This window comes from Lytechinus pictus, chromosome 13, assembly GCF_037042905.1.
Source record: "Lytechinus pictus isolate F3 Inbred chromosome 13, Lp3.0, whole genome shotgun sequence".
NCBI classification, from domain to species: Eukaryota; Metazoa; Echinodermata; class Echinoidea; order Temnopleuroida; family Toxopneustidae; genus Lytechinus; species Lytechinus pictus.
In genome coordinates this window covers 9,490,592-9,562,680 of record NC_087257.1, presented here as the reverse complement: position 1 = coordinate 9,562,680, position 72,089 = coordinate 9,490,592, and the positions used below count along the sequence as shown (strand labels likewise).

The following is a 72,089-nucleotide window of genomic DNA, read 5'->3' as shown; positions in this document are numbered from 1 at the left end:
TTGTCCATGTGAAAAAGATTGCGACGTGTTTGAAGAACAGTCATGTATGATGAAGCAACTCGGTTGCTAAGCATGAATTTTATCCTTAAAGTGGTTACAAATTGTTTTTACTAAGGTTTATTATTCTGAAGGTTTGTGATTGTTATTCCGGAAATGAAATAAGGTTTGCTATACTTGAGGTGAAACATTGTATACTTGTACAAGAGAAGAGGGCACCTGGTCCATGTGAAAAAGATTGCATCGCATCGTGTTTGAAGAATGGTCATGTATGATCATGAAACTCAATAATGGTAAAGCATGAATTTTATCTTTGAAAGTGGAAGAGCTCATTCTGAGGATGTTTATTCCTAAGTGTGAACACTACAAAAGTATAATATTTCAAAGATTCTTTAATCTGAAGGTTCGTTATTAAAAAAAAATTAAATAAGGTTTGCTATTCTGAAGAATGGTTAATCCAAAAATGAAAGGTTTGAAAATAAAGAAAGATTTGTATTGCTCATTCATTAATTTTCTTATTAATAAACTTGTTCAATTTTTGAACTGTCAAACCTCCGGAATAATTAAAAATTATTTCATTTTCATAATATGAACCTTCGGAATAGAGTTCCGAAGTGTAACATTATTCAATTGTCTTTTTTTGTATTTTACCGTTTTTGATACCATAGTTCGGTTGAGCATGGTGAAAAAAAAACCCAAACCCAAATTTGGTGGAATTTGGTCCATGGGCCCCAAGATATGACCTCATGAATACACAATTAGCCCCATTGGAATCAATGTATTAGACACCGTTCTCACTACGTTCCTAAAACTAGTTTAGTGGAAACTAGTTTAACGCATAGTGAGAATGTTCGAAGCGGTCTTTCAAACCAGTTCGGATAACCACCTCGCGATGTAGTTTTCAAGATCGCTTCGCTTCGGTAAACTGGTTTTAGTGCAAGTGAGGACAACCGTTCTTTGGGAAGAGATCTTTGCACATTTTGAGCACGCTACTCCAGACAACAGGTGTAGAATGCCTACGCTGCGGTTTCGAATTTTGCGCGAAACGTGTCGCCCCACTGAGAGCGTTTCCATAGCAACAAGATCGTTTTACCTGAAGTGATTTTGCAAACCTCTTTCGTGTGATCGAGTTGGAACACTAGCAAAGCGATCTTCCAAACTGGTTTCCTGAACCGGTTTCCAGTAAACTAGTTATAGAAAGCGTAATGAGAACGGTCTCTGATTTGCCTGGTTCTGAATGGTAGGAACCAGGCGTATCAAAAACGCTGAAATTCCCCCCCCAAAAAAAAAATAAAAATAAATAAATAAAATTGTGACGTCATCACTTCGGAACTCTGTAACAAACCTTATTGTATCGCTGTATGACTGCACCGTTAGAATAATGCAAAAAATGTTTGGCTTAATGAACATCTTGGTATCTGTAATTTGCATTATTTTGGAATAACAAATCTTCAGTATTGGAAAATGAGTATGTAAGACCCTTTAAACAGCTACAGCTATATAGTACAGCTGTGTGGTATGGTAAAAATGGTACACCATATATTGTTTTACAGTGAACTTCATACCCACCTACATGTATTATTTACAGCAGCCTGGATAATGCATATCTATATATCCCGTATAGGAAAAGGGGTGATCTTTCAAATACTGTTTAATTGTGTATTATGATCTTTGCTCAAGTTTAGCTTGTAAGCATGCTAAGTGCCTGGTAATTTATAAAATGAAAAATGTCTTTCCAATGAGAATTATAAATTTATATTTTTGTATTCTTGTATAAATGTGTGTTTTGATAAAATGTCTTCTGTATGTACACCAAAGAATAAGCGTGTACTATTGGCATTGTATTTTTTTTTTTAAGAGGGTAAAATTGCAAGTTAATTAAAAACTACAATTTCTTGAAAAATATTACTGTGCTAGGTGATTTCATCCTTTTTTTTTTCAGTGTGTTCATATAAGTTTTGTCTTTGGTTTTTAAGGTAATGTTTGTTAATTTTGATAAGATTTAATAATTCAGAATTGACATCGACAGCTTGTATAAATCTGGTCGGATGTATTTCATCTTTTATTTTCTAAGGTAATGAATATACCAATTCATCTACATTATTTAATGAATCTAAAAATTAATTCAATTCATTGAAAGTTCCTATTCAGACTTAGCTGTACATAATGTGTTTATGTGTACGTCATTTTTTTGTTTTAAAGGTAATCAATATCTTAATTTCTTACGATTCCTTTAATTTTATGAATAAAGAACTTCTCTGAGAACTAGTCTTCATACTTAATGACAGCAGCTGACATGTGTTAATATAGATACATACGTGTGTACTTCATTTTTAGTTCTTAAGATAATCAGTATGTTGGATGATATGATACGCTGTCCATGGTCGAGTTTCACAAAGCTGAGCAATTGATCATATGCTCACGTTTTCTGATTGATTGTACATTGTAGTCAATGCATTCAATATCAATAATTTGTGTAACAATCAATGCTTGGTTTTGTGTTATCGGGCCCTGGTGAGAGCAAAAATATGCCTTCTTCCGCTTTGATGTTTCTCTGCATGTCCTTTGAAGTTGTACATGAAAGTGTCACATACGTAATTTGCAACACGTCTAAACATGCCTTTAGTGTGTGTGTGTGTGTGTATATATTTGAGTTTTGTCAGACATGTATCAATCAGATATGATTATATACGTCTGGGACCGACCTTTAACGTCACCATCCGAAAGACGTGACCAGGGCTCGAACCTCTGCATCAATTTGTAACTTCCCCTCACAGCTTGGATTACAGGCACACGCCACAACGCCCAGTTACAGCTACCTTGAGATGGCGCTGTTGATTTTGAATCCATCCTCTGTTACATTTGTATCCATCCCAGTCATCCATCCCATCTACTTAAGACAAAAAAAAAGAATTATATCAAAGCTTTTTCTCTGAGTTTACCGTTCCATTTGATTTATATTTATTTTATGTTTTGTTTGTGCTTGTATTGTGTTCATATATTGATGTAAAAGTAATTGGAAAGCAATTGAATGTGCAATATAATCTTGAATGTCAAGTTGTTGAGGATTAATAGTCAAAGTTATTTCATCAGACCTGGGGGCCGTTTCATAAAGGTGTTCGTAAGTTAAGAGCGACTTAAAGAGCGACTGGTGAACCCTTCTTACGCGCTAAACCATTGCCAATTCAAAATACCGTTTACCACAAGAAAGGATCACCAGTCGTTCTTAAAGTCGCTCTTAACTTACGAACAGCTTTATGAAACACCCACCTGACCAGGGGCCAGTAGCACGAAGCTCAGCAATGATCGTAGAACTTTTTTTCTACGATTGATTGCATTGACTACAATGTACAATCAATCGTGAAAATCAAGCGTACGATAAATCGCTATCTTTTGTATTACGGGACCCTGGACTATGCAGTTAGATCATGCATGCCGAGTCAACTATTCTTCCATAGGTCTGATGGGTGTTTCATAAAGCCGTTCGTAAGATATGAATGACTTTACGCACAACTGGTAACCCTTTCTCATGCCAGGTGGAAGCGCCGTGGTGTAGCGGTTCTGACTCTCGCCTTGTAATCAGAGGGTCGTGTGTTCGAATCCCACCATGGTCTAGCGTCCTTTGGCAAGGCGTCAATCCACACTTTGCCTCTCTCACCCAGGTGCTAATTGGGTACTGGTAGGAAACAACCGTCATTGTGGTTGGTTTAGCAAGTTTGCGCCTAACAGGCTGCTTGGAATGCTATGAATCCAGTGACTGGGTAATAATAATTGTGAAGCGCTTTGAACAGTCGTAGATTGATAAAGCGCTATATAAATGCCAATTATTGTTAAGTGATATATCCTTACATGTATGTAATTGAGTTAGGACCCAAGATCATGTTCCAGTCGTTCATAGACGGGTTCTTAGACTTGTGCGTAACTTTACGAACAGCTTTATGATACACCCACCTGGAGTGAATAATGGTAGTAATTTTAATAATAATAATACCAACATGCTTATATAGCGCATATCACTGCCAAATGCGTCCCTATGCGCTTAATTGGATATTATTACCCTGGCTTTAGCCTCGCAGCCTTTTACAGCGCGTTGGCATTTCAAGGAATAAATTCCTGCCAGGTACCCATTTACCTCACCTGGGTCGAGTGCAGCACAATGTGGATAAATTTCTTGCCGAAGGAAATTACGCCATGGCTGGGATTTGAACCCACGACCCTATGTTTCAAAGTCCGAAGACTAATCCACTGGGCCACAACGCTCCACTTTTCCCCATTTTCTTATGATAAATGTTTACCCGGTACTTGTGCATATGCAGTTTTGTATGGAAAAAAAAAATCAACTTTTTTTTTGTTGAATGGTGGAAAATTTCAGGAATGGCAACCTTCTATGTAACGTCTTGTATTTCATTTATTTTGTAAATAGCAATTTGTGTATTATGACAAAGCAGGAATATAATTTGGGTGCAATTAAACTAATATATGACACATACTTGCCTTTTTCAGTTGTCCTTCTTGGAGAAGATATTTTCAAAATTTTTTTATTTTCTCAGGAGGGCATTAGCATAAAATGGATATATTTACTTTATGTTTACTCCACTTTATGTGTTACTTAAATCATGATAATTTGAAATTATGATATTCAGCTTTTCTTGTGAAGTTATGGGAGAGGGATTGCAACAAATTGTTTGGAGACCCTTCATATAGGTTGTTGAATGTATGTATTTAATGGAATTACCCAGAGAATAGATTTCATTCCTAGTTTTCATGGTGGAGAGTCTGAGTGAGAGAAGAGAGAGTGACTGATGTATAAACAGAAAGAGGAAGAAACAGCAAGAGACAGGAGAGAAAAGGAAGCAGCTGCATTTATAATAGTGGCTCTGAATTTTGATGCAACTTCTGATAAGCGTTTATCTAACCTTAATAAACCATGAATACTGATATGCAAATTATACAAAAGTGCAAGACAGGGTAGATGTTCCGCACATCCCATCATAAACTGACTACTCTAATACTGTGCAAGTAAAAAAAGAAAGGACACCTCATAATCCCCAATCAGTCATGAACACATAATCATTAAGAATTTATATGGCCTGTGTTTTTCTCCCGAATTATTTGATTCTATATTTATGTAGTATAGGTATACATATACACTTGGAAAACCAGTAGGTATTCATTTCTGTGATGTAAATTTTGATTTGCGCCAAGGTAAGGCACGACTGCAATGAATGAAACCAGATGTCAATGATGGCATAATCCTACAAGGGTTGCATTAAAATCCATTACAAAACGCCTTTTTAATAATTATCAGAATTGATTAATAATCGTCATTCAATGTATTGGGAACTACTACTCACAAGTTTTATAAACTTTTCTGTAGTTTCCAATTTTCTCTGATATTATTTGTCATTCCTGTACATATTGTGTATATATCATTTTTTATGCTGAAAAAATAAATAAATTGAACTGAACTGAACTAAACAGTTTTTCTATCAACTCTCGAGTCAATTTCATTGAAAAGGGGTTTGCGATAACATGTACTTCATCATGCACACTCAATTATGACATCACTAGAATCTGGATTAATTGATTGCACCCATGCCAAATCAAATTTTGCATCACAATAATGATTTCCTCTTGATTATCCAAGCGTAAACACATACCACATGGATGGTATATCATTTATTATTAGATGTATTTATATAATAGTACTTGTAATAATAAACAAATGAGACAATATTTCATGTGTATAAAATATATTATTTATTTCAATTCAATGATCAATGAAAACGCCTATTTCATGTATACAAAATATAACTCACATACAAGGCACCTTCTTACCTGTACGAAATATAACTTCTGGGCCCCGTCTTACAAAGAGTTGCAATTGATCTGATCAATCACAACTCTGCAACGTCAACATCTATTATGCATGTTTGTTCAAAATATTTTCAAATTATGATGTATATTCAATGCATTCAGTGTTTTCTTGAAAGTTCACAGTGCATCTCTTTGTTTACAAAGGAAATTGTGCAAATTTCCTGTTAGAAAAAAAATTATGACACCAATAGATTTCACTGGCATCTGGACTCATTTATTGCACCCATGCCAAATCAAATTTCGTATCACAATAACGATTTCCTTTTGATTATCCAAGCCTAAACACATACCACATAGATATGGTATCATATCATCAGTTATTATAAAATGTATTTATATAATAGTGCTTGTAATAATAAGCAAATGAGACAATATTTCTTGTTAGAAAAAAAATTATGACACCAATGGATTTCCATAGAGCTACGATTGATTGGATCAATCGTAACTTTTTGTAAGACGCGGCCCTGGTGACTGCCTACATCTACTCTCTTGGCACAACAGAAATCTTTCTGAGGCGTAATTTAGACATTCAATGGAGCTACTAACGAGCTCCATGGACATTGGGTGATTTCAAGTCTGGTGTTGGCTTTGGTGTTTAAATTTAGATTGCTTCCCCTAGCTCCAAAACTTATTCAGAGTTTGTAAAACTGATCCAGATCCCTTTGACATCTCAACAACTATTGAGTGACTTTTTGGGACCATCTTCATTTTATGTTTGGTGTTATAATCGTGTAAAAATTGACCTAACACCAACACCATTCATATTAACACGCATTTTGCATATTCTAGTCTGAAAATAATGCTTTGAGTTTAGGCGATTATCCAACTTATGGAAGGCCTACATATGCATAGCGTACTGTGAGTTATTAGCCAGTTGGCTTCTATAGTTCTTAAAAGATATTATATCCTACATTGAATCTTGTATGCTGATTGGTTTAAATAGCATCATGTGACCAAACATATTCTCACTATTTTGCGATGATGTCGAAAATGAAACGCCCACCGAAGAAAATGTGCTATTCCGTGACGTCAATGATGGAATAGTCGACTATTCCGCGCACTGAGCGCGTAGCTAAGCACTTCAGGAAAAGTATGTCAGTCAGCGCGGCTGGTTTGGTGCAGATTTATTAAACAAGATGAACTAAGAGTACAAGAAATAGATTATCAAGATCTATTGCTCTAACTTATTAAAGTAGGATATAAAACAAATATACCAGGCCTTTATTTCGAAAGTATAGAGGGAATTATTCATCCTCAGTTGTACTGGCAAAATCACTATTTTTCCCTCGGGGCTTTGCCCCTTGGGAAAAATAGTAATGCCAACCTCTGACAAATAATTCCCGCTATACTAACTCAACGCCTGGTATATTTGTATATTATTTCTTGCTTAAAATTATAGTATGACCTACATATTGCATTGAGATTATACAGAAATAAATACAGGTTATGTCCTATATATCACACAGAGCTTTATACATGTTAAGTTCCGATCAGTTTATTTTTATTTTTTTCTCATTTCCGACAGAACAGTCCAAATGCCATAGAAATGCAGTTAAAATAAACAACTTTAAGTAATAAACAACAATTTGCAAAATATCACGATATCAGTTGGATCATGAAAGTTGTAGCTTAAAATAGCATATATCAACGTTGGACATGGAAAGCTATCCTTGTAAATTGTGGACTCCTCAGATCAAAGTACATGTATTCAATAATAGTAAATTACAAAATTAAACAAATGATAGTATTATAATATTATAATCAAATAACAGCACCGGTATAATACACATTTAAATGATATTTTCCATAATACACAAAGCCAGGGCTTTCAGTCAAAACATAAGTGGAAAATGACAGAAAGAGATCCTTGGGGCTGTATTACACAAAACGGCTAGTGATTGATTGCATAGTAATGTATGCTTGATTGCACATACATGTACTGATCAATGAGAGCTAGCATGCAAGTCAACAATACAATCAAACGCTAAGCTTATTGTTATAAAGGGGCCTTGGACAGGTATTATTAAGAGGAGAGGGACTTGAATATAATAGGTGGTTTTAAACCGCCTCGATCACAAGAATCCCCGTTAAATTACGAGAACTTTTTTAGGCTGAAAAATACCCATTAATTATTCCTGCATTCACACCGCCCTGAAACATACCCTTCGGGATAAATTCCTGAAGTTACGAGCATGCGCAGTATGGTCTGATAAGCAGCAAGGCGCGAAATTCAAAATCACTAGCCCAGCAGGAACCCATGCACGGCGCCGCACCCAACGACACGCTGGGCTAAAAGTTCCCGTAATTTGCTTTCAGACCGCCAAAATACCCACGACCTTGGAAAAATCCCCGCGAAAGTTCTCGTAATTTCGCCAAGTACCTACTATTTATCGGGTATTTTCTTTCGGGGATATTACGCGTAGTTTGCTTTCAGACCGCCAAAATACCTGGTATTTTCTGATCGGGGTAAATTTCCCGATCAGAGAATACCTGGAACTAGCGAACTTCGAGGCGGTCTGAAACCACCTAATGATGTCCTTAATTATTTAAGGGTATTTTCAGGCATTGGGGGTTAGTAGCTTGGATAGTATAGCACTTCATAGAAGCTATGATATCAAGGTATGATTGCAGAGTACTACAAAATGATACAAATGATTCAATAAGATAAAATCTGAAATTGACAAATCAGAGTTGTGATTGGTCTGATCAATCACAACTATGGACGGCCAGCAACATCAACACCTATTATTCATGTTTGTTCAAAATATTTTTCAACTATGATGTATATTCATGCATTCATAGTTCTCTTGAAGACTAAGTGTGATTCTCTTTGTTTATTAAAGGACATTGTGCAAATATCCTGTAGAAACAATTATGGTATGGATGGATTTCCATACAGTTGAGATTGATTAGATCAATCGTAACTCTTTGTAAGACAGGGCCCAGAAGTATCACTCTTTTCATTGTTTGAAATCACTTTTATTGCTATCATTATCACCATGATCATCAATAACCATCATCATCATCGTTTTCCAATCACTAAATGAAGATAATAATAATAGCTGGATTTATAAAGCGCTTTTTGCCAGAGGATACAAAGCGCTGCTATTATTACCCCGGCTTTAGCTCGAGCTACCATCATCGGCGCTCAGTGCATGCAAGGAATCACTCCTGCCGGGTACCCATTCACCTCACCTGGGTCGAGTGCAGCACAGTGTGGATAAATTTCTTGCTGAAGGAAAACACGCCATGGCTACGAATCGAACCCACAACCCTCTGTTTCAAAGGCAAGAGTCAGAACCACTAGACCACGACGCACCCATAATGATAGTAAAGAACAGATTTCTTGAGACACAGATTGGATCCATGCTTAATATTTCATACTATAAAGACCGATAGGCAAAAATACTGGAGCATGGTTACATGAACCTTTAAACAGTCTTCAATTCTCTTCCATTCCCCTCAAACCTATCCAGAAAGTAAACATAATGTACTTATCATTATCAAATCTTATAAAAATAGACCATTTGCATTCCCAAGTTCAAGTAACTGAGTTCTAATGGAAAACTTGAAATGTGTATTGTCCAAACTTATGCATTGGCCATAAAATGTTGTGTTGGGAAGGAGAAAAATAAATTAAACAGATTGGTGAAAGTTTGAAAGAAATCGGACAAGCAATAAGAAAGTTATAGCTGTTTTAAAATTGAGATCACTAATAGTATGTAGATTTCAAATTGGCAACTTGGTAAGTAAATTATGACAAGGGGCAATGACAACTTTCCCCATAGGCCATGTACTTTATTATCAGGGATTTGTGGTTTTTTCCTAAGTACCCATTCCCCTGGGGCAGTAATCTAAATATAACCCAGGTAGTATATTATTTTATGTCCTCATGAAAGAAAAATATAATTTGAAATAAAACCTTGGGGAAAATGACAGTTTAGCCTTAATATGTATTGGAGTACATGAAAGAGTAGTCCTTGCCTTAAATCACTATTACATCCCAGATGCGGCCAATTTGAAGTCTCCATGGGTATAGTGATTACCAATATTTACAACTTTTAAAAAATCAAAACTTTCTTTTTGTTTGTCCGATATTGTTCAAACTTTCACCAATCAACTTGTTTGATTTTTCCTTTTCTTATAAAAACAAGTTTTTATTTGGGTTGGATTCCTCTTTAAACCCCACAATGATCATAACAACGAATGGACCAAGTACGTAAAGCCCCCAAGAAGTAACACTATACTCGCCAAAAGTAAACTTCTAAGTTTCCAATGAGCATAAGATCCCTCTAATGTCTCAAAGAGTCTGAGAACTTGCTGTTTTGTGTCATTCAAACTCTTATTGTTATCGATCACAAAGTCAGCTTGTTTCTTCTTCATTTCTAGAGGCACCTGGGAGTTGATTCTTTGAAGGGCGCCCTCTTGTGTGAGATCATTGCGGGCCATAAGACGATCCAGCTGAGTTGTTTCGTCACTGTGTATGAAGAGAAATGTAATGATGCAAACTGAATCCTACGACAAATTATATATTTAGTTTTACAATTTTAAGAGAATTACAATAGATAACACAGATAGATAAATGGCACCCAAATACCTCTAAAGCTTACCGAAATCATCGCACCGTCCACGTTATAGAATTCGTTCCAGTGAAGACACTTCAATCTTACACATTCCAAGTTGTTTTCAAAAAGGGGGAAGCTAGTTTTGATTTTTGTTCTCCCAATTGTGGAAAAATTTGCCAGCACATTATCATCGTTGTTATTATTATCATCATTATCATTATTATATCATCATCATTATTACTATAATCGTCATCATTATTATTGTTAAAGTAAATGCCTTTTATGCAAGTTACTCCTTTAATTGGGGTAGAAGCATTTGTAACAGTCAATTGCATGTGATATCAAATAACCTTAATAAGCTACAAAATTTGTGGTATCAAATGATAACCTTTCTATGCTACTAAATCGTGCTATTTGGTAAGCTGAGAGCAATTTTTTAAAGAAGAAATCATCGACTAGATGCCATACGAGATATTCCCCACAAAGAGGAGGATGATGATGATGATCGATGATGATAATGATTATGAATAATTTATGATAATGATGATACTAAAGATTCTAATGAATTAATGAAGGTGGTTTTAATTTGATGGTGATAATTAAGATGATGAATTGATGATGATGAAAATGATGAAGATGATGGTGATGATGATGATAATGATCATGAATAATTTATGATCATGACAATGCTGAACATAATAATAAAATACTGATGGTGGTTTACTTTTGACTTGATGGTGATGATGATGAATAGATGATTATTATGACGATGACGGTGACAGTAAAGAGGCCGCTTAAGATGATAATGATGTTGGTTTTCACTGATTATGATGATTACTTACCAATATACTACCAGGACATATTTGATGAACCTTCTGAGAGCACTTCCATCCAAGAGAAGAGGTATATCCAATATGACATAATGGTATCCTACAAGTGATCAAAATAAATAAAAGTACATGCATTAGAACACAGTTCAGACTTGTGCTTCAACATCATGGTGTTATATCCACAAAGGATCCTTAAATCCATGCATGCTTTAGTCTCAGTAATTCATTACCTGCACACCAACACCATATACAGTGACCGCCAAATGATTTCTAAGGGGGAGGGCTGAAGATAATATAATCAAAATTTAATTGCCATTTTCACATTTCGTTCACGTTTTTCAGTACTGAAAATAGATGGGGTGGGGTTCATGATGCCAGAAAGAAAACAATGTATTATAAAATATCAGATTTTCCACCCAATAACATCTTACCAGACAGGAAGCTTTTGAGTACTCTCCAGAGCATAGTCCGTTGTATGTATGGATGGGTGCAGCGGTTCAGTACCTTCCGCTTCTCTGAATCAGCAAATATGATCGATCCAAGCTTAGCCCTGTCCAGAGTTCCATCTCCTTGAAGAACGGACTGGCCAAAGTGACGGACAATCAGCTCCAAAGCTGGTTTACCAGGTTCCACAACTATCAAAAAAGATAATGATGTTGATAATGTCATATTTTACGCCTTGTGTTATCACATCGGGTTGTCGCGTCGGGAAATTGAGTTTACCGCCCATTAGAGTCAAGGACACCCTAAATTCCTGAAAAGGTCTTGGCCAGTTCACCGATGTTTTGTGAATTATAGCAAGATTCTTGATTATGGCCAGGTAAACTGGACATGACGTTCCGGGAAGTTAGGTGGCCCTTTTCTCGAATGGTCGGGTAGACGCAATTGCCCGACTGAACGCAATTACCCGATGTGATGGTACAAGTCTGTTTTACCCAAGGTAGCAAAGTCATTTCCGAAAACTGTTCTCCCAGTTGGCTATGCTCAAGTTGATATTACCCTGGCTTTAGCACAGCTACCTTGATCAGGCGCTCAAGCATTTGAAGAACTTCAGAAGTTCTTCCCGCATACATTCGTTATTCCGAAGGTTCGTTATTCCGAAGGTTCGTATTTCCGAAGGTTCGTAATTCCGAAGGTTCGTTAGTCCGAAAACAAAGTGAGGTTCGTAATTCCGAAGGTTCGTTAATCCGAAAAATAAATGAGGTTCGTAATTCCGAAGGTTCGTTTGTCCGAAAACTAAATGATTATCTAACCGGACTAACGAACCTTCGGAACAATGAACCTTATTTCGTTTTCGGATAAACGAACCTTCGGAACAATGAACCTTTCGGATTAACGAACCTTCGGAACATCAAACCTTATTTCATTTTCGGATTATCGAACCTTCGGAATAACGCCATAAATGTTCGGATTAACGAACCCTTTTACGTTTTCGGATTAACGAACATCGAGGTATAGGCAATTTGCGTGTTTCGGAATTACGAACCTTCGGAATTACGAAGTGTAACCGTTCTTCCTACCAGGTACCCATTACTACACCTGGGTGGTGAGTGGCAAATTACACCAACGTACGCCTTGCAAAATCAACATTGCATAACCTGGCCTTGCAAAAGCTTGGTTCCAATTCATTGCAGCCCGGCTTAAATTAATCTGCATGCCCCATAGATCAACCTCATGCCTACCCCGTTTAATCTCCCTATCCGTGCTATACAGTGCGTCCCAGAAAAAACGAAAACGAGATTAAGCGATGATTTATCATAACTTAATCACAAATACAATAGACAAATGGCCTACCAATGTAAAGCTTAGAATCTCCTCTTTCATCTGATCATAGTGATATTACTTAGATTATTCCCCATTCACGCATGAGTGAGCAAAAGCAATTTGAAGAAAGAATACCAAAAACTCATAATTTCAGATGAAAGAGGAGATTCTAAGCTTTACAATGGTAGGTCATTTGTCTATATTATTTGTGATTAAGTTATGATAAATCATCGATAAATCTCGGTTTCGTTTTTTGTGGGACGCACTGTATAGCATAAAATGCACCCCATAAATCAGGGACCTTGCACTGAAAAAATTTAATTTTTAAGGTCTCACTCTGTACATAGATTGTTATCTTGCCTGGATAGAAAAGATCCCTCCTAGCATATAGAATCATTACCCCCAAGACCTAGTGGAGTGAGAATAATACTTGTATATTTCTAACTACCATTTTGTAACCAATGATGGCCAAGCAAGAATTTCTTCTTTATATAATTTGAGGCCACTGGGGCATTTCAAATGCAACTTTCCCTCTCCTCTTTGTATCCATATACTGGGTGGGTACTTACACCCATTCACATCAGTGATGCAAAGAATTTTCAGAGTAGCCTTAGAATCCAATGTCAATCGATTATGAGAACATGGATACTAACTGTAGTATTAGTATTAGGACGAAGCATCACACAGCAAGACATTGTACAGACACATCTGTAATCCATTCATGACATTGGATTCTAAAGGGAAGGCAAGCCCTGCATGAGCCCAATTTTCAAATATCTTTAGTGTTTGTATCAAAGACATTTTTTGCTTTTCAGATACAGTACATGTATTCTTTGCCAATACAGAATAAGTGATTTTATGACTTGTGGAGACGTGGAATTGTGCATTCAAAATTGAAATGAAATAACAAATCCCTAGCAACACATACCAGCATAGTTATATCAAGTGATCTCCTATAATTCCGCAATAAATCAAGTTATCAACTTACCTTCTCTGGCGATTTCATCAGCATCGATGACGACACAACCCAGATCCCTGAGCATGTTGGAGACGGTGCTCTTCCCCGATGCTATGCCTCCAGTCAAACCCACAAGAAACATGGCTATCACCTCTGACACCTCACCTCACCTCTCGTCAAAAAGTTGGCAGTTCAAGCTGAAAACAGGACAGCATTTGATACTCTGTATACAGACCACTGGCAGCTAGGGCATGAGGGACTGTCTGCCGTGCAAACCCTTCACTAAAATTAAGAGGTCTGAATGCACAGTCTACAATGACTTGGGTACAGAAGGTCCATACAGCAAGTTTGTATGTGCTAGTCTTGGGTGAAGACCCACGTTGATCAAAGCCTCAATCAGGGTCGGTGCCTGCAAACTACATAGGTCAAGTGTTTTTTTTTTTTGGGGGGGGCAACTACATGCATTATATAGATACACAGTGGACTGTGTGTAAGTAGACCTTCAAAGAGTGACTTTTTTTTTCTCTACTAGAATGCCATTAACATGTTGAATTTCAACAATTTGCTGTGGTCCCTAGAGATTTGCCTAGGCAGAATTACCTCAGGCAAGGCGAGGGAGTCTAGTGTTCTTTTACGGGCAGCTATCAAATAGACATGAATCTAATAATAATAGGCCCTACTACAACCCAATTATGATATACATATATACTGTATGTACCTTTGTGGTGACTTTTTTAAAAATATGCACTGGAAGTATGGATATTGAAAGGAATCATAGACTTTTTGGATTGTATGGTAGCAATAAGCCAGTTCGTAGTTCCACTCTGCGCATGATCAGAAGATTCTGCGCATGATCAGAGGAAGGTCATGGTGGTTTAAAATTTAATGAGATTAGCACCAACTTCAATGTCTTGATTATTCATATATTCTTTTGAATTGTTTTTCATTCACATCCACAAATAAACAATGCGTCCACGAATGACTGGTATATTTCACAGTTTGCCAAGGACATTGTACAACACCCACTAATATGCATTCAAAGTAGAAATGCAACAAATACCTTCATAGAGTGTTCATTGATGTGCTATTCTAGTCACCTAGCTGGTCTATTCAATTTCTTCATCCTGCTATGTATTAAGGCATGCATACGTAATATCTTGCTTTGAAATCTGCCTATCATAATGAAAGAAATGAAAGGTCATTTGTCCAAAATTGTCCATGAAGTAACTACGAACTGGTCTATTATTGCATGGCTTCCTCAACCACAAAGGCAGATATGTGTTAATTGTCTTCATTTACAAGTGGAGTTGTCTTTCCATGTTTATCGATCCACCCACATGTCATTTGCACCTGTGAATTGGAGCCCATAAAATCTGCATTTTTTAATCCAAACAAACTCAAAGTCCAAAACCTATGTCAGAAACAGCCCCCCCCCCCCAACATTACACCCAAAATCGTCAGATTCCATGAGCCTAATTACAACAGGAAGGCTAAAGATAATCGTTCGACCCAACTCATTCAATTTTTTTTTTTCAATTTGATATTGCTGATTGACAAGTGTGTGAATATCATTGAAAATCTAACACTGATTCTAGAAATGGTACCTACTGAACTTCCTTTGCCCAAATTGGGAAGATATATCAATTACTTTGGAACTATTTGTTGACTGGTGGAAGAATTAGGGCTATTTCATGACGAAATACCTCCATTTGATGACACTATACCCCATTTTTTCTCAATGAATTCTCTTCTCCGAATACGAAAACCATACTGCCACAGGCATGCAATGTAATTATCAAAACACCTGTTTCTTGACCTCGGTCCGAAGATAACACAACAGCCCGAGTGCGGTCCGAGAAAACATGTCGCCATTTTTTATTCACTTACTTTCCTTATTTCGAGGTTGATTTTCTTCGTTCGAAATTGAAAATGGTCTAGCATTGAATTTCTGAATACAATATGCCTTTGAAAACATGATTAAATATCGAATACAATAATTTAATTCCGAAGGTCCTTCTTCAGGCAGAGAAGACTTACGTAATACACAGCTGTTGTTTATCATTTCGTCCTTGGCTCAACGCTCATAATCTGGCCTGTGGGGATTACCTGGCCAAGCGGGGTTGATCAGGCGGGTGTTTCATAAAGCTGTTCGTGAGTTAAGAGCGACTGCATGGTGATCATGTCTTGCGGTAAATGGTACAAACCATTGGCGATGATCACCAGTCGTTGTTAAAGTCGCTCTTAACTTACGAACAGCTTTATGAAACGACCCCCAGGGCTTGGAAATGATGTTTTAGATTTTCAAATGCAAAATGGGGTGAAATACCGCAGTTTGCCATCTGATCTGCGGTCCGTTTTCAAACGGGGGTAAGACGTAATGTTACTGTTTCACTTGATAAATTTGATCCCATCATATTTATCTTCATGAATGGCGATTTATTTTTAAAATGAGCTAGCTACGATATCCTTTTCTGGTCAGATATGGAATGTCAGATATATATCTTATCCAATGGTAGTAAACATTTCACCCTCTAATTTCACGTTTAATGTTTATGAATTTTTCAAAAGTGCCATTTTAACACATAAGTCTATGGGGAAAGTTTTACGTGCGTGACACCTTCAAAAAGATAAACAGAATGAGGTCAAACAAATAACTTGTGGTATCCGCAGATATTTAATAACAATGGCAATTCATTGCAAGCATTAGTATGACCAGTAAGACATTGACACTCAAAAAGTGACAGCTGTCTTATTATAGTGACCCCAATTTCCTTTTAAAAACATGAAGACATTATACCGGACATTATACCATATACCTCCCACTAGATAGCATGGGATGCACTGTGTGAACAATAGTCTACTCTTGTTTTGATTACTTCAATGAATGAATGCACATTTCAGCAACAATCACACCCACAGTTTGTTTGCCCATTTTTACAGTCAATGAGGCTATATACAAGTTCAGAGTCCAAGTTACCTGTATGGATTGAGTGTTATGACGGAGGTCCCTTTTTCCCTCTATGGTGTTTATATATATGTCAGGTAGTTCTCCTGTCAATGGGTTTTATAATAAATTATCAGATTATACCTATAAACCCATTATTATGGAAGAGCCGTGGTGTAGTGGTTCTGACTCTCGCCTTGTAAACAGAGGGTCGTGTGTTCGAATCCCACCGCGGTCTAGCGTCCTTTGGCAAGGCGTTAATCCACACTTTGCCACTCTCGACCCAGGTGCTAAATGGGTACCCGGTAGGATGCGAAAGATATTGTATGTTTGATTTTGCCAGCGCCATAATGAGGCTGCGATGAATGCAAGGAATGCTCCCCAGGGAGTGGAAATTGTGCACTTTTCGTGCGGGATTGAAATGAATCCAATGACCGGGGTAATAATATGCTGTAACGCGCTTTGAGCCATTCTGGGAAAAGCGCTCTATAAAAATTGGCTATTATTATTATTATATCAAGTATTGATGAAATGAGGCCCAGGATTCAGGATCACGTTTCACAAAGACTTGTCATACATAACAAATGAACAGTGTTTGTAACACAAATTTACTATTATCCAGTCAGATTGAAGGATTTCAGTAGCTTTTAACTGTTATCATAAATTTGTTATCATAACAAGTTTTGTGAAATGGGCCCCTGAACTTAATTTCTTTTCTCATTATCGTCTGTAGGGTTGATTTACGAGTAATGTTGGCGTCCAGCACTTTGAGCGTAAATCCATCAAATACCTTTCATTTGTTTAATAAAGAAATCATTTTTGATAGATCACAACCAGCAGTGGGTGTCAGTCCCATCGCTAGCCCAACTCAAGGCCAAATTTCATAAATACAGGTTGCACAATTATTGTAACTTTCCCTTTATTATTTGGAGCTACCATGGAAAATCTTGATTTTCATTGGCTATTGAGCCCTTTTATCATCATGGTAGTTAAAGGACAAGTCCACCCCCAAAAAAGTTGATTTGAATAAAAAGAGAAAAATCCAACAATAACAGTGAAAATTTCATCAAAATCGGATGTAAAATAAGAAAGTTATGACATTTTTTTAAGTTTTGCTTAATTTCATATAACAGTTATATGCACATCCTTGTGGGTATGCAAATGAGGAGACTGATGACAGTCAGACCGCAGGTCCCTATGCTAATGAGCAAAAAGACCAGATTCATCCAAATCATCTCGTGGCTGAATCCTCCTCCTTGCAAAATCTCGTGATTCGTGAGATTTTCTTTCTCTAAGAATTTACCTGTTTTAACCTCAAGTTAAATGAAATATTATTGCACTATCAGATAGAGTAAAAGTTACTCTTTCATATTGGAAATTTACTTTGTATATAATATTTTGTTAAATAAGTAAATTTCTGGCCCGAAAATGTGCCTCAAAACTGAATTTTCTTCCCCTGTTTTCTTTTGCAAATTGTGCAAAACTTTTTATTTTGAGCCTCAATAATATCTCTATCACCATAAAGCTGAATTTCTGTACTTTTTCACAATGCCACTCTTGATATGCGGCACCTTTTAATCGGGTCAAGATCACACTTTTCCCACCAAGGTACAAGACGAGATTTCTGAAATTTTGTACTTGCATGAAATCCAGAGTTCTGATTGGCTGGATAAGGTTCACAGAACTACAGGCGCGGGGTATTTGAGGAGATTACCACATGGGAAGTGCGACCTTCCCACGAACCCAGGCACTGGGACCGTTGGAATTTGCCATTGTGTGGTCTCTTTGACCAATCAGAGTGCAGTTTTCTTGTTTTCAAACTGCTTTATGTACTTGGCAAATGAAAAGTGTGATCTTGACCCGATTAAACCAATTCTTATTTTGAAACCTATATCATTTCAAAGCATACATATTCAGCTTTATCATGATATAAAAATCATTTGGGCTCAAACAAAAATAAAGTGTGAAAATAGCAGCTTTTGTCAGGTGAAAATATTTATTTTGTAGCATATTTTAGATCAAAATTTTAACCTATATTACATAATCTTTGAATAAATCCAAACACATGACCTGAAAGAATAATTATTCCTCTTTACAATGGTACCAAATTCATGAAATTCGATGCACAATTAGAGCAGCAATGACCGAATGAAAAGAGGTGTTTTGGTCCGCATCAAGCTCATTAAATATGCAAAACATCTCAAGTCATGAATATCACTTGGATGAAAGAAGCCACTTTCTTCGGACCTGCAGTCTGACTGATGACGTCATCCACTCACTATTTCTTTTGTATTTTATTACATGAAATATTCTATTTTTCTCCTCATTGTCAAGTGAAACAAAGATTAATTCCTCCTTGAACATGTGGAACTAGCATTGTTTAAAAGTGTAGTTCAGTCAAGTTGGTCCTTATTGTCAAATCTGTAAAAAATGAAATATTGTATAATTCAAACAATAAAAAACAAAGAAATAGTGAGGGACATCATCGACTGTCTCATTTGCATGTCACTTAGTTGTACATATCACTGTTTTGTGAAAAATAAGCGAAACTTTAAAATGTCATAACTTTCTTATTTTACATCCGATTTTGATGAAATTTTCAGCGTTAAGCTAGTTTGATTTTTCTCTATTTATTCAAATTAACAGTTTTCCGGGGTGGACTTGACCTTTAACATTGTGTTGGCATAGTTACCACAATTACAAGTCCTTACGAAATAGGCCTTATTTTTGTTCAGTGGCTGGCTGGTGCAAAAATCTGCCAACATCAAATTCGATTATCACCCATCTCAAACTCTTATTCCTTCGATTCAATCATATATCAAACTTTCTTATACCATGATTTCATTTTCTACAATTTACAGTGGAAACTCTGTAGAAAATATTAGTGCCCATTAGCGAAAACTTGCAATCAATTGCAATATGACAGTGTCCAAATCAAGATCAACTTTGTATGTGTATACTGTATTGTCCAACATACCCACTAGGAATCATTCAGAATTTGTTTGAAATATTAGACCAATTGTAAACTACACGTTTGTGTTACAAGGCTACACTAAACCAATGTTTCTGATTTAACAAGGTGAAATTGCTAGTCAATCTCTACCTTTTATTGATTTCTTGTTAATTTTCAGTTGCATTTTCTTCCCTTGAATTTAATATGAGATATTTTCCATAACGGGACAGACGTTTCTATGCACGGTTTGCACTGTAATTTTCTCTCTGCTACTGTACACACCTCGCTCTTCTTTTTACACATAACGCACACACTAATTCTCAACTACCTATCACTCGACCTAGCCCTAAAATCCACTTTCCTTTTGAAACCTGCAACGTTCAAACAGATTCCACTTAAAACCAGAATCCCGTTTCATAAAAAATTGTCACAATAACAATTGCACAATGTCTATAACAAGTTTGCCATCAGCCAATCGGATTGAATGGTTTCAGAAGCTTATCATTCATTGCAAAAATGTTATTGTAACATTTTTTTTGATATGGGCATGGAGGCTACACATTTCAAACTTGTTTTCAATCAGACATCCACTGGCAACACAATTTAATTTTTCATGCTACTACCAGGGAGTTGGGAGTCCCTGTTACTACATATCTAGTCCACTCTATTCATTATGAATATCCAACTGTAATATCAAACTTCCCGTGTATGGTGGATTTACCATCTTTGCAATATGATTGAAAAATTTTCAGGGGCTGGGTAAAGACACGAGATGGTGCCCTTGCCTTTCAAACAGGGAAACAATTTCACAGGGGCTGAAGGCATTATAGCACACAAAAAAATTTAAAAGGCCCAGAAACCTATTTAAAAAAGAGCACTAGACATCCCCCTTCTTCGAAATGTTAAAGATTATCCAATGTTGCAGATTTAGGCGGTAAGTTGTAAAAAGTAACCCCTGAAAAAAAAAAATTAATTGGCCTAATTTTAATTTTGTAGGATGCAATACCATTAATACCATTTCTCCATTAGACAAGGCAAATGCCCACTTTTTTTCTGTTCATCTAAGTCTGGCATTTCAAAAAGCGATTTCAGTATTTTGCATGTTTGTATGAGCGACCGAGTGAGTTTCCCACTCATTTTTAATCACACTACATTTGTGGCTGAATTTTAAATTGAAACTTTGAAAGTACCGAGTACAAGAGTATATGCGGGTGCTGATTTTGTTTTTAGCCCTTCAATGCACATCATAGCACAGAGTGCAGTACAGTCCAAAGTTCATCAGAATCACTTCCCTACTTTGTTAAGAAGAAAGGGAAAACTTCTCATGTGTTGAAATAGTTCAAATCACTCACAATAGGGAAGCTTCATGAAAAGGCCCATAAAACAATTGTTTTTGTACAGCGACCCAGAGATGCAAACTTTTCATAGTGTATTAGTCTCTATCTAGACTAATATTGTATATACAGTGCTGCCATATTTTGATGGCAGTATTGCAGTAACCTTCCTACATGTGTAATGAACACGGTGTTGTGTATTTGCTAAAGGCAAATAATACCGGTAATAGTAGTTTCCATCCCTGAATAACCCCCATTGTTCCTAAAAAAAGAGAGAATTATTAAAGGTCAAGTCCACCCCAGAAAAATGTTGATTTGAATAGAGAAAAATCAAACTAACATTATGCTGAAAATTTCATCAAAATCGGATGTAAAATAAGTCGACAATTTAAAGTTTTGCTTATTTTTCACAAAACAGTGATATGCACAACTCAAATGAGACAGACGATGATGTCCCTCACTCACTATTTCTTTCGTTTTATTGTTTGAATTATACAATATTTCATTTTTTATAGATTTGACAATAAGGACCAACTTGACTGAACTACACTATTAAACAATGCTAGTTCCACATGTTCAGGGAGGAATTAATTGTTGTTTCACTTGACAATAATGAGAAAAAAGAATATTCCCTATTTCATATAACAAAATACAAAAGAAATAGTGAGTGGATGACATCATTAGTTGCCTCATTTGCATAGTGACCAGGATGTGCATATAACCATTTTGTGAAATTAAGCAAAACTTTACAATGTCATAACTTTCTTAATTTTACATCAGATTTTGATGAAATTTGCAGAGTTATGCTTGTTGGATTTTTCTCTTTTTATTCAAATCAACTTTTTGTTGGCGTGGACTTGTCCTTCAAATGTCATGGAACCAAGATAGCAAATATATGTGTCTGATTGTTAACACATTTGAAATTGATATTTTAATAATCTCAAACTCACTTCATTCGTGATTTCCTCTCAACACATCATATAAAAAAAATTAAAGCCTGTCTAAAGCTTTGGTGAAGTTCGAAAGTTCAATAATGTTAATTACACATCCTTCATTTGTTGATCCTAGTGAAAATTTGAAATTTTACATTGAAGGATATTAATAGGACCCCTTAAAGCTTTTAATTTTTTTCTCCAAAAGGGTTCTACTTACATTTCACAAAGGGCCTTTTCACATGTGAATCTTAAATCGTCATTTTAATGATGATTGCTATTGTAACCGTGACCGATTAGCGTTCATGATTCTAATCATGTTCTAGTTTGGTTTCACACCAGCTAAATATTCGGCATTAGCCTCATTTTCACTGGAATCATCATTCAAATTACGATTTTTTTTTTTAACCGTGTGAAAGGGCGAAAAGCATAATTAGACAGGCTTTATATGCTCAAAAGCTGTTAAATTTGGGTAAGGAATATCCTTCTCTTTCAAAAATTCACAGCTGTCAGCAGAAAAAAAATAAAAGGGAAACTGTCAAAGGAAAGCAGGTGAGTGTTCCATACAGACTGCAAAGTAAGTGGTCATGACTTTTGCAAACAAATTGTATGAAGTGCCAAATGAGTAAAAATGACATTTTTTTTCAAATCAAAGTGTGACTGATTGCCATCAATCAAAATACATGAAATTTGGTTACTCAAAAAAAAAAATTGAAAAATTACTACATCTTCATGGATCAATTAATAACATATTGAAAATAAGGAGTTGGCTTGCCATATAAAAATTGTTCTTCAATTCATATCTTTACCTGCAAGACAGGAACATTCACCTGCACTGTCATTAAATAAATCATCCATTCTGAGCCCCATGGACACAAAGCTAATAGCAGTTGATCACAGCACAGATTCTTATAGCAAGCAAATCAACTGTGCAATATCAACTATTAAATTTTGTTACCGGCCCCAAAGCTCAGTGGGCCCATTCCCCATCTCTCTTTCTCTCAGACTCCCACACACATACTGTAAGACTTTCAGAACATTGACAAGTGACACCAAAGTGGATAAAGTTTAGATTCAAAAGCAACATTTAATCACATTGGCACAATTCAAAGTTTTTACCGAGTAACCAATACAAACAGATTTAACTGGGTGATTTACAAACCTTACATGTTTAATTATACAGTACAAAAAGACGGAAAAACATATTATCCATATACATCATGATCTAATCTGTGAAAATTGACCCAAACATGTCCCCTCAACCAACCTTAAACAGAATATTTACAGACACCAACCAGGATGGTTAAATTTCTATCAAAAGATTCTGATATAGTTTTGAATCTATTTTCCAACCAATATTTCACAAGCACTAAGCAGTAAATGTACCAAGGTTTGTAAAAAAAAAATTGAAGTTTGACTGACTTTCAAATGGGACACGTTCAAAGAGTTGTTACAAATAAAAATTTTGTGTTTCTGCCCACACCTTTTTTATTTTTATCATTTTTATCATGCCAAAATGTGATCTACTGGTAGGGCATATAAAGTACTAAAGAAATAATCTCTTCGCATATATACATTTTGATTTTCATGTTACACAAGCTGATACAATACAGTAAGGTAGATGTAGGTGTAAAATACAATTTGTGCTGATAACCAAACACATGTTTTCTGCTTTTGCATAAAAGTAATACTGTATATGCTCCATCATGTCTGTCAATTTTACGTTGTTTGAATGTATGACTGGGCAATGTACACTAATCATTTCATGGTTATTGTGATTATTGCTGCAGTCACATTTCCCCTACAATGGCCATATGTTAAGTCGAAAACAGCAGTTTTATTCATTTTTATTCAAACCACCTATATGTAGCTGGTCAAAAAAAAAATTACACGGCTGTTTTCAATCGCCGTACGGTCGCAGTAGGGAAAATATGACTTCACCATAACAGCTCATGTAAAATGAAACAGCAAACCACTCATAGACAGAAGTTTCCAGTATGTACAAATGAGTAATGTTTCATGTTCATTCTCAAATAAATGAAAGTTTGTTGATTTTACCACTGAGACAAGATGTCCTCTTTTTTGTTAAAATTCAAAGTATTTCTTAAGCCTAAGATTTAAAAAAAAGGAAAAGAAAAACAAAATTATAACACAAAGTAAATAACAAATTCTCATAAAATGTACAAAGTTAAATGTTTTATATGATGTGTAAATATTGTATGTCAAAATATACAGTGTGCTTCACATTTGACGAATAAAGAACTACATGTGATGAAGTATAGTTTAGTTTCAATGTTTTTTCCAAATGTGTGTGGGTGAAAAAACAACCAGTCTCATCAAATCTGGATCAATGCAGATAACAATAACTTTTTAACTCAATTACAAAAAATATCTTTTTCTTTTACTTTTATACTAAAATTTTACAACAAAAACTGAATAACAATATTAACCTGATACAGGTAAATTAAAGAATTATTGTAACAATGTTGTTTTCACCAAAAATTGGAACTGTTTCTTTTAAAAACTCTGAAGGCTAATAATATACACACCATGAATCAGTAAAATATCAATACAATACCAAATTCTTGTGGACTATTATAGTTCATTCTTCATTCTGGATTAAGCAACACATTATGTGTGAATAATCACGCCAGTATCTGTCTACGGTGCTCTTCAAACTCCAAAATACTTCTTCTCACGATATAAAGGCTACAATGTATAATGCATGTGTCATTAAACTGGAAAATTTCTTTATGTACAAAGGAGAGAAATAAATCAAGGAAAAAAAAAACACCCTCTTGCAAGTACCTGTTCAGCGATTGTGTTAATGACCTTATTTTGTTTTCCTTTTTATTTCATTTCTTTTTTCCTTTTTATTTCATTTCTTTTCTCCTTTTTATTTCATTTCTTTTTTCTTTTTATTTCGTTTCTTTTTTATTTACTTACAAATCTGTTTTTATATCTGCCAAGATTGACTGAGGCTTGACCCGATGTTAAACTCGCGGCCTCACTTTTACATTGCCAAGTTCATCCCTGCACAAAATAACAAGAAAGGATAAGCCGTAGTAAGGACGTAGTCGTGTGTACGTATTGCGAACGCAGAGAATACAAGCGCAGTAATCACTTGCAGTTGTTTTTCTAGTGTCTTATTGCAATGCTCATGAAATGTTCCATCAAATGTTGAGAAGCATTTAAACCAAGCAACGCGAAAATATGCTCATTCATCAAGGCAGACATAGATATCTTGGCAAATTTGCATTTATTACTATTAGCAACGATCTTCCGCAAATGCTGGCGCAGTGAGTTCACAAATTTGGTGGATTTCTTAAACAATGTGCGCAGCGGACGGAGCAGTGCAATTGGTATTTTGGTTTTTCAAACCTAATAAAAAACACAAAGTTGTGTACATGGTGGCTAGTTTGCTATGGCAGAGATGGCTTTGCCTTGGACTGAAACCCATATGCGCTACACAGACCATTTATTTTTTAGGAAAATTTGTGTGTTTTTTTATACTAACTAGTATATCAACCCAATGAACTTATCAAGCATTACATTTTCAAGTAATTTTAACAGGAGTAATGACTATTTTTCTCTATTTTGTAACAAAGAAGTTTTCCCTCAAATGACTGATTTTTCAACTAACAAACCTGACACAACGATATTAAAATACCGAGTTCCATATTGCTGTTATTCACCTAATACATGTATACAGTGAGAGTTTCTTTTTTAGAAGGCTTTGCATAATTTTACACATATTTCACAATTGTTTTCTTTTAAAAATGCTAAAAACTATTGTAATGTATATGGTACGTTTAAAATGAAGTGTACTCTGCAATGGTAGTTCTGCCTGTAATTGCACTGCTCCGCCGGGTGTAATCACTTTTGCTTCCTGAAACACAAAATAGGCACACAACATATAAAGTTGAACACCGTGGAAAGCATATTGCGTCCAAAATTAAAGTGAAGTGTTATATTCAACAGCAAACTATGAAATATCTTCTTGAAAATGCATACAGCATACGTGATTTCTGATGTTTTAGTTTTACAGAGAAGGCCAACGCCCAAGGAAATTATATCGGCAACATTAACTAGTATTGCAATGTGCACTATTATCCAAGCATTTTTATTTGTTTATATTTTAGCAATGAATTGGAAATTGTGACATTTTAAGACAGTGCTGAATTCCTCAAGGCCTGGGACACAATTGGGTAGGTAACCATTGAGGCAGTTACGCCAACACTCATTGGGACAACGTGGGCTTGGGCCATTGATGCTGCTAATACAGCAGGCTGCATGGGGGCGGCAAGCATCTGGGTGCCTTGTGCTGCACCAGGGGCAGGAATGGTATTTTCAGCAACTAATGGGACCTGGGCTACCCGCGCTGGGTACATTAGGGGGGCTGTTGCCGCAACAGTATGGTGAGTTGAGGAACCGAGGGACCTACCTTGGGAAAGCTGGGGGCCAGCAGTCGCTGTCGAGTTTACCAGATGGGTCTCAGCCTGCAGGACAGCCGAGGTGGCTTCTGCACGCAGAGCACGCAAGCGGGCATTCTGCTCAAGGAGGACGTCGTTGGTGGAGGTCAGATCTGCAACAGTTTTGCGCAGCTCCTCGTTTTTGCGGCGGAGCATAACATTCTCTTCCTCTAGCTCTCTGGCGTCTGTTGTTCCTCCTCTGGATCTGAAGGGCATCTCCCTGGGATCCCTTTCACGGAAATACCTATCTCTATCCATACGATCAAAGTCCTCGTATCTGGAGTGCTCAAGCCATCGCCTGTAACGCTCGTGTTCATATTCATCAGCGTATCGATCGGGTGGTGGAGGACCTGGAGGTCGTGACCTCCTGCTGGTTCTACGTTGCTCATGCTCCACATCGCCACGGCTCATGTGACGGTATTTGCAGGCACTTCCCCTCGAGCATTCTCCCTTCAGATAATCGCGACACACTGGAATCTCACCATTGGCTCCATCCTGATCCGCATTCCTTGCAGCAGACTCCTCCACGCCAGGGGGGAGGTCTCCGGTCTGGTGGTAGTATTCTTCATCCTCTTTGGTACAATGGATGAACTTGCAATTGCTACGCATGCACATTTTGTTCTGATAATCATGGCAAAACTGCAGCTCTTTCTTCACTTCCCCTTGATCGGGGTGCCTAAACTTGCACCTATTGCCACGTTTGCAAACATTGCGCAGGTAATCCCTGCAAACTCCATCATCGCCATTCTTAACCATGATGCTCTTTGTACTACAAGGTCTTTAACAAAAACCAAATCTCACCACAGCGTCACTAACAGTTAAAGCTTCGATATAGCTTGCAGAGCGCTTTAAGCAGGGTTTGGGCAAGCTGCTGCTTGCTGGAGAGCGATGACTTCACTTTCGAGTAGACACAGCGCCTCCTAATGCAACACTTTTGCACGCTGATATGTCTGCAGGTTGCACGGAATGATCGGAACCACAACTGCGCTCCCGGTGGCGGTATAACCTGACAAAAGAGGGCGCACAAAAATAGGGCATGCATGCTTAAAACAGCTTGTACATTTTCCTTTCAAAGCCAAATTATTAAATTGCTACTCAACTGCATTACCCAAATTCAATGACCCAGCTTTACTTATGTTATTCTTAGATCTTTCCAAAAATGCTCCATTACATGTTATTAAATATCTAGAATTTAGCGATTTAGTATTACATTTTTTATTGGTGGATCTTACCCAAACTATATGGAAGTTATGCATGACCTCCCAATGATATTCAAATGTACAAATGGCCAAATTTATCGAAGAATTATATAAAATACTAGGAATCTGATTGATACAATATGTATACTGTATAACTCGTTCTAAATACTATTAATGAGAGGCATGAGCATAAGCCTAACATACAATAGCAAACACATTAAAATTTGCAAAGTGCTTCTATAGTTCGGGTTGAGGTTGTAGCAAGAAGGTATTCCTATCCTGGTAATTGAGGCAGATTCATTTCCAATTCTAACCGAGTTTAACAGACTCCAAACGAGGCATGAGTCATTACGTTATTTTGAAAAACATTCATGCTAATAATGAACGGGCATTAACGGTGAACTGTCGGGCCTGGGGTAAAAATATTCATTTTTTTGGTAGTTTCCAACCATTAGAAAAAAATTTAAGGAAATATGGAAAATAGATGGTCATTTCATGAGGTAAAATGTAAAATTTCAGCAACTTTTTGGGAAGTTTTTTTTTTCTTCTTGAAATAGTTTGAAAAATAGGTGAACGTATATGCTTTTAATGGTCCTTTGAATGGGGTCTTAACGTTTTCACTCCTCCTTAACTCCAAGCCGACGGATCTTATGTCGTAACGTAATAGCTCTGATTGGTATGGAGTCGCTGTAACTTTGGCATTAGTCTTACCCTTTTACTTGCAATCCCGTATCATTACTATTGTGTTGTTTTTTTATAAAAGTTATTGTGCCCATTAAATGCTTACCTACAGTTCTGCTGCCCGAGAGGAAATCCAGATGCCCTGATGGCAGGAAAATTACTTAAGGGTTTACAAACGAACCTTCACTGGTACCTAGGTGAGATAGAAAATATATAAGGGAAACAAATTATCAATGTGATTGGGTTTTTTTTTCAACACTATGAAAGTCTAGATAAGGGACCACATCAATACCAAACTTGTGGTCCCACATGTAGACATTCATGTTGTTGAAGGTCAAGTCTACCCCAGAAAATGTTGATTTGAATCTATAGAGAAAAATTTAACAAGCATAACACTGAAAATTTCATCTAAATCGGATGTAGAAGAAAGTTATGACATTTTAAATTTTCGCTTATTTTTCACAAAACAGTTTCATGCACAACTCGGTGACATGCAAAATGAGAGTTGATGATGTCCATCACTCACTATTTCTTTTTTTTATTGTTAAAATAAATTATACAATATTTCAATTTTTACCACTTTGACAAGGACCAACTTAACTGAACCATAAAATGTTATAACAATGGTAATACTTAAATACCACCACATCTTCAGGGAGGGATAAAACCATAAAGCTGTTTCACAGGACAATGAGGAAAAAATTAGAATAATTTGTATTTCATATAATAAAATGCTTTAAAAAATGGTGATGTCATCAGTCCCCTCATTTACATAACAACCAGAATGTGCACAACTGTTTTGTGAAATTAAGCAAAACTTTAAAAAATGTCATAACTTTCTTATTTTACATTCGATTTTTATAAAATTTTCAGTGTTATGCTTGCTGGATTTTTCTCTTTTTATTCAAATCAACTTTTCATTGGGGTGGACTTGTCCTTTAACCGAGTGTAACATCATAAAACGATCTTTCAAAGTCAAGAAAAAAAGTAATGTTCCTCATTTTCTTGATAATTTCCAACTAATTATTTCAAGTTATTTCAAGGAAATTTGGAAAATACATGTACATGTAGATGGTCAATTGATGGATGTAGAGATGCAATATGTGAAATTTCAGCAACTTTTGGTGAAGGTTTTTTTTCTTACCCCTGGTTTACCCTAAACCCTGTTTATTAATAGCATTAAACGTTTGTTCCCAAATACTGTTTAAGTTTAATACTGTTAAGTATTCACTCAGGACTATTCTCTATATTAGGGCTGGGTCTTTGTTTAAATGTCATTCAAATGATCGTTAACGACTGTTTAAAACCATAGATCTTCAGGGGGGGGCAAAACCTTCTCAAAAAGTTGCTGAAATTGAACTTATTACATTGTCATATAAATAAAATGACTAGATTTCATAGATTTTAAAGATGCAAAATTTGAAATTTTCGCAACTTTTGATGAAGGGTATTTTTTGTAAATATCATCTTTCAAAGTCAATAAGGTGATTATTCATTATTTTCTTGATAGTTTCCAACAAAAGCAGAACCATTCCAAGATAGGTGGCCATTTCATGGATTTCAAAATAAACATAACTTGGGTCTAAACTTTGCCTCTTTCTATAGCCTAGAGGCATAGTCGCATGTCACAAGATCATCTAATTTTTATTTCCAGGTGGAAAAAGTTTTAAACAATAAAATAAATAGGGAGACCGCAAGATTTTTCTATCTCATCAACCACTTCATTAAACTGTCTGATTTTTTCAGATATTGAAGATATTAGTGCAAAATAGACATGTAACAACTTCCATGGTAATCCATGAACCGGTTCTTGAATAATAATCAAATGAATTTCGAATGAAATTCAGCCAAATAAACTCCCATTAGGCTCTGTAGTATAACTTGTCGCAACACACACACACCGCTGAAACATACAACCACACACAGAGTTTAGATATTTTGTGTTCAGTATTTCATTGAACTTTCTGAAGTAGATAGTGGGGGAAGGATATTTTGAAATAGATTCCAACACTTGATCCAATTCCAAGGCCCTATAGGGCCTAGGTCAATAGGATAGGTGAAATATGAGTATTTCCATTCGATTCGCCATTATCAATACCACAAAAACCTGACAGCTTACAAAAATATGGTAAATTTTTTCGCAAGACAAAAGACTTTGAACTTTCTTTTCTAATAATGCCACATCAATTCAAAATTATGGCAGTGACCAAATGTACATGTAAACTAACGAATGTTACTTAAACTTAAAGAACGTTACTATACATAGGCTATTTGGAGCATTTTATTCTCTTCGATACCAATTATCATTAAACTTGGATAACAAGATCATGATTCATATGTCAGAAACGTGTTAAACATTGATTTTTCCCTCAAAACCATGAACACTTTTGGGTGTGTGAATGCGATGAAAAGTGCAAAATTTTAAGCTCTGTGACTATCGACTGTGTGCAATCACCCTAAAAATTGATTATAATTTATATCAGTGCAAGAAATGATGGATGTACTATTGTAATTTGATTGAAAAATGCCTTTTCCTCAAGAGTCAAACCTAACCTAGGCCTACCGGTACCGTACTTAACGTCAAGTTCCCATCCAAACATGAAACAGAGCTAGGCCTACATGTAAGAGGCTTGCATGAAATCGGTCAGGCAGGCAGGCTACATATTGTAAGTTAATTTATTTCTACTTGGTCCTGACTACAGCATGGCCATATCCATACCATGACCATGTGAGCAACCAGTCAGTGGCGTGGCGTGGCACGACCGGTTGCACACCACACCAATTTTCAGTTCGTCATCACTCAAGAGGCATCAATTCAGTTCGCATTCACGCCCGCAATCAACTAAATCATACCATACGAGACTTCCTTACAACATACATGATAAATAACTACATGCATATCGTCTATGTTAAATTCACATCAAATACAAATGAACACGTTGAAAATATATTATCAATTTTGAGCAAAACTAAGAAAAATGTTACAAATTTACGGAGCCTCACCTGCTTTGTGTACACTGCTGCTTCCTCATCCACTCTAACTGAAGTATCGGTCTAACTCGAGTAAGTGGTAACTATGGCGGGAGTAAAGATTGGAAATCGTGTGCAAAAATACAGGAGCCAGGTGGGTGTTTCATAAAGCTGTTCGTAAGATACGAATGACTTTACGCACGACTGGTGACCCCTTGTGCTAGATGATACATCCCTATGTCATTCATTTAGGACATAAGAACATGTTCCAGTCGTTCGTAAAGTTGTGCGTAACTTTACGAACAGCTTTCTTAAAAACCCACCAGGGTCGAGCACAGAGAGCATAAACGGGGCAAAGATTGTCAAAGAATTTTTTATCCCCGAGCTCGAGGGTTCCTATTAATATTGGAGATCAACACGGGATCAACAGCATGATTTTAGGCCACATTTACAAAATGTATTTAATTCTTTACAGGCATGGGCTATAATTTTGGATGGGGCGGCCGGGGTGTGTCCCTCCCCCGGGGGGGGGGGGCCACTTCCATTCACGAGTGGATACCATGCGCGACCATGGGGTCTCGAAAAGCACCCTAAACACGTAATTTCCATATTCTGAAAATGCGCCCCTTAACAAGTATTGGCGTGTGAAACCCTACCCTTAACAAGTATTGGTAACAAAACGATACTCTTGGCAAATGTTCCCTGAAATGAACCCTATAAACAAATGATAAACAAGTACAGGAATGTTTTATTGTTACGGGTCCTTCGGTCGTCGGCTTTACCTTATTTGGTTTAGTACGACCCCACCTTCTACACCTCGCGCAAATCGGGCTCTAAACACGAAGTGTTGGGGCAAAAAGGACATCCTTTATAAAACATTTTAATTTTGTTTTATCATCCCCGCGAATTCGACCCTAAACACGTAATTTTCCTAGCGAAATAGATACCCTTTTTTCATTATTTTTGTGTTTTTGACACCCTTATCACGTTACGTACGTAACGTGCCCTATCGTGAAAAAGACATCCTTTTTACGTGTTTTTTTTTGGTCGCGCATGGTATCCACTCGTCAATGTAAGTGGCCCCCCCCCCCCCCGGGTTCCTCCCGTGAATCTCATGCAGGAGTTCGTGGGGGGGGGGGCCGGGTTCGGAGGTCGTATTATCACCCCGCGGAGGCGGAGACCGGACCAAAAAATCTTGCAAAATCGCCGAGAATGATCACATACAGGCTAAAAGCGCAGACTGCGGCAAGGTTTCAAGAGACGTTGAGACCCTTACCATAAAATGAGCATTTTAATAAGGACAATTAAGTCCCCCGGGACAGATCCACCCCAACAAAATTTTATTTAAATAATTTCATTAAAGAAAAAAATCAAACAAGCGTAACACTGAAAATTTCCTAAGACCATATAATAGCATATTTGAATTCTTCAATATCTTTCCATATAGAACGATCATTTCTAATTCCCAAAATTTAGCCCGAACGTGCAACATATATGATTATGAGGGTGTTTAAAAAACAACAATAACTCAAGTTTGACTGATCACTGCTCCCGTTTGCTAAAGTTGGGCAGCCTAGTCGGTATGCACAGGCACGGATCCAGGGGGCGCGTGCCCCCCCCCCCCCCCTTGAAGCAAAATTAAAATTTGTGATGTAAAAATGCCATTAAAACAGAGGTGTTCCCCCTTTTTTTAAATTGAAGACTTTTCATTTTTTTGCTTGTCAATTTTTTTCCGGATACGAAATAAGCCTATATGCTTAATTAGAGGTTGAAGACCCTTTTTTCCCCTCGTAAAAAATTGCCCCCCCCCCCCTTTGGAAAATCCTGGATCCGCCCCTGGTATGCAAATCACTACTGATGACGTTATCCACTTTTTATTCTGTATTTTGAAATATGAAATGTTATCATTTCATCATTGTCAAGTGAAAGAACGATTAATTATTCCTCCGAACAATGGAATTAGCATTGTTTGATGGTTCAGTCCTTATTGTCAAATCTGTAAGAAATGAAATATTGTATAATAATATTCAACAACAAAAAATAGTGAATGATGGACATCATCGTCTGTCTCATTGGCATGTCAAAGAGACATAATCACTGTTTTGTGAAAAATAAGCGAAACTTTGAAATGTCATAACTTTCTTATTTTACATCCTTTTTTTTACATCCAATTTTGATCAAATTTCCAGCGTTATGCTAGTTAGATTTTCTCTATTTATTCAAATCCCATTCAAATCAACATTTTTCTGGGCTGGGACTTGACCCTTAGATTTCCTCATGTCGACATGTTTTCATCAACTTTTATTTTGTTCTGTGTAATTGTATCTACATGTGTGTAAACCAGTGAAAAATGAATTTCTTCAATTCAACCAATCATTATTCAGTCATTTTGATTTTGGTCGTTTGGGGATTGGGGGAGCTCCAGGAGTAAAACGTTGAGTGCCTAACATAACAAAACAAAAATAGTCGATAGCTTCAGTCGTGATCAACCTTGCAATATGGCGTAAACACGCGTCGATTTTGCACACTACCCTCTACAGGGCGTTCGCGCCGTATTTTTGCACACGGATCTGTTTAGAATGACGTCTCTGTATACCGACCACTGAGCTCTCCGCGAAGGGGGGGGGGGGGGGGGGGTGAACAACAACAAAATACAACACCTCTATTTATCGTACGCAAACAGGACTTTACACGTTTTATTTGAGTGACGTATTTAATGCTGGAAGTATAGAGGACAGATAGTTACATGTAGCTGGGACTGTAGATATTTAAAAAAGAATTACAAAATAAACAAATAAAATAAATGAAGTGGCAAGCAGTTGGCCGGGCCGCCGTGCGAGCTATATCGATTATAGTTAGGGCCTATACGTATGAATATATCATAATATACAGGACTACGGTGATAAACATAAATATATGCAGTGAGTTTTTATATGCCTATCATTATGAGATTATTTTTTTTAATCAGATCTCTCAAAAAAATTATCATCCGTATCGGGGTTATTAATTTGATTAGAACAAAATGAAACAAGCATGGCGCTGACAATTTCATCGAAATTGGAAGACATTTTAACATTTCGCTTTTTTTTCACCATGATTTTACAAAACAATTATATTTACATTCCAGTCCAGATGCAAATGAAGAGACTGATGACATGACCCACACACTACTTATTTTGTATGTTAAATATTTAGTCACAATTTTCTCCTCATTTTCTTGTGAAATTGAATTTTTGGCCTGGACATGTGGAATTACCATTGTTAAACATTTCATGGTTCAGTCAAGTTGGTTATTATAATGATAAATCTGTGAAAATATTAAATGTTGGATTCAAACAATAAAAACAAAAGAAAAGGTGAGTAGGGAACATCATCGACTCTCTCATTTGCGGCATGTCAATGAGTTGTATAGAATGTTCTGTGAAAATAAGCGAAACTTTAAAATGTCATAACTTTCTTATTTTACATCCGATATTGATGAAATTTTCAGTGTTATGCATGCTTGTTTGATACTTATTGATTCAAGTCAACATTTGGGGTGGACTTGTCCTTTAAATGGATTGACCCTGTATATAAAAAAAAATACATGAAGATTCCAACATCTCGTCGAGAAAATATAAAGAGAGGAGAAGAAGAAACTCTTTAGATAATGAGTTCTAGTATATACGGTTAAGAATGTTAAAAAACAACCGATACAGTCATGAATATTGAAAGGTCAAGGCCACCCAAGCAAAATGTTGATTTGAATAAATAGAGAAAAATAAAAAATGGCAAAACGCTAAAGATTTCATCAAAATCGGATGTAGACTAAGAAAGTTATGACATTTTAAAGTTTTACTTATTTTTCACAAAACAGTGATATGCATAACTCAATGAGACAGTCGATGATGTCCCACACTCACTATTTCTTTTGTTTGTTTATTGTTTGAATCATACAATATTTCATTTTTTTTATAGATTTAACAATAAGGACCAACTTAGTGAATTACATAGTATTAAACAATGCGAATTCCACATGTTCAGGGAGGAATTAATCATTGTTTCACTTGACATTGATGAGAAAAATATTATATTCCCTATATCATAATTATAATAAGATACAAAAGAAATAGTGAGTGGATGACGTCATCAGTCTCCTCATTTTGCATATCCACCAGGATGTGCATAAATCATATTGTTTTGTGAAATTAAGCAAATTTTAAAATGTCATAACTTTTTTATTTTACATCCAATTTTGATGAAATTTTCAGTGTTCGATTTTTCTCTTTTTATTGAAATCAACTTTTTGTTGGGGTGGACTTGTCCAGACCTTTAAAAACGGCCATATCCCTTCAAAGCATTTTACCATGTTCATAGTGTGTACAGTATAAGATCGGGTGTCATGAGAGTTGCATTATGTCTGCTACTCTGCCGAATTTACAGATTTTATTTTTAAAAAATAAGTAAGTAAATTAACAATGATAATAAATTATGTTCCCACTTCCCAATATGATTTCACGTGGACACCTTCGGGGCCCTTGGAACGATTTCTTGACTGGGGGTGCTGTATATTTGAAAAGCAAAAAAAGGGGGTTCACTGCAAAATTATATTTTTTATATTGATTTGTTATTTATTAGTTAAATTTATATATTATGTAATGTTAATTTAATTTAGTTATTTTTAGGGACCCCGCGGATAAGAACAGGTTCGCTATTAATAGCCAATCTGAAACGGGTCTATATCCCTACGATTCTGTATTACATGCATTGTAAGCTTCATTACTGTTATATTGTTAATTTTGTTATATTGTTTTTAATTATTTGATCCATGTAATGTTCATTTTGTTTATATTTATGCATTTTTAATCGTGAATAAAAACCAACCAACCAACCAGCAATTTTGGTTACATTGCTCATTTACACATCTTCCAGAATACCCGGGGTGCTGCCTATATGGAGAATAATACACACTGTAAAAAAATCATTATTACTCAATGAAATTGTGGCGAAAATTGTTTTGTTTTTTTTCCAAGTATTTATGAGTTTGGCAGTTTTGAGTAAAGTTTACTTATTTTCTTGCATCCATTTACTCAAGTATATTAAGTTACAATAACTTAATTCAATTAAGTAAAACAATTACTAAAATATTTCAATATCGAATGGGGAAGTGGATTTTCGTGATTCGGGCCACTCCCCATCGTCCCACTTTCAGTGGTATAATTTTTATCCAAATACAAAAAAAAAGATTAGACTTTGTACCTTGTCATTTACCTGTACATGATACATGTATAGGTACTGACATTGATATTTTATACGCGATTGTTTCATTCTTACAAATAAAAAGTTATATAATATAAGCATTTTCCGAACACCTAAAAAGAAATCAGTGAATTTTCTGATAAGTGACTATTTACTGTTGCTCTTTCTTTGATTCAACAAAAGAATAAAATAGTTAGCACACCCTTATCCAAAACAATTTCAAACACAAATAGATATGTTAGGTATCTTTAAAAAAAAATCCTTGCTCTAATAAATATTTATGTATTATTTAAATAAGGCGTTAATTGAAAAATATAAGTACATTCAACATGATTTTATGAGTGATAATCATCTTTGCCTAATTGAGTTAGGTTTACTCAATCAAAGCAAGCTAGCAATACGTGAATTTTCGTAAATGTATATTGAACCCAAATAGATCAAGGAAATTAAAAGACAAGTTAAAACTATACTGGAAAAAAAAAATCGAAAAATAATTACAAATTATAAGTTCTACTTATATACATTAAGTGTTAACTTCTGATTCAGATTTTTTTACAGTGCACGCAGCAGCCCCAAGGAAGTTTTTTTTGGGGGTGCTACCCCCACTTACCAGGGCCACGGACATGAACCAAAGAGTTTATTTCACAAACCGATTCATTTACAATTTTCCTTTTATGTAAAGTTTACCGAAAGGGATGAAAAACGATGTTAAAATGCATGTTTGAAATGGTATTATTTCACTTTATTATTTTTGTTCTTAATTTTAATTTTAGTATCGTTGTCTAATAAAAAAAAAATCATTTTTACAGCTTGTTTTTTATATAAAGGAAAAGGGTAAAGTATAAAGGAAAAGGGTAAAGATTGAAGCATCAAAACCGAGTTTTATGTGCCAGATCTTTTTAATTGCATTTTTTACAGGCCAACGTCGATTTTGGTCTGCTATCCGTCATTTCATATTCTTCAAGTTTATAAGTTAGGTCTTTAGTGGAGGATTGAGCAAAAAAATGTAAAATAAAATATTCGATGATCTAGATATGCATTTCATTTGATATATCTTCACTATCACATTCAGTTATCCTAATTATTAATTTTAACTAATCGTGACCATAATAATCATGCATATACTACCACCACCACCACAAACACCACCGCCACCGCCAGTGGCGTACCGTGAGTCACGGCATTGGGGGGGCACCAGCAAAAATTTTGAGTCACTAAGTGAGCGCGCGAAGCGCGCCCAGTTGCCAGGTATACCTAATAGAGACATTTTAAGGACAGTGCCATTAAACGGATATGTCTCTCACTGGTCAATGCGAGCGCGAAGCGCGAGCTTAAAATTTTTGATATTTAGACCTAAAAAGGGACATTATAATCAATCTTTTGTAATCATGATATGTACCTGTCTCGCTAAATAATGCGAGCGCGAAGCGCGAGCTGAAATTTTTGTAAATATTGACCCCCAAACAGGAAGATTTTAAGGACTATATTTTAGGAATCCATTAAGAGTATACACATCTCACTATAGTCAACTAATGCGAGTGCCAATAAGCACTTGCTGATTTTGTTAGAATTACATCTAAACATGCACATAAAGCACTTGTAATCATGATTAACATACCCATCTCACTAATCAAATCTTGCGAGCGCGAAGCGCGAGCTGAAAATTAAGGAAATTCAGACCTGAAGAGGGGCATTTTAAGGCTTGTTTGTAGAAATTCACGAAGACCATACGTAGATCACTTACCAAGCTGAAAATTTTTGATATTCAGATTAGAAAGAGAGACTAAGGACTGATTCAAGGAATCCATGGAGAGCAGACATATTTCACCGATCCACTACTGCGAACGTAAGCACGGACAGGAAGTGTTTTATATCAAGACCTTAAAATGGGGCAATCACTTTAAGTAGTCATGAAAAAGAAGCATACTATTGTACATAAAACAATTACTCGAAGTGCGAGGAAATATATTTGGCAGTTTGGTGTATATTGACTTGAAAACGGGAGGTTTTAGTATAACAGGATTATATATCTCGGTAAACAGACAATGCGAGCACCAGGAACAATGAAGACATAGGCCCTGAGCAAATTATGTTTCATAAAGTTATGAAAAAAAAAAGTTTCTTATGTAATATAACATAACATAATTATGATATAATATAACATTATAATGAACAATAATTTCTTCTTTCCCACTTCGTTTCTCTTCCTTTCTCCCTCTTTTTCTCCGTTTCCCCGTTTTTTTTTTTTTTTTTTTTTTTTTTTTGGTCAGCCGATTGAGGGGGCACGTGCCCCCCCATGCCCCCCCGTAGTTACGCCACTGGCCACCGCCAACACCATGCACCGGCCATCACAACCATGCACCACCACCACCACCATCATCACCACAACGGCAACACCACCATGCAACGCCACCATAACCACCACCACCATCACCACCGCCACCACCACCACCACCGGCCGCCGCCGCCAACATCATGCACCATCACCATCACCCGGCACCACCACCACCACCATGCACCATACCACGTACCCGACCGCCACCGCCATGTACCACTACCACCGCCGCCGCCGCGCCATCATCCTCTTCATAATCACATGCAATATATATATATTTCTTATTCCAAAGAAGTTTTTTTTTTATAAGAGATCCCGCCCTCTTCCTGATTTCTTAATTGATATATGACTGGAGAAATATACAGTTAAGCCAATTAAAATGAAAATGGGCACAATCTGCTTAATCATTTTCTTTCAAATGCCTTAGTCACTTTCTTTTGTTCCCCGTTTTGTTCCCGGTATTTACTCCTATCATTTATAAAAGAGATCCTTATATCATCCTTACAGCCGATTGTTGGAATTCGATGGGAAGGGACACCGGATTAGTGGAAATAGTATATGGGAATTTAGCATCATTACGTCATTGTTAGTCTCAGTTCAAAAATATTTATTATTTTGATGTGTATCGAAGTATACTTCGTATCTTTGTAACACATTCTAAATCCATATAAACCTCACAATAATCAAACTGATTTTATAATTTTTATTCATAACAATTTTACAAGTGTCTTTTGTGAAAGACATAAATTTAGGAATTCCTAAAATTATCAGCGCGCGTTCTTGGAGACGACTATTGTGTGATGCACGAAATTACGGTGGAGTCAAGCAGTGACATTACACGCCCTGATATAACCATACATATTTTGCGAGTCAACAAGTCGTAATCGGTCTAAACTCACTATCTCGTTTCTCAATTTCTTGAAGGACCATTGTCAGTAAAAGCTGCTAAATCGTGATGTCAACGGTACACATTATATCCACCATGCTGTGGATATTTATTATTGCATTAGATTTCATATGCTCGGTAAGTTTACATTTTTGGGAGCAGATATCGACACGATCGACTCCGCGCCTAATCCTGCTGTTTCCATAGTGCACAGTCTGTCTGCTCTAGGCTAATTCGACTTGTCTGCTTATCACGCTGAACTATAGCTATATTGGCCTAATTTATTGTCCATAAACTTTTATATCCATGATTATATTTTATGCCTTTAACATGTTTGCCTTTCACATTTAATATACACCAACAAATAATAAAGAAGTGATATGCTAATATTTATATTATTTAACTTGTGAGTTGCAGTTGTGGATATACGAAAGATGGGAAAGAAGATTGAGGATATTAAGAGGGTCCTTCATTATCATTATATATCCAGATCTAAATCGTTAAGTTATAGATGAATAATGAAACTTGCTCATTGACCATTTTGGCTCAAGATGGAAGAGGAAAAATAAAATTATGCAATCTTCTTGAACCTTAACCCTGAAAGAGGTACAGTGTAATATTATAACTATAAGCAGTTCTTTACATGGACTTGGTAGATTCTTATGTTTCCATGTTGACCTGTCTTGTCTAGTATTACATGACTTTGAAGCAAAATCTGCAAGCAAATAAGCATGGAAGAATTTGTACATTTACCTTTACCTTTACCCAAGATTCTGGAAGAATGCTGATGATCCCAGCAGTCGTGCTTCCAGTTCAAGTCCTTCATCCTTCTCGTTAGTTAGGTATCTTCATAGCAGTCTAGCTTGGAAATCTGCACCGTCCTCAATATTAGTGTGGTTTATGCATCATAGGGTGAGCAGTACCGCTGGTCTGCCCACACCTTGTCTAGCCTTATTTTGAAACTGTTCACATGTTGTGAATCCTGACTGACATATCGCGATCGGCTTGTGCTATATAAATAAGCCAAATCTATTTGATCATTGAATAATGATGCATGATGTTCGAATGATGCATAATAATGATGCATTATATATGTACTGCAACTTTCAATATTTTTTGTGTATTTCATGTTACAGGTAAATGGTGAGCTTTGTTCATCTGGAATAGAGTGAGTATTAATGAAGATAAAAATCTGTCTAATAATAAATATACAACTTATTCTCAAAACAGTAATTGAATCAATATATAGGCCTATATCAATGTGAATAAAACCAATACAGATCCATAACCAGTCATTCATGAAAAAAAGAATTATAAGATTGAGCTTTCATGGCATGTACAATGTAGTTAATGTGTGTTTGTTCCATAGGTACGGAAAAGTACATGTTCCCCTTCTAGAAATATGAAAAGTTCATATTAATAATAATTATGCTAATTTATATTGCATGATCTATCTCGAAATATATGTGATCTATTCCGAGGTGCATAGTTATCATTATATAATCCTCCTTAAGCTCGAGCTACCTTCCCACTGGGCAATTTGTTACCGATTACCAATTTTACCGGTTATTACCGGTAATATCACCCGGAAATTTGAGTAACACCAAATATTACCGTTATTACCATGCTATTACCGAAATTATAATTCCTGTTGATACCTGTTACTGTTATCACCCTGATGAAACCGACATTTACCGAGTTACAACAGGGTGACGATGGGTAATAAGGGTAATGTTGAATGACTTTGATTGGTTATAACATTGCAAACTTTAGTAATAACAGTAATCTTACAGCAATCCCAGCGAAATTGTCAAAGTCCAAAAAATTACTGTTATCACCCTGATGAAACCAACATTTTACCCAGTTACAAACAGGTTGATAAGGGGTAATGGGTAATGTTGAAGCGCTTCCATTTCCAGACAGCAAAGTATCTGGATCACATACGGTTCTTATCTGGGATATCTGGGTCCCATATGGGCCCACATGGAACCCAGATGAAAACATATACTTGAACCATGGACCTAGTAGGTCCATGCTCATAGGTCCATGCTCCAACCCATGCGGAACCCATTAATATTGGGTAAATGGAGTAATATCAGGAAAATGCTGGGAATATTAGTTACTCATGAATATTCATTACTACAATGAATGGCCAAAATCTTAGCTAATATAGCTGTAATAATTAATGTGTTTATGTTTATGCAATTATTCCACCCAGAAAATTTTCAGAAAAATGTGTAGTTTATATATCATATTAGTCATAATCATGACATTAATTTTAGAAAAATGTTTTAGGGTTGAATAATTGTTAACCATAATTTGTCAAGTGTTGTAAACTCGCTCAATATATAGAAGTAAATGACAGGGTTTGGTGGATAGGTGTAGGATAGGATTAGGATTAGGATTAGGATGTAGGATTTTAGGATAGGATAAGATGATATGTAGAGTATGGAGTTGTAAAAATGTGCTTCAATGACCCTAATGACACTAATTGTTTTGTTTAATGAGCCGACATTAATTGGGTAATATTGGGTAAACAGAGTGATATGAGGTGGTGATATCATTAAAATGCTGGAAATAGTAGTTACATCATACTGAGAAATATTGGGTAAATGGAGTAATATCAGGTCCAGGTAATAAGAGGGAAGGATTGGTCTTCTATTTCCCTGTTATTACCCACTGTTGTTACCGTAGTAATATCCATGTTATTACCTGTTACAACCCGGGTAATGTCAGGTAAAATGCCCAGTGGGTTCTAGCACTCAGTGCATTCAAGGAATTAATCCTGCCGGGTAAACTTATTCACCTCACCTGGGTTGAGTGCAGCACAATGTGGTTCAATTTCTTGCTGGACGAAAGCATGCCATATCTGGGGTTTGAACCCACGTCCCTCTAATTGAAAGACAAGAGTCATAACTGCTAGACCAGCTACCAGGACACCCCCACCATTGCTTTACAAGCAACCAAATAATTATGGTGGCAGCAGTGGGATAGTACCAAATAACTTCTTCCAACCATGTAATTTTTGGGGGTCATTTTGAAAATAATTCATTTTCAATGTTTGAAGAAGTGAGAAATTATAATACAAAGCACTTAATTTTGTAGAGGATATGATCCCAATTTCTACAAAAACATAAGATTTACGATTTAAATGTCTTAACAGTAAAATATTGGGTTCCCATATATTTAGCTTATTTTTTTCTGTATTTAACCACTTCTCATGCACGGAATGAGAAAAAATATCAGGTACAAAGTACAATGATTTATTTGTTTACTACTAGTAAATAACAGACAATCTGTTTCGGTTCTTTACTTTTGATGTGAAAATTCATTGACTTTATGTTTTCATAACAGAATTCATATTTTTGCTGAGTAAATATATGATTAAACAGAATCCCCATTTTAGATCATGTTTGAAATGGAATTATAGGTTTACAGAAATGGAAAATACCATTTTTTTTTAAACAACAAAAAATAACTGTCCCCTAAGCTCATGGCGCTGCTAGCCCAGCAACAGTTTATTTGTACATACACAGGAAAAACTACAAATTACAAGTTGTAAGAAATTCAGCAAGAATTTGTGTACAGTGTAGGTTAGGAAAATGCCATTTAATCTTATATGTTTACCGTGTTATTAATCATTTTACACTTCAATTTTTTTTTTCATGTTTAGATGTGACTATCATGAGTATTGTTGTGAGAATGGTTGCTGTTCTAGTGAAGGAAATTACAATTATACATACGGCTATGGATTCTACAACCTATGGTATTTCTGGTAAGTCCACTCATTAATCAGTAGTAAACAGGGATACATTTGATTGTGGTAAACATGGTCAAAATGAAAGAGAAAATATCAGAATTTGGTAAAATTTTATCGAATTTGACCTGTCTACAATGACACTCAGAGTGTGAGAGAGAGAGAGAGAGATCAAACATGTTTTCTTTCTTTATTTTTTTTCTCTTTACTTAATACACTATTGGTCTCACACTTCATAAGTTTAATTGTTAAAGTATATATTTTTAAAGTATATATAATTAACCTTGGTAACTGTTTTATTAGTTAGAAAAATCAGAAAAAATACTGGATTTAACAAAGGTAAATATCAGACAAAAGAGAAATTTTTGATGTTATGAAATGAGATTACTAAGACAAAGTTAGTCTGAAATTTATGATTTGGTGAGTTAATTGTTACCAGTGGTAGGATTTGAAGTAGCAATTCATCATTTGCCAATTACTGATTTTTCAAGAATTTGTTGTTGAATTGTCTTTTGCACTTTTTGCCATGGGAGAAGTAATCAAACATTAATGGCATGTACTTTTACAAACCTACATGTATGTCCTAATTAAATTATTTACCAACTCTGACTTGTTGCCTAGTAAAAATGTTTAAATTTTTTATCAATTTTTCTTTTTTGTATTGATGCAAAATAAGTAGGCCTATTTATCTACCTTATAACACAATGACATTTCTGCGCTGCCAATTTTATACTGTATTGCCATAGTATGATAATGATCACAACTACTGAAAATTCATAAATTTCTCTTCCTTTTGTTATCGATTGTTCGAATTTGTTCAAATTTTCACTAATCAGCATCTTTGGTTCCCCTTTTCTTTACATTTTATTGAAATTTCTGCACTGCAAAAACTCTGGTGTTGAGTTAACACCAGCCTGGAATCTATAAATCGTCGCCGAATCCACGAAGTGGCACACGCGACCATTGATGCGCAAAATCACTTTTTTCGAGATATACGCGATTAAAGATTGTTACATTTTCAATTGCCAGTTGCTATAGGATTGTGAAGTTTAACAGAATAAAGAATGCACATACCACTAGCCAGGTATTTACTCCTGCTTCCCATGTAAAAATTTTATCGAATTTATTTATTTATTTATTCAGTCTTATTTAAAAACAGGGTAATCCTTTCAGAGCCAAGAGGCCTGCTTTTCAAAAGAGCCCTGTTACATAAAATATTACATACAAATGAGAACTTATAATGTACAAAACCATAGAAATAGAACTACACAAAATAATACAACACATATGTAATTAAACTAAATTGAACTAAAATGAACTAAACTGAACTAAACATCAAATCTTGACATAGCAGTGATTCAAACACAAGCATGACAAGTGTCGTTTTGTGGAAAATATTACTTCAGCGTGCGTAGAAACGGCGCGCACGTGCGTGCCATTTCGTGGATTATTTTACAACGGATTTTGAGGCTAGTGTCAATTTTTTAACTTTAATTATCTCATTAATTACAGAGAATTTGGTTCTAAATTTCGGTGAAATGATAGACCATAGCCAAGGCACACTAAAGCTGTAAGATACTTGAAATTGAATACTAAAACAGAAAGATACTCAAAATTTACTTTTCACGTGATTTTGGGACGTTGTGCCACTTCGTGGAATCAGAGACGTCACAGAATCCATGAAGTGGCACACGTGATAGTTGATGCGCGTAATCACTATTGGAGATAAACGCGAATAAAGATTTTCACATTTTCAACTGCCCATTGCTATATGATTGTGAAGTTTAACAGAATGAAGAATGCACATACCAAGAGCAAGGTATCTACTGCTGCATTACATATTAAAAATGTATCGAATGAACATCAAATCTTGACGTAGCAGTGATTCAAACACAAGTGTCGTTTTGTGCGTAGAAACGGCACGCACCTGTGTGCCACTTCGTGGATTTTTTTTACAAAGGATTTTAAGGCTTGTGTCGCTTTTTCACTTTAATTATCTCATTAATTAGAGAGAATTGGGTTCTAAATTTTGGTGAAATAATAGACCATGACTAGAGAATACTAAAACTGAAAGAAACTAAAAATTTACTTTTCACGTGATTTTGGGACGTTGTGCCACTTCGTGGAATCAGCGACGATATGTCCACACCAGAAAAGTGTTAAACAACACCGGTTTGGTATTGGTCTAACACGAGATAGTTTTAAAACAGCATTGGTTTGATTCCAAACTGGTGTTGTTTCAATACTTCTCTGGTGTGGACATATATCGATTCCAGGCTGGTGTTTAATCAACACCGGAGTTTTTGCAGTGTGTTAGTTGAAATAGATGGTTTGACAGTGTTCCATTTTACATGCCACCGATCATGTGTATAAAATACACCATTGAAAAGGCAACAAGATAATCTGCGGCTGGTTCTGCACCTCATATATGCTATATATTATTTTTATTCATTATTCAGGTTTGTTATTATCATGATCATGATGACCTGCTGCGGCGCTTGTAGCTACGTCAAAAAGAGGCAATATTACTTGAGGCAACAGCAGAGTCTGGGCCAAACTTCTCAGCTTGCGGGAACTAATATAGTCCAGCATCCCCCTACCACCTACGGTGTTCATCCAAGCAACCTAGCAGCGCCACCACCTGTCGGCATCTTCCCCGGACCTCCAGCATATAATGAGGTGAGTTATAAATCACTGATTGGTTTACACATGATAGGTCGAATAATAATAATTATAGGCTTTTATATAGTGCTTTATCAATGTACGACTGCTCAAAGCGCTTCACAATTATTATTACCAGTCACTGGATTCATAGCTTTTAGCAGCCCATTAGGCGCACACTTGCTAAACCAACCACAATGACGGTTGTTTCCTACCGGTACCCAATTAGCACCTGGGTGAGAGTGGCAAACTGTTGTTTGACGCCTTGCCAAAGGAGGCTAGGCCATGGTGAGATTTGAACACATGACCCTCTGATTACAAGGCGAGAGTCAGAACCGCTACACAACCACATGCGCTTCAATCTATTTGGTCTCATCCCTCATGGCCTACTTCTACTTTTTCTGCAACCTTTTGCCGACTAAACATTTGGTATACTTGCCATTTAGCCCATTTACAATTTCATTTAATGTCCACGTGGTCTTACTCTTACACTACTTAGTCTACTTAGTTAGTGGAACTGTTCATGAAATGAATTTTCATTTGACAAAGTGAACAATAATATGTAGAGGAAGTGGAAATTAGACCAACTAGGGATTGGACTTTAGAAAAATTATATTGTAGACAAGACCAAGCGTTGTGTGGACCAAACAGCAGTAACACAGACCACATATTTTTATAGATTATGACTTAATACGCAAGTCAAAAACTTACAATTAATCGGTATACATATCTCCATGCTTCGTTGTTGACAACCATATTGTTCATTGGATTACAAAAGTATTTTCACAAGATAAAATTCCACATAAATAATAATGAAACTCATATAACTCCGGCACTAATACGCCATGTCGTGACAGTCACCAGTGTTACACAAAACAGTAGGATCAGACCCTATTGATGAATAGCACAGCAAGAAGTATCAACTATGTATACAATATATAGCAATATTTCAGTGAGATAAATGAATTCACATTAAACAGGAATAGTAGAGAAGAGAAGGAATATGAAAAACAAGGAAGGAACATAATGAAATTTACATATATATATGAAATATTCTGTATGTGGCAATAAACAAGTCAGAACATTTCAACTTTGAAAATAGTATTGTTGTATTTGGTTAATTGCAAACTAAATAAGCCTATATGTTAAGCTTTAATCATCGCAATCTTTGAAGTCGATTTTGAAAATTAGTACATAATAATAGATAAGGGTTTATGGAAAATATGTTTCAATTTTCAGATGACTTATGCAGTCAGTCAGTTAAAGAAAAACATTTTTTTATTATCTGTTGTGTGTTCAGCGTTTTCCCCCTGAATGTTTAGGCAAGAACCTGGTGAACAAATATTCTGATACAATAAAATCACATGCAGTGTGTATAAAAATTGTATTAATTGATTGTTGGTATTGTTTTTGTCAAGTGATTGATTTTAGAAGTGGGTCATACAGTTCAGTAATGTGTTTATTTTTATCAATTGAAATGACAGCTGTCATTCTGTCATAAAGAGCATCATTTGCTTCAAGGATTTTTTGTTTAAATCGTATTTGAATTTAATACATACGAGCCTCGAAAGTTTGTGACACATCTGCAGTATAAACTCTGCACATATGTTCAAGTGCCATAGACCACATATCAGATTTATTTTGGCTGTCAGTTTGAAAGCAACAAAAACAAAATACTTGATTTTGACAGAAGTCACAAACAGAAATGGACTTGCCCTTGTACTTTAAATTGTGCATGGGATCAACATGCGCATACAGTTACATACAACCATATACACATGTTAGCCCCGTGTGACATTTAGAGAGCATGTAATTTATAGGATGAATACGTGCATGTAGTTGTGTGTATGCTCTTAATTAGTTGTTATCTCTGGATATAGTTGCAAATAAAGCTGATATTAGTTAATTATAAACTGTATATATTTGATCTTTATTTACAGTAATTCACCCTTGACCAAAGTACACGTACTGAAAAAAAGATATTGATATTTACTTAGAGGAAGAAAGATAAATTACATATAAAAAAGATATTGATATTTACTTAGAGGAAGAAAGATAAATTACATATACGTGTGTACGTATCTGCAACCATCTTTTATACAACATACGGTACATACTTTGAAAAATAAATAGTACAGTCTTCTTTTCCTTCTCTGACCCCTCCCCCAAACAAAAAATATATATCTGTTCAGCCAAAATGAATAATAAGCAATAAAGAAACAGAATATAGGCCTATTGCATTGAATGATATCACGACCAGGCGTGACACATAGGGCAGTAATACCTCAGTCACATTTGCTCCACAACAAGTGAAAACAGATGTTTCATTCATTATTATTCATTTTTATTCAAACCACCTATATGTAGCGGGTACAAAAAAGGTTAAAACAACTGTTTTCACTCGTACGGCCGCCGTAGAGCATGTGACTGAGGTATAATTGGTAATTGGTGGGGATTTTTTTACCTGATTGCTAAGAAAGCATGAATGCTTGTAAGCAAGCAACCAGAGGACCGACGGCTTAAGGTCCTCTCCGAAGGACCTGGTAATGAGGATTAATCCCTTACCAAAGGGCACTAGCGCACCAAGTGGGAATCGAACCCGGGTCACCGGAATACGAATCCCCCGCTCTACCGACTGAGCTATATAATAATGATTATTCATTCTAAAAAAATATGTGATTTATATATTATTTTGACTCTGATTCTTAGTTTGTTCGCACTCACCGAGAATATAACATGTGTGTGTGAGTTTGAAAAGACATGCATCAATCAGATAAGATTATTTACATCTGGGTCCACTGACATTTAACGTCACTTTCCGAAAGACATCACTTGCACTTCCACCTTCCTCAAATTGTCAAAAACATGCTTGTTCTCATGTTAAATTAGTTTATTTTAAATATGAAAGGTGGACTGCAATGTTAGTTTATTCATTTTCCATTTTTGATATAAATGTTTTTATTCTTAGTTACTGGTATTAGACTAAATTACTTGTATGTAAAGCGCATAGAGATTCTGTTGAATATAATGCTTTATATCAGCATCTAATATTATTATTATTATCATTATTATTGACAGATACATGTGTGTGGACTATATAAATATTAAATTATTGTTATTGTTATTATTATTATCATTATCATTAATACTAAATAGGTTCATTATTGCGGACTGAAATAATCGCTCGAGGGTATTCATTTGTCTTGCAGTCTACTATGGTCAACAAGGAAATTCACTCTCTCAAAAAGTTATCAGATAATTTTCGTCACTTGATAAAGAGTTGCAGCGGCACTCGAAAGCTCGTGAACTTGTAAGCTAGTGAACACTTATTGCAAGAGTGATCACGAATTTCCTAGAAAGATAGTGAACACTTTTTGCGAGAGTGATCACGAATTTCCTTTTTGACCATAGTAGATTGCAAGACAAATGAATACCCTCTAGCAATTATCATTATCATTATTTACAATTCTGTCAACATTTTGCAACAGAATCATTAAAAACTCAATGAAAAACTTTGTCATATTATCACACTCCGATGGTGAAAGGGAGGAGATAGATGAATGCATACTTCACAACACTTCACTATTTCAATGTGATTATGATATTTTCAGGATTTTTTTTCATAATCCTTTCCGCGAATTTGCTTCCTAAGATATGTCTGACGAATGCATGTTATACACTACTATAGTTTCTGAGTTTAATGCCATTGATGTTCCCGTACTTCTGCATTATGACTGAATTTATACTTCATGACTTACAATTCAGTAATATTTCAATAAATTCAGTGAATTCTGACACATTTAGATAATAATAATAATAATAATACAGGTATATTTACCCAGGGAAGCCGCTTCAGTTCCAAAAAACTGTTCTCCCAGCGGGCCCTGCTATTATGATGAAACATAGCTTTAAAAATTGAAAACATATATGTAACATTATTTTTGGTCATGTAACTGCCAAGAGCTATGATGATTGACAAATGTGTAGCCATAATTGCATTTCTATGTAGGTAATTTCAGGCACAAATTCAGGATAAACTGATATCAGCTTTTATATTCCACATGATATCCACAAACTTAGAATATATTGCTGTCCAATTTGTTGTAAGTACATCACCTATTTAAACAAGGATAGACTCACTCTTTGCAGAGTTTGGTGCTAGGGGGATAAAAGAAACTTTAAGTTTGTCACTGAAAAGGCAGACTAGTATAATATACTAATCTGCCTTTTCAGTGACAAGCACAAATTGTGTCCTTCATCACAGAAGAAATCTTCACATGAATGACTTCATAAGAAACAATGAAAACGAATATCCTTGATTCAAAGGGTCTTCGTGTTAAACATACAATAAACCAATAACAACGGAAGGATTAAGTAGGGCCTACTCTTCTTTGGCCTTCTGGCATATATACATGTACTGTATGTATATTGAAAGCATGTTACTTGTTAACCCCTCCCTCTAAAAAACACAAATGTTAAGTCAATGGTTACAAGACAGCATTATAGAACAGATGCATGTTTCATTGGGCTGTTCATAAGAAGTATTTTATGAAAGACTGGGGATCCTTTCTTGGGAGCTTAATCAATACCAATTAGAATAGCTTGCATGTCTTTTTTTTAATTTATGTAGCACAAGAGAGGGTCATCAGTTGATTGTAAAGTCATGTGTCAGTTTAATACGAAGAGTTATAACTAATTTTCAATGTCTTCCTCATTTGTACATGAATTACTTTCATTAGAGTAATAAGAACTGAGAATGATCTCCATTATTTTCCTGTACGGTTTACCTGATTGTTGAAATCAGCAAATCTGGCAGTGTATTAAGTTCAAAAGACTATATAGAAATATTTTTTAAAATGCTGCAGAATTGTAGATATGATATACTTTTTTTGTATTTTTCTCAAATCTTTCAGGTAACGGAAAAACCAGATCAGTTCCCCAAGGCGGAGTTTGGCTACCCCAACTATGGATTCACGGCTCCGCCCTACACTCCACACAACCCTAACGTGCCATCAGCAGCAGCAGCAACGGCGCCAACACCAGAGGGCACCATACCCGTCAGCACCACTACCACCGATGGTACCATTCCAGCGCAGTATCCCCCTTCGGCCGCTATGGCATACCCACCTACCGCCGCGGGTGTACCACCAGCCACGCCCGATTCAGTGCCTACATTAGCCCCGCCCCCTTATACCCCATCCATAACCAGCCCACCTATTGTCGAACCCTCAGAGCAGTCGAATCCCGTAGTGTGAAAGAAGCAGGAACTCTTTGATACATAAAACCTTGGATTGCAGTAAAACTACGTAGTATTACCTTTCATATATACACCCAAAAGTAGGTTGGTCTTAAATAACATAGAACTAGTGAGAGAAACGGCATCCTGGATCTATTTTTTCACTATTTTCATCAATCTTTCTAATCTAACTATATTCCAAACCTGTATCCTATACATATAAATTATTACTCACCTTTTCTACTGTCACCAAGAAAAAGGGAAAATTCCAGAATATTCTAGTTTTATAGGAAACATGAATAAGAATATAAAGAATATAGCACTTGAAGTATATTTTGTCCATGTGATGAAATGATCATAAATTAGCTTTTATTAAGATCATACATGTAGTTTTACATGAATGTTCGATAACTACAGTGTATACTAAAAATAACATTTCTTTATTCCAGAAGACTTTCAAGATCATTGATGTAAACCTGTAGTGGTTGTAAGTTTGTTTATAACTTCATTATTACTGGAGTTTTTGTTTTTTTGTTTTTACCGCCGATGTGTTGCATTGGACACAAGAACACCAACATGATAATGTAGTTTCTGTCCCGGTAATGAGCAAGCCTTCCACATTAATGAATTTCATGCATATTTTATGAGTTTGAGATTGAGGTAATGTATATCGTCTAGGCCTTCATCTTTGTGGATGCATGAACGGGTCCCCATCAAAGTGCATATACATGTATGGTACCCTACTTATCTTATTTTTTTCAAACACATTGGATGATTTCAAGTTCAGCGTTGACCTTTTGGTGTTGGTGTTGGATCAATTTTTACACAAGTACAACAAACAAAATGAAGATGGTCCTGAAAAGTCACTCACTAGGTGTAGAGCTGTCTTGATTAGATGCTCAAGGCGCTTCAGAGCAGAACAACAACAACAGCAACAAATTACATATAATACATGTTTGAACAATAAGTCGATGTCTGTCAAAAAGCACTCATATACAGGATCTGGGTTATTTGATCTGGATTATTTGTGTAAACTCATAGGTGTTAGAGCTAGGAAACCCAATCCAAATAGTGCTACCAACACCAACATCAACACTGGACTTGAAATCACCCATTGACTTTACTACATGTGTAGCTGAGCTCTGGCATCGATGATGTGTATATACATGTACTCAGAAGCAATAGGGAATTTTTGCAATCACTTCGCACATGCTTTCTATAACGCAGAGAATCTTTTGTCAAAAGCCCTTCAATGACAAAACAGCTTTGTCGAAAATCGGTGAATAAACTGCATTGTCGTCCAGGGGCCCGAAACACAAAGCTTAGTGATGAATTTCAAATATGGAAGAACACATCTGATTGGTTCCTGGTCAGTACGTTGAACTGAATGCGTGTGAAACATTGATCGTGATTGGTCGGTAGATGTAGCGATTGATGGCTAATCTCTGTGTTACAATGCCCTGGACTCTGGACAAACGATATACTTGCAATTTTTTGTCCGGTCCAATTCTTAGCACGATCGATTCGGATGATCTGCTGTCCCGGTCCACCAACTTTCGACATAAACCTCTCGGTTATCCATTGTGATTTGACTTGCATTTTCAAAGGAATTGGTGCGTTGTAGAAAGCGTCTGTGTAGTGATTGTGAAAATTCCATATGATCAGAAGCATATGCCTAGATTCTGGTTGAGAATCTTGGGTTTCCATAAATTACATTTTTGGATATTAAAGGGACTAATTTTGCTTGGCAAATTTGATTAGCAACTAAATTATGAACATGCAGTGCTATGTGAAAATCTCCTTTACAAAAGACTGTTCGTATCGCAGTCTTTAAAAATGTGGAGCAAATTGTTATGCGATACCAGAAAAAAAATTATCCCCTGCATTTGTAATGTATTTTGATTGCGACTTGTTTCAAATTTGTTTTCAATGTTTTTGATGCAAAAGAGTGTGATTCTTGTGCAAACATGCAGATATGCAAAGAATGTAACTAATTGGTTTGATTTGATCAATGACTGTGATAACACGAGATTGCTTTAGAAGATGTGGCTGTACGTGGAGCTCACATCCCTCGTCTTTTTTAATTCATTTATTCTCATGAATTTATGCTGTTTGTTAGATTAGCGGTTTCACATTGCAGTCATTTTCACCAGGGTATATGAGCATATTCATCAAAGACGTCATTGTCGTTGTCACCACCATCATTATCATCGGCATCATCATCACTGTCATCGTCATATCGTCATCACCATCACCATCATCACCACCACCACCATCATCATCATCATCACCATCATCATCATCACCATCATCATCATCATCATCATCATGTATGTATTTTTTACATATCCAGAACAAACTGCACATTTGATGTACATGTACTTCAACAACATTCACTCTGAAAAAGAAAAAAATTCACATTCATGAAACTGACAAACAAGGTATGTGTTTATTGATATTACAAATCTAATTCATATATTAGTCATTGAGGTTATATTTGTGCTATTGTGTTGATAACTGCACTCTGAATGATTCCTTGGATATTCTCAAATTATTTTGATCTAGCACACCTGGCAGCCTGCTGTGTGAACCCTTCACTCAAGTTAAGTGGTCTGAATGCGCAGACTACAATGACTGTGTGCTGAAGGACCACTCATGTGCTAGTCTTGTGTGAAGACCCACTTGTTGATCAAAAATTCAACGAGGGTCTGTGCTTGTAGACTAAACACCTCGGTCCCATCTTAAAAAATAGTCGCGATTGATCCCGATCAGTCACAACTATGGAAAGCCAGCAAAGCCAACATCTAGAATGCATATATCCATTCAAAGTGTTTTCTCACCACGATTAATACTTGTGTGCTCTTATTTCTTATTTTTTCCAAAGAAATAATGTGTCTATTTCATGCATATAGAGTTATGACATGGGTGGATTTCCATTATTGCAAGGGATTGAATCAATCGCAACTATTTGTAAGACTGGGCCCTTGTGGGGGTTTCATAAAGCTATTTGTAAGTTATTCGTAAATGATACACACCAATTTTCCATTGGTGTTGATTTTGTTCTGAAGAAAGGATCACCATTCTTTTGTAAAGTCGCTTGTATGTTACAAAAAGCTTTATGAAACACCCACCATGTATATATCGTGCTAAAATCATGCACAGGAAATTTTCTTGCATACTAGACAAATTTTCATGATTTTTCTACGCTGGAAAAGATTTAATTAATACGGGTATTATGGCAATATTGTTTTAAAGGTTGGGATAAATCAATGAAAATTAAAGGGAAATTAGTATATTGAATTAAATTCTTAATGTTATATATAGAGTAGGAAATGTGTTTCATTTCAATGCAATAATACTAATGAAATTAATGATTCTTGAGCTTTTAATTCTAATAGAATAGGAGCAATGGATTTGTAGATATCAAATATTTTTAAATGACAGATTATCATATGGGGAATCGTACACTTTGCATTTAATGAAAGCACAATGAATTGATTAAGGGTGCAGTGAAAAACTTAAGTAAAATCTTCTCGATTTTGTGAGACGACATTGCTGTAATTAATCACTGTAGTTCATATACCTTATTTTACATCAGTTTACGTACATATTAAATATATCTTTGATAACAGATCATCACATGGACGAAATTGAGTAAATATTTCTAAACAAGAATGTGTGATAAAATCACAAGATTTTATAAAAGAATATATATGGTTCTGTGATGTACCTTTGACTTTGACGATTATATTATGTATAGTTATTCTCTAGAATTCCATATGCACTTGTATTCATCAATTATTGTTTATTTGTTTGTTCATGGATAATATATAATTTCACAGGATGATTTTAATGTGTATATTTTGGGTGATTATTGTAATTATATGTTCATATTTTGTTTGTGTTTGGTGTCATGGATGGAACAGTAGTTGTTTTGTCTGTTTTCTTGTCATGTTTAGTTAGTGAAACATATCATTTACAGCATTTTTAAGACTTAATTTGTATTAAATTTGAAAAAAGATGTATGAAATTACAATGTTTCCTTGATGTAATACATAGTTTGATTTTCAAGCTTTGTATTATTTATTTATTTTTGTTGAACTAGTTTATTCTGTGAACTTCCTTCAGCAGTCCCTATCATAAATATATAAGTTGTTACAAAATCGTTTCTTTTGCTCATTTGTAAAGAAATATCCCCTAGAAAATCAAGAAAATATGGAGTAGATTACAGATTTTGGAATATTACCACAAGATTAGGAGATTTGCAATTCATGTACAAGTGTGCATGTGTGATGTAATGGCAAATGCAGAATACTAGTACAAATTCAAGGTTTGCTTAATGTTATCTCTAATGAAAGTGAAAGTAGTTTTGATCTTATGTCACATTGCGAAGGCTTCCATCTTGTGTTTTTTTAGGAGAACAGACTTTCATCAATTGGTTTTGGTCAAAGGAACAAACTTAAATTAAGAACAACAAACGTATGGAAGCATTGTGGTCTTGTTATTCAGACTCTTGCCCTTGGTTCAGAGGTCTGTTGGTTCAAATCCCAGGCGCAACATTAAATTTCTTGACAGAGGGATTTATCCACACCGTGCCGCACTCAACCCAGGTGAGGTAAATGAGAACCTGGCAGGAATTTTGTTGGTTGAAATACTTCCCTGTAAAAGGCTGCAGGGCTAAAGCTGGATGAATAATATCAAAGTCTTTTGAAAGTGCATAGTGACATGTTATAATGTGAGATCTACTACACACAAGAACTGTTTATTATTATTGAAGAAATACATAGTTGTTTTCTTGACTTCTCATCTTACTCGCTTCCTTTTGACACATAGATTTCAATTCTTCTTGCCTGTCTCTGAATGGCTTTCTGTAGTAGGCATCGAAAGTTTTTTTTTTCTTTTAATGGTGCAAATTTCCAGAAATTGTTTCCTCACCGGAAAGCTAACTGAACGTCTACGTTTCCTCCTTTTCTAGTACAACCATAACAACACATCAAGCAGTTCCTGTTTAGACTTTGACCACTTAAAAAAACCCAAACATTTAGTTGAATAATATTCCAAAAAGCCCCAATGCCATGCAAATTATTTCTTTTTTTGTAGTGTTAGCCTGTTTTTAAATATGGATTAACATAATTTGTATTTACACTTTACACCCATGATACTCCTGTTGGTTTATACATTTAATTTTGGATAACTAATTAAAATGATGGAAATTATAAACATGAAAATTATAAACAAGAAGATTAAATATTGTATTCATGTTACACGGTAATCATGTATGCATTTTTATTATCACCTATAGTACTGTTATGTTGTCAAGCCAAAATAAAAGGTGGAGTGATTTTTTTTGTACAAAATCAAAGATGTTTTTCTCTTTGTAGTTTATGACAAGTGTTGTTTTGTATGGATGACAATTATTGGTCAAGATTTCTTGATTGATGGAAATGAGGAATTTTGAGAATTTAAGTGTGAGAAAGGCAAGTATAATGTGTATCTCAAACAAAGCAAAGACTCAAGGCCTGGTCCCACTGGCCGACGGACACAAAATGTATTCATCACGGATACAGCGGACAAGCAAAATTTCGGGGTGGCTCCATCCGTTTTCATCCGCTTTAGACAATGGACAAAATGGGCGAACAATTAAATCACAGTGGACGGGCGGATGCTCAATAGATATTGATTGATTGATTGATTGATTCATTCATTTATTTCCACACTTCATAAAAAGAACAATACAGAGTAAAGATGGTATTACAAAATACAGTACAATATATTCCGAAGCATAAAGAGAACATACACTACACAAAACAATATACCAAAATATGAACAATACTTAAATCAGACAAGAAGAGAAACAGTATATGTAAATGTGGGGGATCATTTAAAAAGTTAAAAACTTATAACATAATCCCAATTTTGTCAATAAAAGTTTGAGTTTTGCAGAGAAAGACTAGAAGAAAATGTAATTGAGGTAACTTAGTCTAGGAAATTAAAGTTTTTGTAGAAGAAATGTTTTAAGTTTATATTTAAATACATTAAGGGATAGAGAACTTTTGACATCTTCAGGGAGACTGTTCCAGAATATAGGACCATTATGAATTATTGACTTTCGGGATAATGATAATTTCCCACATGATACACGGTAATCAGATTTTCTTCTAGTATCATAATTGTGAATATCAGAATTTTTACAAAATAAAGAATCAAAATTTATTGGAAGTAATTTCTTATAGTATAAATACATAAAGATACCAAGATTGTAACTATATAATTCATACACAGGCAATATTTTAAACTTAAGAAAGAGTGGAGCAGTATGAGTTCTGAAACCAGAATAAGATATCATTCTGATTACTCTTTTTTGTAAAACTAAAGTTCTATCTAATAAATATTTATTTGAAGACCCCCAAACAATAATTCCATAATTGAGATATGACAAAATTAAAGTGTTATAAAGCATTAAGAGAATATTTTGTGGGACAAATTCACGTAATCTATTTAAAACACCTATATTTCTAGAAATGAGGGAGTTTATTTTGTTAACATGACTTTTCCATTTTAAATTATCATCAATGTGAATTCCAAGAAATTTTACACTCTCCATCCTTTCTACTTCAGTATCATTAATATATAATTTAACAGATTTTTTATCTACATTGTTTCTACTGATGATCATAAAATTTGTTTTCTGAATATTCAAAGCTAAATTATTAACAGAGAACCATTCCTGTACTTTATTAAGTTCAATATTCATATTTTGTTGTAAATAACCTATGTCACTGTGGCTAAAAAATATATTTGTGTCATCAGCAAAAAGAACAAATTTTAATAAATTAGAACAGAGATGAAGATCATTAACATATATAAGGAAAAGAAGAGGACCAAGGATTGAACCCTGCGGTACGCCTATTGATACTTTCTTGAACGCAGAATGACATGAATTATAAAGAACACATTGCTTTCTATTACTTAAATAATTGTGTATTAATTTAAGGGAAATACCTCGTATTCCATAAAAAGATAATTTACTAAGCAATATGTCATGGTTAATACAATCAAACGCCTTTTTTAGATCAATGAACACTCCAAACGTTATTTCGTTATTCTCATAAGCATTTATAATGTCATTCAAAGAATCTATCAGAGCATGAGATGTACAATGTTTTTCTCTAAAACCAAATTGTTTTTGATAAAGTATATGATTATTGTTAAAATATGTAATTAGCCTAGTGTAAATACATTTCTCCAGCATTTTGGAGAAACATGATAATAAGGAAATTGGTCTATAATTTGAGAAAACATTTTTTGAACCAGATTTATATACAGGAATAACTTGTGATATTTTACAACTATCAGGAAATATACCTTCTTGAATACATAAATTGAAAATAAAGCATAATGGTTTACATAAAATATGAATTGTCCTTTTTGCAACAATATTTTCAACACCATCAATTCCTGGGGCTTTTCCATTCTGTAAACAATTTGCAATGTTAATAATTTCCTGTTCTGTAATTGGTATGAGAAATAAAGAACAAGGCAGGGCGTTTTTCAGGTAAAAACTATAATCAATATTACCTCTTGCAATGTTGTTAGTGATAGTATGTCCAATATTGGTAAAATATTCGTTAAATGCAAGTGCAATGTCATTTTCATTTCTGATTTCTATTTCATTATAGCTAAAAACTAAGTTATTATCAGAGGTTTCAGGTTTCTGTTTGTTTAATAAACCATTTATAACTTTCCATGTTTTGCAAAGATTGTTTTTTACTTTATTAAATTTAGAGTAATAAAATTCTTGTTTTGTTTTTCTAACAAGACTCACATATTTATTCTTAAAAGATTTATATTTTGCCTTTTTATTATCCGTAGGTTTCTTTATGAAGTTTGCATACAACCTGTTCTTCTTTCTATACATACGTTTGAGTGTAATATTAAACCAATCATTCTTTTGTTTTCGGCTTACTATTTCTTTTAATGGGAAACTAATTTCATATATTTCAAGAATAATTTTCATGAATTCATCATAGAGCAAGCTAGGGTCAGCAATATTGTGACTGTCATAAATACAAGAAAAGTCAAACTCTGATATTCGTTGTAAGAACATAAGGATGCCATCTTCAGTAATTTGCCGTTTATGAAATGTTTTACTCGACTTCGTTGGCAACGAATAATCAAAAATAGAAAATATTGGATAATGATCAGAAACATCACAGATAACAGAACCATAATAAAGGTTACATGAGTTATTAACAAAAATATTATCAATTAAAGTTGACGAAGTTTGAGTAATATAGAGCATATGAAATACATATGCAAATAGTACACAACGGATACATAGTGTTTTCTAATGGATGGCAAGATTCTTTTCTGTTTTACATCCTCTCTGCATCCGTAAGTGCAGTGGGACCAAGCCTTTATATACGACTAGAAATTTGGAGGCTAAATTTTTTTTATGAGAGTTGCAACCCTTGTAATGGTTTTAAAACACTTGCTAATATTTGCAAAAACAATAATAAATTCAGCCTGCAAGGACACTATCAACATTTAAAATTGTTTACAAATTTCTATGCAATATCTTGCACACCCCAATAAAGTCGGCCAATGCTAAAAATTGGCTAAGTTTACATATGTGTATTGACTAGCGAGAAGTGAGAGTGACATTGAATTAATTTTGATATTGGTTATGGATATGATGAAGTGGTAATGGTGTGAGATATATACCAGTATCTTTATCAGCGCTCATTCGTATCATATTACTTGTCACTGGTATAATTCAAACGATTTATTGCTCAGGGAAGTGGGAGTTGGACTTCCCTGCACTTATTGTGTTGTCCCGCACTGTTAATTTGATTAAAGTAAGGATACCTCGCAACCCCTCCCATATATCCAAAATTGCTGTTTTAAGCCAGTACATTAATGTTGCGTTCATCATCATGGTCATAGTCATCATCATCATCATGATCATCATGATGATCATCATGATCATCATCTTCACCATCATCACCATCATCAACATCGTCATCCTCATCATAATCATCATCACTATCATCACCATCACCATCATCATCACCATGTATTATAATCATCATAACCACCATTATCATCACCATCATCATTATCATCATCATCACCACCCTCTCCCCTTTCTCACTCAGTAATAATTATTTTACACACATTATTTTAAATTGAACAATTAAACACGAACAAAAAATTCAACTTTATTACAAATGAACTGGTTTCTTTATTCAACCATTTATTACAAACATGCTTTTTTTTTGGAAAACAAAAAGAAAATGAGAAAAAAAAATCATGAATGGAACTGAAAGTGATGCATTACTATCGACACATTACGTGAGTGATTGAATTACTTTACAATTCAAGTTTATGAATCAAAGAATTATCTGGGTCTTGCTTCATAGATACTTGTTATAATAACAAATGCACAATTTCTATAACAAGTTAACTATCAACCAATCAAGTTGAACTAATTCAGTAGCTTTAAACTGTTATTGCAAATTTGTTATTATAACAAATTTTGTGAAATGGGGCCCCTGGATGAGGTTATTAATTTCATAAAATTCGAATTTTATCAAATAATATCACAAATTGCAAATATAGGTTTTTTTATGATCTTATTAATGATACTTTTAAATAACTTGGATTGACCATTCCAAGTTTGTACAACCACATACAGTAAAATCAGCCCTCCCCACCCGTAGGTTTCTAGAAGACCACATGGGAGATGGCAAGCAATCTGGTGTTTGCATTTCTTGAGAGGGAGTATCTGATACACAAACTACTAACTAATTTCCTTAGATACAAACTGAAACAAAATTAATACAAAATTCATCCTATTACTAGAGTCTCATGGTCAGGATGTTTGAAATAAACCTAAGAATACGCTGGTAATTCCATATTCAAGTCATCGTGTTTGATCGTACAGCAATGAAATTCGATCCAAACTATTAAAATACAAAGTATGATTGGGCAAATAGCGTGACAGCATTTATGATCCTCATGCTAAACAGATGGACCTGTGTGATGTGAAAACCAAGGATTCCTGGATTATGTTTCAAAATATGGCCAACTATAAAATGAAGCCCATTTACTTTGAAAATCAAATGAAAACAATGACAAGAGAAATGTTTCCTTAGTGTTGGAGTGAATCATGAATGTGATTTACATTTATACAACTGCATAGATATGACACCTTTTGTTCATGTGGAGAGTTGGCCAGAGTCAACAAAAGTAAGTCAGCATTGGAAAATAATTATACAAAAATTACAACAACAAAAAACATTAACAGAAGATGAAGAATTACATGTACACGTATGTGGTTACAAATACTACTTACACTGTCAAAACTAAACAACAACAAAAAAAAGCATAAAAACTTATATTCAGAATAAAGCTACACAGGCAGCAAAGAGTATCCATCCTCGAAAAGGGTAATGCACAGATTTTTCTCTGTTATTTGATTTGCCGGGTAACAACTGCTTTGATTCTTATCAAGAATACTCCTTTTAATGGAAAAGAAGAATTAAACTCTTAGTGAATCAAGGTACAATATTTTAGGTTGACAGGTATTTAGCCACATATGTGGTCCATCTAACAAGAGTTATAATTGATCCAATCAACCTCAACTGTATGGAAATCCATCAATGTGTCATCATTTTTTTTCAAAAAAAAATCTGCGCAATGTCCTTTGTAAACAAAGAGGAGCACACTAAAATTCAAGAAAACAATGAATGTATGAATTCATAGCATATCTAGATAATATTTTGAGCAAACATCCATTTTAATTGTTGATGTTGCTGGCTTTCCATAGTTGTGGTTGATCAGGTCAATCAAAACTCTTTGTAAGACGGGGCTCAGAACTTCTACCTGAGCCTGTCCTCCCATCCCCTTCCACCCCATCCCTACCCCCCTTAACATTCTTTCCTCTCCAGCAACCACCCCCATCAGACCTGCCAACCTCTGGGAATGAAAAACTGTATTCTGTGATAAAAAACTGTATTTTTCCCCCAAAAAGTGTATTTCATCATAAAATGCCTGGCGCACTCGCTCATCGCGGCGCTCAAGCTGCATGCAAGCTAAAATGCGCACTGCTTTTCCAGATGAAAAAAAACAACATTGAAACATGTGAATATCTTCACCCTGGTTTTAACAAAATGATTGAAAATAAAACAGGTTACCTGAAATTACATTGATCTAATAACCATATTTGTGTACGTTTTATGAAATAGAGACATAAAGAGACGATTTTTCTCAATAAATTACGATTTTGTATAAAAAAAAAAAAAAAAAACGTACTGGTTGGCAGGTCTGCCCCATCCCATACCCCCTGCACATCCTCCCCCTCCAACTATCCCTGCTCCATACCCCTACCCCTTCCCCACTCCTTGGCAAACAGATGCTTTCTGACCAACACTGGACTCTAAGAGATGTTAAATTCAATAGGAATGTTTGCGATCAGGTGTGACGTATACCAAGAGCCTGTTCCAGCTCCGCACGCCGTTGCTGGACCTTGCTCTGGAAGTATCGCCGGACGGCCTCCTGAGCCCACGGCTGGTGGTAGAAGTCTACTCGACGTTCCTCTTCGGGGTTGTTGACAACATCGGTCATACACTGCGTGGAGAAAGTAAGATTAAGACTTTATGATCATCACTGTTATTCTCCGATCATAGTGAAGATGATGGTCACCATGATCATATCATCATCATCTTCATCAATTATCATCACCATCATCATCATCATCATCATCATCATCATCACTGCCATCACCATCATCATCATCATCATCATCATCATCATCTTCATCAATTATCATCATCACCATCATCATCACCACCATCGTCGTCGTCGTCATCATCATCATCGTCATCATCATCACCATCACCATCACAATCATCATCATCATCATCATCATCATCATCATCATCATCATCATCATCATCACCACCACCACCACCACCACCACCACCACCATCATCATCATCAATCATCATCAACATCATCACCATACATTTGCCACCACCACCACCATCATCATCACCACCACCACCAGGCGCAGACCTATCCAAATAAGACACAATATCGTTTTAGGGGCTACATAATTTTTGCCCAGTCGTTTACCTCTCAAAACTATTGTGTCTATTCCAGCTGGATCTGCGCCTGACCACCACTTCCAAATTCATCATTCACTGCCACAACTACCACCCCCCCCCCCTGTCCACTAAACATCCCAACCATCATCATCAAATCAATGTAACCCACCTTCAGATCTCTAACTTGTGATACCAGCCATTCACTGATGAACTGCTGAGGATCCCTGGCAAACCCTAACATGAATTCACGTTGAACTTTCAGCTGATTTATCGTCTCCACGGTCTCATGAATCTGAAATAAAAAGGAAATTCGATTTAAATCAGGAGATTTCCCATTAAAATGAAATGGAAAAAACATGGGGCCTGTTTCATCAAGACTTATTATAACAACAAATGCACAGTTTTTATATAACAAGTTTATGATAGGCCAATCAAATTGAAAGATTTTAGTAGCCTTAAACTGTTATTGCAAATTTGATAATGTAACAAGTTTTATGAAACAGGGCCCCTATCTTGTCTCACATTGACAATTAGTTATTAAACACGTGAATTAATTTTCCAAGGACATATGAGAGTAATACCTCAGTCACATTTGCTCTATGGTGGCCGTACAGCGAGTCGAAAACATCCGTTTTTAAATTTTTGTACCAGCTACATATAGGTGGTTTGAATACAAATGAATATAACGGCTGTTTTCAACTTGCCATACGGCCACCGTAGAGCAAATGTGACTTAAGGACCAAGAACTCCTTATTTGCAACTTCGAAGCAGCACGAGGGTATCATGTTATGTCGAGTGAGCCCCTTCCTTGGAAAAAAAGACAAACTGTTTAGAAATGTTAGCATAACTTAATTATTGGAAATAAAGATGATCAATAAATGGAAGGAATTTATATAAAAAAATAACATCCTTCAGACATTGACTGATATGAGGCAGTGGAGAACATCTTCGTTCAACCCTGTTGAGTTGAATGGTATGCTGCCCTCTTGTGTCCAAATACAGACCAGCTTTCAATTCTGTGACCATAAACACTGTAATGATGTATGTTATCAATGCAGAGAAGGCCAGATTGATCATACAGAGATCAGACCATATAATGCCTTAGTAAGTTTCATTTCATTGCTAAAAATTGTATTTCAAACAAGATATTATTGGAAGAATAGAGTAGTGACATCATCATACCTTATTGTCCAATACTGCAATCTCCTGTTGACTGGCGGTGGAGAGAAGAAAAGACTTCATCTGCTCTTTCAGTGTATCGTCCTGGAAGGGAGACATCAAAATGGAGAAGTGGAAGTGTTAATTGGAGAGGGATAATGTGAAGGGGAATTAAGGTGAGGATGGTGTGGAGGAGAAGATGGAGAATGGGGAGGAGATGGCAGATGGGGTGGATGAGGAGGGAAGAAGGAAGAAAATGAGCAGGGAAGGAGGAGAGGGAAGAGGAGGAATAAGAAGAGGAGATGGAGGAGTTGGAGGATGAGAAGGAAGAAGAGGAGGAAAAGGAGGAGGAGGGAGAAGAGGAGGAGGAGGAAGAAGAGGAGAAGGGGGAGGAGGAAGAAGAAGAGGAAGAAGAAGAGGAAGAAGAGGAGGAAGAAGAGGAGAAGGGGAGGAGGAAGAAGAAGAGGAGAAGGGGGAGGAGGAAGAAGAGGAGGAGGAAGAAGAGGAGGAGGAAGAAGAGGAGGAGATGGAGGAGTTGGAGGATGAGAAGGAAGAGGAGGAAAAGAAGGAGGGAGGAGAAGAGGAGGAGGAAGAAGAGGAGGAAGAAGAGGGGAAGGGGGAGGAAGAAGAATAGAAGGGGAGGAGGAAGAAGAGAGGAGAAGGGGAGGAGGAAGAAGAGAGGAGGGAGGGAGAGAAGGGAGGTGGAGAGGAAGAAGAACAAGAGAGAGAAGAGAGAAAGAAATGAAAGAAAAAAAGAAAGAAGGGAGAAGGACAAGAAGCACAGAATAAAGAGATAGATAGACAGATGAAAAGAAGGAAAATGATGACTAAAAGGAAGAGAAGCAAGAGGAGAACAATGGGATAATGAGCAAATGAAGAGAAGATCAGCAACAACAAGAAATTAAAATTTCTGACATTCATTGATAAAATACAGATTGACAAGGTCATTTCATATCATCCAATAAAATATAGATCAAAAAAATCACAAACAAATCAAAACTAGTCTGACCAAATCGTCATCTGACAAATAGACAGCTAGTACACCTATGTATGATAGTGACCTTCCTTATCTATCAAAACTCGCCTATAACAGTTTCAAAATTGGCGCAACTGGCGCGAACGCCAATCTGGAATTCTGTCTTTAAATCATTTCTAAAAAATCAGTTTGTCAAACCAAAGCCATTGACCCACTTCCAGCCAGTCCTGCTTTCTTGCTGCCCCACATATCACCCCCAGCTTTTCTGCTTCACAGACCTTCCTATATAACCTAAACATACCAGACAGGCTTACAACGAAAACAGGTCCTAAACCTACTTCTTTATGAGTTATTACCTAGAGAGCGAGCAGCATCTTTTTAAAGTCTTCGCTGGATGTAAACACACTGTCATACCGAGTAATTAATCGGTGATATATACGTATATTTGGAGTGTCGTACGTTACTCGTAAAGCAAGCACGGAGCTCGTCAAACGTTGCCCACGTGGTGGCACTTGACGACGACATGGGGTGCACATGTGCTTTCCATTTTCGAATAAAATCTTTGAAGTAACGACTTGGAAAGCACCACATGATTTCATATGCAATGGAATCTCCTATTAAAAAATAATAATGCAATATACAGATGAAACCATTTTCCAGTATTAATCCTGATCTATTCTTTAAAGTATGTAGTAGATGAAATGGCTGTGAATTAACTCATCTTATGCCCATGAAGTGAAAACACCATACAATTTTTTTTAAAGCCATGTGATATACTTTATTGATAGAAAATTTGATATCTCCTTTAAGAAGACACTGGTCTGTTATGTAATACAATTATCGTTTTTGTCCACACACTGCATGAATTCAGCTAATGGTATATTCTAGACGATGAAAAGACACCTTATCTTGAGACGAACAGGGTAGCAGCCTGCACTGACATCATCATCAACTTCATCAGCACCATCATAATCACCCTTTTCATTTCCATGATGATGATGATCATCATCATGGTAGTCATCATCATTTTCATTTTCATCATCATCACCACCATCATCATCATCAACTTCATCAGCACCATCCTAATCATCATTTTCATTTCCATGATCATCATCATCATAGTCATCATCACTTTCATTTTCATCATAATCCTCATCATCATCATCATCATCATCATCATCCTCACCATCATCATCATCATCCTCCTCATCATCCTCATCCTCCTCCTCATCATCATCATTTTCATCATCACCATCATCATCATCATTGTGATCACCATCATCGATCACCATCACTATCACAATACTATTATCACATTATAATATTTTTTTGGCAAATGAGTAGGAAGGAATTAACTCAAACAAATATTATAAATAAAAGGAAATGTTGAAATGAATGAAAAGAAAAACACGGAAGTAAAATTCAAAGTCAACAATTGGATTAGAAGAGATGAATCTTCCAGACTTGAAAAAAATGAAGAAAAATACGGTTCACAGATAAACTTTAGTATCATGCATGATGCATACATGTGACTTTCTGAAACAACACAATCATGGACTTACCATGTCTTGGTAAAACGAGTTAAGAAATTCTTTAAAGATAATAATTATCTAGAAGAACACTATCTATTGATAATACAACCTCTGATCTCCACATAATGAAAAAAAAGTGGAATGGTAAACAAAATGATTTTGAATATATACAAAACAAAACAGGTACAGATAATAATATAGAGCAATAAGAAGGTTATTGGAACAAAAGAAACTATTAAAATTCAAACAATGGTGCTTGGCATGTGATCGGCATGTGAAACTAGTCCACTTAAAGAGCACAACTTCAAGGTTAATATACACACTGTCAAAACACTTTTCATGGTCTGAAGACCGCATCAATAAATCATAAATCCCTCCATTTTCTTCACTTTCTTAAGACTTTGGGAGCATTCCTAAATCCAGATTGATGATTTCATATCCGGAGTGTCTATTTATTCAATTTCCATTTCATAATTTTAATGGATTTTTCTCATTTTGTAGCTTCTTAAAGGGATAATCTTCCTATCAAGGACACCATCAAATATTGATGAATTCATGCAAAGTAGTGACAAACCTCTCTTTTTCTCAAGAAACTTCTCAAGCATAAGGGGGAAAATATATATTTTTCACTATCATAGATTGACATGACAGAGATCAAATATAACTGTACAAAATGGTAAAATCTCCCATTTTAATGTTTCTAATTGTTTAAATAATCTGACGATGACAAAACATAATAGAAGAAATTGTAACTCTGATAAAGAAAAATCAGCAACAGCTACGATGTGTTAGTATCTAATGAAACTAGAATTCAGAAATGAAATGGGGAAGTTAATGAAAGGTATAGTTCTTGCTCTTCTTCCGACCTGTTTGAATGAAGGTAATTTCTGCTGATGGGATGGCAAATTCTGTGAAATTCTTTGAATTGTTATTTTATTTCATTTTATTTACTTACTCAGTTTATCATTCTTTTTTGTTAGGGTTCGAGAACATTTTGCTTTTTACCATACGCAACTAATCATCTGAAGTTTTATGGATAAAACAATATCTCATTCTGAAGCACAAATGATATATCACTACAAAAACAATAATAGATATTAAAATAATGCAGATTTTTGTTGTAATTACCGTGTTCAGGGAGAATACAAGAAATAAGAGCTGAAAAAGTATACAGGGATAAACTCAGATCATGTTTTGTGAGTTTGTTTTAGTGTAAAAACACAATTATGAATATCAGAAATATGCCAAATTTAATTGTAATTTTTAGCGTTTGGGGAATGCACATAAAGAAAGAGCTGGAAAAATACTATACGGGAATGAAATCAAAGTGCACACGTGCAAGTATATTCTAGATTATTTCGCACCATATATGATCGGTATCTAACCACCCACCATTGGTTAAAGGAGACAGGTTTTTATCTCTTTTCTAAGAAATTTGACAGACAGGATTGCCCCCATACCACATTCCTCTTAATCTTCCCCCATGACAACTTCATGCGCCCGTTTATTTTCCTTGCCGCTCAACTCAAGATAGTTGGACAAATTATGACATCTCTAAACACCCACAGTATCTTGACTCTGTAAACCAAGAGGAATTTGAATATATTGTAGTTAGAGTACATGAAAATAGTTTTCTACTTGTGTAGGATTTAGTTCATATTAAAACTGAAAATCGGTGATCTAAGGTATTGTCTGAGGGAGATAAAAATCTGATTTTACGAGTAAGATAACATAAAATGAGAGTAAAACAGAATACTGACTTACCAACAATATAAAATACATTGTTTTATTCATTTTTTTCTTGATTAATAGTACACTGACTAGAGTATTTGCATTACAGTTTATTAAAATGACTTTGATTTATCAAAACAGCAATGGATATTAAAATTCATAATATTTGTAGGTGTGCAAACGGTATATTATTCAAGATGAATAACTAAAACTAAGCTTTTTATTCAACAATTCTTACTTATCTCCTGCAATTTATTCAGCTTGCCTGGCATTGCGACTTCTGTGTGTTATTAAAAAGGTACCAATTTCTAAGTTTCTTCGGAACAACATTAAGACCAGGATCAATGTTGACTTGGTGGTCACTTTTATCTTATACCCCTTTCATAAACCCATCCTCCAATTATCCGCCTAAGAGTAATGCGGATAATTCATTAAAAATTGCATTCACAAACTCCGAAAATAATTCGCACTATTTTTTACGAGTGCCCGACCTGAAAAAGGCGGATAATTGTCATGGCAACTGCACACACCCCCTCCGATGGGGTTGTGTTGGAAAAGGGTGACCTTGTGACCGCACCATGGCGATTATCCGCATTACTTTGGAAATGCGTTCATAAAGTCAAAATCTGGTCCCGATGCCGCTATTATGCGGATAATTGCAGCATCTAAATAATGCGGATAACTCTGGTCCCACTCCGATTTTACGACCAAATTATGCGGATATTATCCGCATAATTGGGTTTATGAAAGGGGTATTAGGTTCACAACATAATTTGCATATTTCCAATAAGAGCAATTGTGTGGGGGCATCTTGGTCTAGTGGTCACAACTCTCGTCTTTCAATCAGAGGGACGTGGGTTTGAGTCCCAACCATGGCAATGTTTTCCTTCAGCAAGAAATTTACCCACATTGTGCTGCACTCAACCCCGGTGAGGCAAATGGGTACCCGGCAGGATTAATTCCTTGAATGCACTGGGCACTGGAAGGCAGCTCGAGCTAAAGCCGGGGCAATAATATATAATAACAACAATGCACCTCAGAATAGATAATTTCTGATAGATGGTGCTATATAAATGCCTACTATTTACTATTATTATTATTAATCTTTGTATTAAAAAAAGACTAGTTGAAGTGATGCAAGAAGCAAAAAAAATGCTCATCACTCCACATCTACGTAAAAAACATGGGTATATCTCAATGGCAAAAGCACTCTTAGTTTGAGCATGCCATATTCTCCATGGACTGAGAGGACACTAGAAGCGCAATTTCTCCTCAACCCTACCCATCTGCAATCTCTTAGACCCCGATGAACACACAATGACGTTCAGAGAGTCATCACAACAGAGACGGACTTCATTCGCCCAAACCATCTGGATCTGATGTCGTGGCGGGATAATCCCGGGGATTAGCTAATCTGGGCCACGCTCTTTCTCTGCATTTGGGTAAATCTGGAGGAGGCGGCGGGGCCGGCCGGGGTGAGAGGGTTAGAGATGAGCAAGGATTATTGTCCCGGAGTGTCATCCGCCCATCATCGCGTCTCTGGTGGTGATGCCTTCCTGTCATCGCTCTTTGGGGTGTATCTCTGGGTCACCTGAAGGTGCTTACAGACCGGGGTCCTGCCTTACAAAGAGTTGCGATTGATCATATCAATCGCAACTATGGAAAGCCAGCAAAATCATCATATAAAATGCATGTTTGTTTAACAAAAAATCTATATATGAATGTATATCCATAAATTCATTGATTTCACAACAGTTTGGTGTGTTCTCCTTTGTTTACAAAGGACATTTTGCAAATTTCCTGTAGAAAAAAATTATGACACTGATGGATTTCCATAGAGTTACAATCGATTGGATCAATCGTAACTCTTTGTAAGACGGGGCCCAGGGTCCTGTCTTACAAAGAGTTGCGATTGATCCAATCACTCTCAACTATATGGAAATCCCTCACAGTCATAATTTTTGCAATAGGAAATTTGCACAATGTCCCTTTGTAAACGGAGAGGAGCACACTGGATTGTCAGAACAATGACACTGGATTGTCAGAACAATGACTGTGAACGACAAATGTATGAGTACACACGTAGATCTTAACTAGAAAACATTTTGAACAAACATGCATTTCAGACGTTGGCGTTGGTGGCTTTCCATAGTTGTGGTTGACCGTATCAATTGCAACTTTTTGTAAAAAAGGGCCCAGTCAATATATTTTTTTCCAGAGGGCGTCTCTTCCCAACCTACTGGCCGAATCTGCAACATTGGATAAGCTTTAACACTGCAGCCATGAATGGGAATTTTCCACAGATCTTTTTTTATTTCCTAAGGCTCTTTTGAGAATTCGAGCCTCGTTTAATTTTTTTTCCTGTTTTTAGACCAACTATTAAACAGAGCATACCTTGGAAGCATTTCATAGAAGACTTGTCAGAGCCACGTCTTACAAAGAGTTACAATTGATCCGACCAATCTTAAAGGTATTGTTTAACTTTGTGAGCAGCGGATTAAAAAAAATCTCAAACCAAGATGAAACATGGGTACAAGTGCATGTATTAGAACTAATAAACCCTGAAAACAACCATTATTGAGAATGAAAAGCTAAAACTACAAGGCAAACACTGATTTTGTAAATAGGCGTCTTATAGACGCCTAAATAGTACACATAAGTGTATGGGATGAAATTAAGATGGTGTTTTCGATCACTTTATATTTCAATTTTTGAAGCACTAAATAATTATTTTCGAACGCAATTTTTTCTGGGCTTCATTTTTGTAACATATCACAGACACAGGTAACAAGTGTGACCTTCTAGCTCAGATTTTTTTAAAGTCAAACCAATGTTAACCAATCACTTTAAGTACATGGAAATCCATCAACTTCATAAATTTTTCTTCAGAAAATTTTCACAATTTCCTTTGTAAACAAAAAGAAGTACTCTGACTTTTCAAGAAAACTATGAATGTATGGATATACATCATATCTCAAAAGTATTTTGAGCAA

At 35.7% G+C, this 72,089-nt stretch overlaps 5 protein-coding genes across 8 annotated transcripts in view; 2 read left to right on the top strand and 3 right to left on the bottom strand.

The window, feature by feature from the left end:
- LOC129274992 (solute carrier family 40 protein member 1-like) overlaps nt 1-3,052 on the top strand; it is a 23,927-nt gene extending 20,875 nt beyond the window's left edge. Inside the window, exon 11 of the mRNA XM_064108472.1 lies at nt 1-3,052. This exon is cut by the window's left edge and continues 678 nt beyond it. The gene's annotated coding sequence lies outside the window, so the exon portion shown is untranslated.
- A 2,681-nt stretch (nt 3,053-5,733) lies between these two features.
- On the bottom strand, nt 5,734-14,229 carry LOC129274494 (dephospho-CoA kinase domain-containing protein-like). Its single transcript, XM_054911295.2, has 4 exons — nt 14,022-14,229; nt 11,701-11,904; nt 11,282-11,369; nt 5,734-10,351 (listed from the first exon to the last, which is right to left on the bottom strand). The coding sequence occupies exons 1-4, from the start codon at nt 14,131-14,133 to the stop codon at nt 10,069-10,071; spliced, it is 687 nt and encodes a 228-aa protein (XP_054767270.2). The 5' UTR covers nt 14,134-14,229; the 3' UTR covers nt 5,734-10,068.
- An 8,992-nt stretch (nt 14,230-23,221) lies between these two features.
- On the bottom strand, nt 23,222-31,598 carry LOC129274989 (zinc finger CCCH domain-containing protein 10-like). Of its 3 annotated transcripts, none has more exons than XM_064108565.1 (4): nt 31,510-31,598; nt 28,613-28,699; nt 26,599-27,632; nt 23,222-26,043 (listed from the first exon to the last, which is right to left on the bottom strand). In XM_064108565.1, the coding sequence occupies exons 3-4, from the start codon at nt 27,380-27,382 to the stop codon at nt 25,967-25,969; spliced, it is 861 nt and encodes a 286-aa protein (XP_063964635.1). In that variant the 5' UTR covers nt 27,383-27,632; nt 28,613-28,699; nt 31,510-31,598; the 3' UTR covers nt 23,222-25,966. The 3 variants fall into 3 exon arrangements, with proteins under 3 accessions (XP_063964635.1, XP_063964636.1, XP_063964634.1); XM_064108566.1 differs by having other exon boundaries at nt 23,222-25,187; XM_064108564.1 differs by lacking the exon at nt 23,222-26,043 and having other exon boundaries at nt 26,236-27,632.
- An 8,239-nt stretch (nt 31,599-39,837) lies between these two features.
- LOC129274988 (uncharacterized) lies at nt 39,838-56,951 on the top strand. The gene is made up of 5 exons (XM_054911745.2): nt 39,838-40,073; nt 41,072-41,103; nt 43,609-43,710; nt 46,152-46,371; nt 51,267-56,951. The coding sequence occupies exons 1-5, from the start codon at nt 40,005-40,007 to the stop codon at nt 51,606-51,608; spliced, it is 765 nt and encodes a 254-aa protein (XP_054767720.2). The 5' UTR covers nt 39,838-40,004; the 3' UTR covers nt 51,609-56,951.
- Nucleotides 56,952-60,825: 3,874 nt separating this feature from the next.
- LOC129274492 (SWI/SNF-related matrix-associated actin-dependent regulator of chromatin subfamily D member 1-like) lies at nt 60,826-64,959 on the bottom strand. 2 transcript variants are annotated; one of them, XR_010295537.1, is made up of 4 exons: nt 64,882-64,959; nt 63,869-63,991; nt 62,959-63,220; nt 60,826-62,559 (listed from the first exon to the last, which is right to left on the bottom strand). XR_010295537.1 is itself a non-coding variant. In XM_054911294.2 (3 exons), exons 1-3 carry the CDS (start codon nt 64,939-64,941, stop codon nt 63,065-63,067), a joined length of 339 nt encoding a protein of 112 aa, XP_054767269.1. In that variant the 5' UTR covers nt 64,942-64,959; the 3' UTR covers nt 60,826-63,064. The 2 variants fall into 2 exon arrangements, 1 of the variants encoding a protein (XP_054767269.1); XM_054911294.2 differs by having other exon boundaries at nt 60,826-63,220.
- Between the last annotated feature and the right edge of the window lie 7,130 nt (nt 64,960-72,089).

Bases quoted from the DNA above. Each gene is read 5' to 3' on its own strand.
- LOC129274988 (XM_054911745.2), top strand. From the start codon at position 40,005: ATGTCAACGGTACACATTATATCCACCATGCTGTGGATATTTATTATT. The intron at 40,074-41,071 runs GTAAGTTTACAT...TTCATGTTACAG, and splicing joins CATTAGATTTCATATGCTCG to GTAAATGGTGAGCTTTGTTC. The intron at 43,711-46,151 runs GTAAGTCCACTC...TTCATTATTCAG, and splicing joins TACAACCTATGGTATTTCTG to GTTTGTTATTATCATGATCA.
- LOC129274494 (XM_054911295.2), bottom strand. From the start codon at position 14,133: ATGTTTCTTGTGGGTTTGACTGGAGGCATAGCATCGGGGAAGAGCACC. The intron at 11,905-14,021 runs GTAAGTTGATAA...CTTTTTTGATAG, and splicing joins TGATGAAATCGCCAGAGAAG to TTGTGGAACCTGGTAAACCA. The intron at 11,370-11,700 runs GTAAGATGTTAT...GATCACTTGTAG, and splicing joins ACTCAAAAGCTTCCTGTCTG to GATACCATTATGTCATATTG.
- LOC129274492 (XM_054911294.2), bottom strand. From the start codon at position 64,941: ATGAAGTCTTTTCTTCTCTCCACCGCCAGTCAACAGGAGATTGCAGTA. The intron at 63,992-64,881 runs GTATGATGATGT...TTTTTATTTCAG, and splicing joins TTGCAGTATTGGACAATAAG to ATTCATGAGACCGTGGAGAC. The intron at 63,221-63,868 runs GTGGGTTACATT...TTCTCCACGCAG, and splicing joins CACAAGTTAGAGATCTGAAG to TGTATGACCGATGTTGTCAA.
- LOC129274989 (XM_064108564.1), bottom strand. From the start codon at position 27,382: ATGGTTAAGAATGGCGATGATGGAGTTTGCAGGGATTACCTGCGCAAT.